This window comes from Myodes glareolus, chromosome 1 (genome assembly GCF_982192425.1).
Source record: "Myodes glareolus chromosome 1, mMyoGla1.1, whole genome shotgun sequence".
In the NCBI taxonomy this organism is placed as follows: Eukaryota; Metazoa; Chordata; class Mammalia; order Rodentia; family Cricetidae; genus Myodes; species Myodes glareolus.
The window spans coordinates 126936163-127008251 of record NC_142026.1 but is presented as its reverse complement, the minus strand read 5'-3'; the positions used below and the strand labels follow the sequence as shown (position 1 = coordinate 127008251).

General features: G+C 42.7%; 3 protein-coding genes across 3 annotated transcripts; all 3 read left to right on the top strand.

Moving 5' to 3' along the window:
- The first annotated feature begins 2857 nt into the window (after window positions 1-2857).
- On the top strand, window positions 2858-4129 carry LOC125390620 (retinoic acid early transcript 1E-like). Its single transcript, XM_087899908.1, has 3 exons — window positions 2858-2885; window positions 3326-3583; window positions 3849-4129. Exons 1-3 carry the CDS (start codon window positions 2858-2860, stop codon window positions 4127-4129), a joined length of 567 nt encoding a protein of 188 aa, XP_087756034.1.
- Window positions 4130-19554: 15425 nt separating this feature from the next.
- LOC146895798 (UL16-binding protein 1-like) lies at window positions 19555-26535 on the top strand. The gene is made up of 5 exons (XM_087899881.1): window positions 19555-19724; window positions 24333-24590; window positions 24933-25211; window positions 25781-25950; window positions 26464-26535. The coding sequence occupies exons 1-5, from the start codon at window positions 19628-19630 to the stop codon at window positions 26533-26535; spliced, it is 876 nt and encodes a 291-aa protein (XP_087756007.1). The 5' UTR covers window positions 19555-19627.
- A 28794-nt stretch (window positions 26536-55329) lies between these two features.
- LOC146895799 (UL16-binding protein 6-like) lies at window positions 55330-61067 on the top strand. Its single transcript, XM_085688273.2, has 4 exons — window positions 55330-55535; window positions 58777-59032; window positions 60157-60434; window positions 60952-61067. The coding sequence occupies exons 1-4, from the start codon at window positions 55442-55444 to the stop codon at window positions 61065-61067; spliced, it is 744 nt and encodes a 247-aa protein (XP_085544399.2). The 5' UTR covers window positions 55330-55441.
- Window positions 61068-72089: the final 11022 nt, after the last annotated feature.

The window sequence follows — 72089 nt, the reverse complement described above, 5'->3', positions numbered from 1 at the left end:
CCTGTGAAGACTTTAGTATTGATATAGTAGCTGTATTAATTATTTTCCTGTTCTGTGGTAAATACCAAGGCCACGGTCACATACAGAAGGAAGGGTTTGGGATCTTATTGGGTTTTTTTTTAGATTTATTTTGTTTTGCTTGCATGTATGCATGTATGTACATGCACTATGTATGTGCCTGGTGCCTTTGGGGGACAAAAGAGAACATTTGATCCCCTGGAAATGGAATTACAGGCCGTGTCGAGCCACCATGTGTGGTTGCTGAGTCTCAAACCTGGATCTTCTGCAAAATCAAATGCCCTCAACCATGGCACCATCTCTCTAGCCCCAATGGTTCAGTTTAAACAACAGGCACAGGAGTCTGGGTTTTCATGCGGCAGCCATTTTCAGTGTCTTGATCATCTGTTTTGTGTTTATTTATTCACATCCAGCCAAATCTGGATTGGCTAACCATTTTCTATATTTAAGGTTTTTCTGACCCTCCTTAAGCAGTTAGGCTTCAAGGTGGGTCCCCCTACTCAACAGTGACCCACAGTCCTTGATGTTACTGTCTCTTGACCACTCCACCTGATTGGACTTTCCTGTACCATATTTCTTGGGATTCAGTGATACTGGTTTCTATTCCCCCCGCCATCCTTGAGCTTCCATCACCATCCTAGAGTTTCCAGCATTGCTGGTGCCCTTCTCCCTGGTCCTTCTCACTGTGCTTCTCAGGAGGGATGCTCTAGCATCCACAGACAGCATGAACTCTGCACACTTTCCCTTGAAATGTTTGCTGTTCCATCCACTCTGGCACATGCACTTCTCTGAGATTTTTTGGCCATCACTCCTATACTAACAGATTTAACCAGTCTAGATTTTCTTTGTCTTACAGTGTGAGCATGGTGATCCTTTAACCAGGTCCAGGAAGCCATCCCTGGAGCACTGCAGGGGGTCTGGCGTGTGTTGTTCTGGTTTCATTCAGTTGCTGTGATAAACCCTCTACCAAATGCAACTTAAAGGAGAAACATGGTCTTGTTCGCTGTTCTATTGCTGTGAAGAGACACAATGACCATGGCAACTCTTATAAAACAAAGCATTTAATTGGTGCTTGCTTACAGTTTCAGAGGTTTAGTCCATTATCCTCACGGTGAGGAGTATGGTGGTACCCAGGCAGATATGGTAGCTGAGAGTTCTACATCCAGATCCAAAGGCAACAATCTGGGTTGGGGATGGGTTTTCTAAAATGTCAAAACCCACCCTCAATGACACACTTCCTCCAATAAGGCCATACCTACTCACACCAGGCCACACTCCTAATCCCTCTTAGGAAGTACCACTCTCTGATGATGAAGCACTCAAATACATGAGACTATGGGGGCCATTCTTACTCAAACCACCACAGCCATGGTCTTGTGTAGTCTGGCAAGGCCTGTGCCTTTCTCCCTGGGCTCCTTCCTATGCTTGGCAAATAAGAGTCATCAATGCTTCTCCATGGATAGAGTGGACATATTTCATATCACATATCCTTTGACACATGTACTGAGCCTTTTTACACACCCTTCACTTCCAGCTTTAGAAGTTCTGAACTTCCTGTTTCATGAAGTATGGCCCAGCCTCTGCAAGCCACTCCTGGAGCACATGGGCTTTGTCTCCAGAAAACCCTGGCTGTTCGCTGACTACTGAAAGTTAGTGTGTCCAAACATGGGGAGAGAGCTGAGTGGTAGAAGACCTGCTTCACAACCAGGAAGATGTGGGTTTGTTCCCTAGTGACACTGTAATAGAGCCAGGTGTGATGCTGTGTGCTTTCCCTGTCAATACTAAGAAAGCAGAGGCAGGAGAACCCTGGTGTCAGTGGCATGACTGTTTAGCCTGCTTGGTGAGTGCCAAGGCTTTCTGAGACCTTGTTTAATCAATGCTACTGTGACACAGTTGTAAGAAAGTATAAAAATGTTTTTCTTCTCAAATCTGGAACTGTGAGTTTAAGTACTTCCTTCTAAGACATTTATCATCACCATCATTATTATTAATAGTATATTATTTATTGGTGCATACTTAGATGTTATTACATCAAGTATGCTTCCTTTCAATCACTTTCATAAATGCCTGTTCCTCCTTTAGCAAAATAGTTTCTGCTCATCAAACTCCTAACCGGATTTTTCTTACAGGCAGCTGATGCATATTGTATCTGATTCACCAAAATGCTGAGTTTGTGACCTTTGTTTCACAACCACAAAGCTAGTTCTCGGCTCACAAGGGCTCACGTTCGTGTCCACCAATCTTCCAGCAGGGGTACTTAGTGAGAAGGATTCCAGCCATTAAAGAACAAATTCTAGCCTTAGGAGTGGGAGGAAGGAGAAAGTTGAGGAAAACCACAGAGATGGAAGACACAGGGTGGCAGAAGAGGCAGAGAGGAGAAGGAAGAGGAAGCTGGTTGAAGGGACAGGAGAGGATGTCCCAAAACCTGCAACAGCCCACCTCAGAACAAAAGTTGTGGGATGAGAGAAGGGAAGGAGGTTTTTCTTTTGTAATATTTCTGCATTTTTAGTATGATTATATGACAAACTTGTTAAAACTTCCTTTAAAATTATAATTTTAGATTTCAAGTCTGCACACACACAGAAGAGTATTTATGTCTATGCCCCACTAGGTCTTTCCTACTTGTTTGTGCAGTCTGCTGAACAGAACAGCTCTAGGATATTGTGTCTTCTCTTGTTAGTTTGGGAGACCAGGGGCCATAAGTGTGCTGGGAAACAACTGCCCGAGGAAGAGAAGAGACAATCAGGGCTCTGAGAAGTTCAGACAGAGATCTCTTCTTGAGAATGAGTTAGGGATGTGGTTTAACGGGAGAGAATTTGAGATCTGATGCCCAACAGTGATGTGTGAAGTGGTCAAGTGGGAACACGGTGAGTACTGTGCTCACAGGTGACAGCTCCCCTCCCATGAAAAGTTGCAGCATAGTCCAGGAGGCCTTTGCTGAACTCCAGGCTCCATGTTGAATTTACCATATGTTCTATGACATCTTCTTTTTCTGTGTGGTCAGTAGATTTTCAGTCTCAGGAACAGATACTATCTGGTATATTTTATTCCTCAATACTTGAAAAAGTCACTAAAGTACTTGTGAGTTGAATCCCCCTGGTGATATGTTGTGCATCTGAGGGGTCCTTCCACTCTAAGACAGTCAAAGATGGCCTGGAAATATGGATCCAGAAGCTGATTGACATCTTAACTAGAGGCTTCTCTTCCTACCCGTTTACCCTTCAGAGGGATTCTGGGTGTCACAGAACCATGAGTTTTGTGACTTTCTACTCACTCTTTGTACCTGACCTGTTTGTTTCTCTGGCAGATACACACTCTTTTACGTGTGACGTCATTGTCAAGGCTGGTACCACACCTGGGCAGTCCTGGTGTGAAGGACAGTGCTCTGTGGATGGAGAGCCTTTACTTCAATATAATGATAGCAAATTCATACCTTTGGGTGACCTGGGAAATGCAACCAATGGGGCTCAAGTGTGGACAGATATGATCCAAAGGCTGGACTACTTGAGGCAAGAATTCAGGAAGATGCTGGCTAACACTAAGCAAGAAATGACCGAGATCAGTGGTAAGTGTGGGATCGAGTATAGAGGCAGAGACAGGTGACAAAAGAGAGGAAGGGCAGAGCACGTGTGGGAATGGGATGGTGAGTGTGTCTGTGTGAGAGAGCTGAGCATTGGTTCAACTTTGGAAGCATGTAATACCCAGTGGGTAACAAAGGGCAAGTCATGTGGAAATGACCCTGGCTCATAAGCCAGTGGGAAAGTCCTTACCTTTGGAGAAGTGATGGATCTATGAGAGTGAAGCATGAAGGTATTGTGTGTGATTCGCAGGTCAGTCCACTTTACAGGTCACCATGCTTTCTCAGTATGAACATGGACAAATTGTTGGTGCCTCCTGGACATTTAACATCAATGGAAAGTACTCCTTCATCTTCAACACAATGAATATGAATTGGACACTGATTGATCCTGAAGCTGGTGGTATCATGGATAAGTGGAAGGAAGATGAACAATTAATAAAAGATCTCAAGACAATATCAAGAGCAGACTGCAGGCACTGGCTCAAGGAACTCTTAAGGCACCATAAGGAAAATCAAGTAGGTATTACCTAGATCATTAGGGGAAACTCCATTCCATTTGATAGACTGGGTGGGGGATTTCTTGGTGATCTTTCTGTCTGAGATCCAGTGATGACAACAAGGACAAAGGTCTCTTTGCAGATGAGGTGTGTGTGTGTGTGTGTGTGTGCAATAATTTAACCACCATGAATTCTTGGGTTGATGGGATTTTTTTTGCATCATTCATTTTATTTCTCACCCTCTTCTATCTCATTAATTCTTCTCTCACTGTGGTTCTCACTGACCATTACAGTCTGAGCACCTTGTGTTTCCTGATCTTTTCCCCATTCTAGACTCACTGTTGCTTTTCATCTCACCTGATCTTTCTTCGTCCCTGGCATCATCTTCACAGGTGAGTTCCTCTCCTGACAGAGGAAAGATTAGGCCCCATCATAACCTTGCTTCCCCGACCATATTTCCATGAATCTTTGAGGACAGGGGACATGCTTCCTCTCTCTCTTCCAAATCATGATCCACCTAAACAGGTGTTTCATAGCAACAGGGGTGGAACTCTGTGTGTCGCTGAATTGCATGAGAACCAAGAAACTAAAGTGAGATTTCCTCAGATTTGAGGTCTGGTCAAAGACTCAACAGTTATTTCCACTTCAGCCTCACCAACTGCTGCTCCAGATGTGGTCCAGCCTTCGTCCGTGGCCATCAAGACCAACATCTCTGTCCTGCTGATAATTATCACATGCTTGATTTTGAATCTTCTCTGAAGAGAATACTTGGCAATTACAGGTACTGAGGGCAGTGTTGGGAGTGGAGTAAGAAACCGGTGGATGAGGAACAAGGAAGAAATTCCTGAAGTCCTGATCTTGTCCCTCAACTGTATCTTCTTGTTGATAAAGGAGGCAGGAAATATGAAGTTCATGTCACCTACTAGCAATAACATGTGCATGTTCTTCACAGGACAGGAATCATGTCACAGACCAGTTGGGAATGAGGAGGGAACACAGCAGGTGTTTGATCAGAGCAGTTTCCTAATCAGAAAGGTTCCATGATGCAGATGTGGAGACAGCAGGAACACAAAAGAACATGCCAGTTCCACTTAGAGTGTAAAGGGAAGAACATTCCCTCTTGCAGACAAAAATAAAGAGATATAAATAAAAAGGTGACCCAGTGGCAAGACCACCTGCTGCTCATGCATCAGACCAGAGTTCTAGTCCCAGAACCCACAAGGTAGTTCACGACTATACAACTCTAGGTCCAGGAGAACCTGCCCTTCTTCTTCTTCTTCACAGAGCCCATGTAGTCACATAGTGCACATACAGACATGCAGGCTCACATTCATACACACAAAATAGAATTGAATCAAGCAGCAGCAGCCTCCAGTTCCCCTGGAGCTGTGTCCCCACTGGAGAGGAGGGAATGAGATGCTGATGGGGTCTACCCCTCCCATCTGGGCTGTACATATGGACAGGGTGGGGCAGGGACAGTCACATCCACACCTGTGTGTGATACACCGAGGCTGAGAAATTTTGGAGAAGAAATTTGGATAGAGGTGTCCCCCCCCCGCCACTCTTCCAGTCCCTCCCATCAGCCCCTAAATCAGGAAGCAGAGCTGATCATCACCACTTTATTCTGATCTCCAGGTCTGCAGCAGGGTCTGGGACTCTGGGACAAGGGAAAGAAGGAGGAAGACAGTAGGGGATCCAGGATGGAGAGCCCAGGGGTGATGGAGGAGGGAACTGAATGACCCTCAGTGAGGGTGGCTGTGGGTAGTGATGACTGGTACAGGGCACCCAGGAGAACTGACCCAGGCTCTCCTCAGACCCTTCAATAGATGTGTTTCCTTGCTGCAGGTTGAAGATGCTCCAGAGAAGTTGTGAGAGTTCATCTGGTACCACTACTCTCCCTTCCATCAGCCTCCACCAGATGAATCAGGATGCTGCAGACAGCATTTCAGGGTCTTTCACTTTGTGTAGTCGTTTGGGTCCTTTCTTATCACCCTGTACTCTTGGTGCTCCCGGGTAGAATTTGCCCTTAAGATGGAAGTACTTGAACTAGAAATGTGGAAAAGACTGTGGCTATCTACCCATTCCTAGCATAGGAAACAGGATAACCAGATCTCCTTAGCAGGAATATGTAGTTTTACTCCTGTGTGTATAACTAACCAGTATCTAGGTCAGACAGACTAGGAAGACTTCCACCCTCCCAAAGATATTTGTCTGGGAGTTAAATACTGTTAATAATTGATTTTGTAATAGATGTCTATTATAACCACACCTGTACTATGCAGCCTTTGTTAGAACAAAATAAGAAATGTATCTGTTAATTTAATATAACTATATATGATACAAAGGGATACTACATAAACAAAAAGATAATATTTTAAGATATTATTACTATTATATGTTAGTTTCTGTGACATGCACTAGGTCGAGCAATGCCCACATTCACACTGAGAACAGAGAACCCAGAAGCTGCTCATCCGACAGGCTGGCTGCCCCTGCAGTGACAATCTGGCAGTGAAAGGCAGAAGATCCTGGGAGCTGGTGCGGCTGGGTCCACATCCTCCTGGTGCAGATCTGGGTCAGTGCTGCTCTCCACTGTGCTCAGAGAAGCTTCTTCTGCACATCCGAACCCGGGATGGAAGGAGAGTGAACTCACTCTAGTTTCCACGGGGGCACTGTACACAAGTGCACTAACACTGACACACACGACACATACACAGTGACAACATAAGAACCCTAAAGTATGGAGAATTCACTGTTGAAAACAATATTTATTTGAGGACCTTACTACATAGCACAAACTGGAATGGAACTCACTTTGTAGACCAGGCTGACCTGGAACTCAGAGATCCACCTGCCCCTACATCCCCAGTATCGAGCTTAAAGGTTTGTACACCACATCTGACTGATTCTTGGATTTTGAGCTCTTATGGGATGCTACTAAGTATTACTAATGTAAAATGCACTATTTCTCCATTATTAAATTGTAAACTACAGAGGCATTAAGTAGACTGGACATATTCAGATATCTCAGGCATCACTAAAGGAAACCTGTAACAACTAATCTTAGGAAAGAGAAATGCAGGACTAGTTGTTTAGCAGAAGTCACTGGTGATGTCTGTCCTTTATTCTCCTTACTGGAAGCCATCTGATTGCTGACTTGGCATCTTTAAAATGTCATCTTTCTACTCAGGTGTCTATGAACTTTCTTCTTGTGATTGTCTTGCAGATGATCATGTTTCTACAAATGTGTGCATGGCTGTATTGCATGACTTTTACATAAAATTTTTCAAAGAATTTTCTGGTAATTATTTTACTTCTCGAGGTTTGTGGCAACATCTATTCCATTTGTGATAAAGTAACTGTAATATTCCCTTAGTTCTTGGTCAATCTGTAAAAGTCCTGTCAAAATCAGTATACTTTTTTTGTAGAGTCGGGGTGGGGGTGGTTAGAGTGTATTGATATTTTGTTAGTGTTTTAACAAATAAAGAATGCCAGGATTGGCAAACTATAAATTATCATTTTGATAATCCTTGCTATTGCTTTAACAATTTTTGGTTAATCTCTTAAAAAGTTGTTTGGGAAAACAGGTGGTTGATTTGACTACCAAGACACAGGCCTTAGAAAAACTTAATTCAAATGCGACAGAAGCAGGAGCAGATCCACATCAGGGACATTTACGGAAGCATTACTGGGCTAGTGACATAGGCTGGAGCAAGCCTGAGGTGGTGAGCTCCATGGGAGCAGGAATGGGTGCAGATCCAGATCAAGGAGATTTTCAGAGGTAGAACTGAGCAAGCAAACTGGGCTGGAGCAGACCTGAGACAGCTAACTCTGCAGGTGCAGGTACAGGGAAGCAACCACTGAGCCAGTGGGCCAGAGCCAGAGACCGCTGCAGGTCCTGGCATAAATCTGGGAAAGCTACAAATATAAAAGTATTTCTTAATTTTCAGATCGATGCACTTTCATGTATGAATATGAGTGGTTTTTCACATGTATGTCTGTGCACCTTGGTGCTGTATATGGCTGTGAGCATCACGTGGGTGCTGGAATTAGAACTCTGGTCCTCTGCCACAACAAGAGTTCTTAATGACTGAGTCATCTCTGCAGCCGCATTCAAAGAATATTGAGAATGAACACAGCAGCATGTACCACATTTCTTCATTTCCAACTCTACCCAAAGCTACAGTAATCAAGACAGTATGACAGAAAACAAGCACTGATCAATGAAGCAGAACAGGGGACCTAGATGCAATCTTGCACACAGATCTTTAACAAAGATGCCAGGATTCAACGATGGGGGAGGAAAATCTCTACAATAAACGCTACCAGGGAAATTTCGAAGCAGCATGCAAATGGCTCAACGGGAAACTTCCAGTACACATGATACAAAACCATCCGCAAAATGGATTGAATATTTAAGTATAAAATCTGACATTGTAAAACTACTGTAAAAAGTATAAAGCATTTTTTGATATTTATTTTGTAATTATCTTTGAAACAGAATGCAAAATGCAAAGGCAACAAAAGCAAAATTGAAAACATAAAATTACAAAGGTGGAAGCAAAGGGGAACAAATATCAATAGAGGCCCAGGAAGAGGGCTTCACACCTTCAATCTCAGCACTCAGGAGGCAGACTCTGTGAGACTGAGACAGGACTGTTCTACTTCGTGAGTTCCAGACTAGCCATGGCCACAGAGTGAAACCTTGTTTCAGTAAACAAACAAACCATGACTAGGCATCCCAAAGACATTTCCAAAGCATACGTTGTTAGTTGGAACCGAAGCGTTTCTCAAAGGCCCAGGTACTGAGGAGTTTAGTCCCAGGTGTTGGTGCTTTGGAGAGGGTTCAGCACCTATGAAGGGCAGGACTGAGAGTAAGGAAATGATGTAATTGGGTGTGCACTTGGGGATAAACAGGGACACCACTCTCCCATTTCTTTTATTTCCAGCCATCACGGTCCTTCACATACTTCCCACCATGGTGCTCTGCCAGAGCAAAGAGGCCATAGACAGAAGATTAGGTACTGGATCATAGTGACAGAAACTGATTAATAGCTGATTACTATCTAATTATGTGTCATCAACAAGGTCTGTAGCAAAATATGCACAGCCTCGTACATGTCAATACCAATAAAACGGACTGGTTTATTTAGATGGACAATGGTCACTAACATGCCAGGAATTTCTTCAGAATAACACAGGAGTAGACAGCATGTGTACTAAAGATGCTGCACAGCCCTGCTCACCAGGGAAATGCACATCAAAGTCTCAGTGACAGCTGGGCAGACAGCTCCGTGGGTAAAACACTTGCTACCCATGCATGAGGACCTGAGGTGAGCTCTCAGGCACCATGTGAAAGCCAAGCATGGAAGTGTGGGTATATAACCCAGTACTGTAGGGCACAGACAGATACATTTGGGATCTCATTGGTCAGCCAGTCCAATTAAAATGGCAAAGACCAGACTCACAAAGAGATCATATTTTCACAATAAGGTGGAAAGAAATGCCCAACATTGCCCTCTACTTCCACATGCACATTCACAAGCACACACAGGTACATGTATAATCATATACCATATAAACAAATACACATCCAAGCACATGTACACATACATACACACATACATCATAGTAGCCAAATACATGAACATGCGTGGAATGTATACTTACAGAAAAGCACACACACACCATAGTAGGTGAACACACATGCCCATGTGTGGACCTACACACACACACATGGCCATGTGTGGGCCTACACACACACACACACACAAACAAATAAACATCATTTTCCTTCTTTTTTATTTAATTAAAAATCTTTTATTTTACATTCCAAACCTAGTTCCCCCTACCTTCATTCTCTTGCTTCCCCACACCCCAAATCTGCACCTCAGAAGGGACAAGGCCTCCCTTGGGGAGTCACCAAAATCTGAAATACCAAGTTGAAGCAGGACCAAGTCCCTCCCCCCTGAATCCGGCTGGGAAACATATCTCACCATAGGTAATACACCCCCCAAAAGCCAGTTGAAGCCCCCAGGATAAGTTCTGGTTCCCCTGCCAGGACCCCATACCCACCAAACAGATCAAGTCACATGACCACCACCCACATTCAGAGGCCGAGTTTTTTCCCATGTAGGTTGCTCAGGTGTCAGTCCAGAATTTGTGAGCTACCACAAGCTTGGGTCAGCTGCTCTGTGGTTTTCCCCATCATAATCTTGACTGGCTTGTGTAATAGTAGGCTGCTTGTTTGTTCCTGACTGCGCAACAGCTCAGCCCTGAAATAATCACACAGAAACAATATCATTGAAATCACTGCTTGGCCCATTAGCTCTAGCTTCTTATTGGCTAATTTTACATGTTTGTTTAACCCATCTCCATTAATCTGTGGGTCACTACGAGGTCGTGGCCTACCAGCAAAGTTTCAACACGTCTGTCTCCAGTGGTGGCTCCATAGCTTCTTTCTAACTGCTCCTTCTTTCTCCCAGCATTCAGATTAGTTTTCCCCACTTAGCTAAGTCCTTTCGTGCTACAGGTCCAAAGCAGTTTTTTTATTCATTAATGGTAATCACAGCACACAGAGGGGAACCCCTCATCAGGCTTGCTCATTTGATCTCTCCTCCCTCTCTTCAACTGAACTCCAAGAGCTTGGCCCAGTGCTTGGCTGTGGGTCACAGCAACTTCTTCCATCATTTACTGGATGTAGATTCTTTGATGTGAGCTAGGGTGGTCACTAATCTGATTTCATGGAAAGGCCAGTTCAGGTACCCTCTCCACTATTGCTAGGACTCTTAGCTGGAATCATCCTTGTAGATTCCCAGGAGTTTCCCTAGTACCAGGTTTCTCCCTTACCCCATAATGGCTTCCTGTATCACAGTATCTCTTTCATTGCTCTCCCTCTCTGTTCCTTCCCCAACTTGGCCATCTCCATCCCTCATGTCCCCATCACCCATTCCCTTCCATTTACCTCCTCCCAGTTTTCCCAGGAGATCTTAATTATTTTCCCTTCCTGGGGCCCTCCTTGCATGTTCCTCTTAGGATCCTCCTTTTTACCTTGCTTCTCTGTGACTGTGGATTGTAGCCTGTTTATCCTCAGCTTTATGTCTATGGGAAAAGATGTTCACCAACCACACATTGAACAGAGGACTGATCTCCAAAATATATAAAGAACAAAAGAAACTTGTTATCAAAACTCCAAATAATTCCATTAATAAATGGGGTACAGAACTAAGCAGAGAATTCTCAACAGAAGAATCTGAAATGGCCGAAAGGCACTTAAGAAATTGCTCAATATTTTTTAAAAATGTTTATTTATTTATTTATGTATTTATTTATTTATTTATTATGTATACAATATTCTGTCTGTGTGTATGCCTGCTGGCCAGAAGAGGGCATCAGACCTCATTAGAGATGGTTGTGAGCCACCATGTTGTTGCTGGGAATTGAACTCAGGACCTTCGGAAGGCCAGGCAATGCTCTTAATCTCTGAGCCATTTCTCCAGCCCCAGGTTGTGTGTGCCAGTTACGTTGTGGGTTTTTTTTTTTTTTTGGTCTTTTTTGTTATTTTGTCTTTTTTTTTTTTTTTTGAAGCTGAGGACCGAACCCAAGACCTTGCCCTTGCTAGGCAAGTGCTCTACCACTGAGCAAAATCCCAACCCCTGCTCAACATTTTTAGCCATCAGAGAAATGCAAATCAAAACAACTCTGAGATACCATCTTACACCTGTCAGAATGACTAAGATAAAAAACACTGATGACAGCTTATGCTGGAGAGAATGTGGGGTAAGGGGAACTCTCCTCCATTGGTGGTGGGAGTACAAACTTGTACAGCCACTTTGGAAATCAGTATGGCAGTTTCACTGAAAATTGGGAATCAACTTAACTCAAGACCCACAATACCACTCTTGGGCATATACCCAAAGGAAGCACACTCACACTACAAGAATATTTGTTTAGTTATGTTCACAGCAGCATTATTCTTAATAGTCAGAACCTGGAAACAACCTTGATGTTCCTCAGCTGAAGAACTGATAAAGAAAATGTGGAACATTTACACGATTACTCAGTGGTGAAAAACAATGACGTCTTAAAATTTTTAGGCAAATGGACGGAACTATAAAAAAAGCATCCTGTGTGAGGTAACCCAGACCCAGAAAGACAAACAAAATATATATTCACTCTTAAGTGGATAAGCATCAATTTTTAAAGAAAAGATCTCTAAGGCACAATCCATCCCCATTCTCAAAAGCAGCCTAGGAATTGCTCCAGTCGGGAGATTTGACAATATAGAAGAGCTGTGGGGCTGCACAGCAGGAAGGCTTTGTCTCTGGGGAAAAGAGAATCACCTTGAAAAGCACAAAAATCTTCACTACTCTCTTGCTTTCACCAGATACCATAAGCATGGCAGTTCTTTTAAGTGGATACATTTAATGGGGCTTGTTAGAGTTTAAGAGGTTTAATCCAATGTTACCATGTCAGGGAGCATAGTGGCAGGCAGGCATGTGCTGGAGATGCAACTGAGAGCCATCTTCCACAGGAAGGGAGAGCAAGACTAGGTCAGGCATGGGCTTTTGAAAAATGAAAGCCCAAGCTCAGTGATACACTTTCCCCCAACAAGGCTTCACCACCTAATCCTTCTAATTCAACAACTGTTCCACTCCCTGGTGACTAAGCATTCAACTATGTGAGCCTATGAGGGCCATTCTTATTCAAAACCCTACAAAGGGAGACAAATGACTTATATTCGGTGTAAGAAAAGGAACTGAAGGAATTGTCTGTCTTCCTTCCTTCCTTCCTTCCCTCCTTCCTTCCTTCCTTCCTTCCTTCCTTCCTTCCTTAGTTCCTTCCTTTCTTTCTTTCTTTTCTTGGTTTTTCAGACAGGATTTCCCAGTATAGCAGTTTTAGCAGTTCTCAAATGCACTTTGTAGACCAGGTTGGCCTCTAACTCACAGAGAATTGCCTGCCTTTGCCTCCCAAATGCTGGGATTAAAGGAGTGAGCCACCACCGCCTGGCAGAAATTCCCTTTCTGGGGAAGACTGCTATCATCATTATGACAGAGAGATATGAGTAAAGAACCATTGATTAAATCCTCAACTACACTTCCATGATCACATTTTGCTCTTTGTATAGAACTGAAAACAGGGACAATCACTAGAGAGACAACCTCAGTCTAGAAATAGTCTAAGCAATCTGACTGAAGGGCAAAGGTCTCTAATAAATTCTGAAAGCTTAGTTTTCCTGTAGGACATCAAGGGAACAGGAGATGAGAGGTTGTAGAATTACATCATTGAACTCAGAAAGCTGAGACTCTTGACTACTGAGGAGCATCTCGGGGACTACTGAGGAGCAGAGATCAAAGATGCAGAGCAAACTCACAAACACTCATGAGCAAGATGGCTCAGTGGGAAAAGCACTTGCCCCTAGCATGATGTGCTGGCTTGTTTCTTGTCAACATGACACATTGCTGAAATTATCTGAGAAGAGGGAACCCCCATGAGAAAATGCCTCCAGAGATCAGAGTATTGGGCTGTGGGCAAGGTTGGAAGGCATTTCTTAACGAGAGAGTGATGTCGGAAGGCCCAGTCCATTGTGGGTATTTCCACACCTAGATATGTGCTCGTGGGCACTGTAGGAAAGCAGGTTAAGCAAGCCGTGAAGAACAAGACTGTACACTGGACTTTTCCAAGGCCTCTGCGTCAGCTGCTGCCTCCAGGTTCCTTCCCTGCTTGAGTTTCAGCCTTGGCTTCCCTCAATGGACAATGACTGGACATAAATCAGTCAAATAGACCCATTCCTCATTAAGTTGCTTTGCTCATGATGTTTCATCAGTGCAGTATAAAGCCTAACTGAGACACAAGACAACTGAGTTGCAGCCCCAGAACCCACTGGGGGATTAGGTCTCACAGGAAGAGGAAACAGATCTGCAAGAGGCTCAGAAGAACAGAGCAGTGGAGATTCTGTGGACAAAGCATCTTAACTCTGGACAGATGGATCCACAGTGGCAGACCTTGTAGTTGACTGTAGCTGTACTTGTGAGAGCTTGACATGGTCCAATTTAGACAGAATCTAGTGTCCTTTTGTGTAATAATTTATTTTAAAATGGTGGGGAAATGTCATGCCATTCAACAGGATTCACATGGGAGTTTTATTGGAAGAGGAGAGAAAAATGGCAGAAAAATGGCTAGACATATAGAGGGGGAAGAGAGAAAAACACAGAATTTGCTGGGGGAAAAGAGTGGCTTAAGAGAAAAGAGACCTGAGGTGGGCACAACTTGCCTTTTATAAGTGAACATAGCGAATGCGAACATGTGTGCTCTTAGTGGCTGCAGCTGAGGACATATCCTGTCAAGACCCTAAGGGCAGGTCAGTACAGATGCCTGAATACTAACAGTCCTCCCTTTTGTTTATTATAAAAAGCTGAGGATTTAAAAGAGGTAGCAGGTGAGGCAGGGTTTAGGGTGTCATGTTCTTGAAACTGCTTCCTTCTGAACTGGGGAGCATCCGTCATCTCTGCGGGACTTGAGAAAGTCAGGGTTGTGGGTCATGTCCTGGGGTATCTGGATGTTTCAGTTCACTGTCCAGGCTCTGTGGAACCATCAGGCACTGCTTGGAACTGGCAAATTGTTGTTCGAGACGGATCCAGGTTGACTCCCTGGAGCTCACAAGAAATTATGATGAGAATTATTGATGAAGCAAGATGGAGGAGAGCCACGTGATTGCTGAAAACAAGAATTACATGCACACATACATGGGAGCTGAATCCAAGTTACATACACATACATGCAGCATTAAACCCTGCTAATATTTAAATTTAAGTCACACACACACACACACACACACACACACACACACACATTAAACAGGAATTGCGTAAATATAAAGGAAAGGAGAACCGGTGTGTGATGAGTAAGAGGAATCTGGCTTCTCCATCTGACCCACACGTTGCAGCAAATAGCCAGGGCATTTAGAGAGCGAGAACAGAGAGAAACAAACAGGTTTTGGAGCCAATAAAAGGAAAGAAAGTGAAGAATTCTTTCTCATTTTCCTGACTGACTGGGTAAGGAATACTGAAGCCAGATTTAATTTAAAAGAAGTGGTCAGTGGGTCTTCAAAACTGAGCAGGTGTATGAGACAGTAGCCAAGGATAAGGAAGATCCAGGGATACAGAAGCCACAAGCTCTTTAGAATGCTGTTACACAAGAACAGGGGCCATGTGCTCTGAGTCCAAGAGAGACACACTCAAATGGTTCCAGGAAAAAACAGAAGGCAAGAAGAGGGCTGTGCTCAAGAAATGAAAACTAGATCCAGAGGGCCTTCGGAGTGATCCTTTGTCTGGAGAAGGACGGCTATGCAGTCGGAGGCCCACATTGGAGCAACGGATTGAGCCCCCCGAGGTCCGGAGGGGGAGCGGAAGGAGGAGGAACATGAAAGACGAAATCAGTACTGCGAGGGATGCTATCACCCACTGATACAAGGGAACGGATCTGATGAGAATTTACCAGGGCCAGTCGGACTGGGACTGAACGAGGACGTGATCTAGCCAGATTCTCGGAATTTGGCCGGATTCTCTGACTGTGGCTGGCCCGGGGTCTTTCTGAAAAGCCATTGACTATGACACTGGGACCTGTTTCCTCTGCATATGCTGGATTTTGGGGATCCAGTCTGTTTGGACGCTTGCCTTCCTGGACTTGGAGGGAGGGGGAGGGAGCTGGAGCTTCCCACAGGGCAGGAAACCCTGACTGCCCTGGCGGACGGAGGGGAAGGAGGGGGGGAGTGGGGGGAGTGGGAGGGTGTTGGGAGGGGGGGCGGAAATGGAAACTTTTAGAATTTAATAAAATTTACTAAAAAAAAAAAAAGAAAAAAAGAAATGAAAACTACAATTTGTGTGTGGGGTTTGACGTGCAATTTAAGTTTTAGTAATGTTTCCTTTACATATGTGGGTGCTCTTGTATTAGGGGCATAGATATTCTGGACAGACTTCATCTTGATGAATTGTTCCTGTTATGAGTATAAAGTATCCTTCTCCATCTCTTCTGATTGATTTTAGTTTGAAATCCATTTTGTTAGATATTAGGATAGCCACATCCACTTGTTTCTTAGGTCTGTTTGATTGGAAAAAGTTTTCCTAACCCTTTACTCTGAGGTAGTGTCTGTCTTTGACATTGAGATGTGTTCCGTGTAAACAGCAGAATGCTGGATTTTGTTTTCATATCCATTCTCTTAGACTGTGTCTTTTTATAGGTGAATTGAGTCCATTGAAATTAAGCAATATTATTGACCAGTGGTTGCTAACTCCAGTTATTTTTTTGGTAGTAGAGTTTGTGTGCTTTCCTTCTTTGGGTTATGCTAGTGGGGGGGTTATCAGATGTCTGTGTTATTGTGCGTATTCCACATCAGAGCACTGGACTGAGCTCCCAAGATCCAGCTGAAGAGTGGAAGGAGTGAGAGTATGAGCAAGGAAGTGAAGACCATGATGGATTCTTCCACTGAGACACTTTGCCTGAGCTAATGGTAGCTCACCAACTCCAAATGGACTAGGAGTGAACGAGCATGAGAACAAACTAGTGTCTCTGAATGTGGTTTGTAGTTGGGGCAAACTGAGGGGTCACTGATAGTGACATGGGGATATTTCTCTACTGCATGTACAGGTTTCCTGGGATCCTATTCTCTTTGGATGTAAACCTTGCCCCACCTAGATGTAGCAGGGAGGGCCTTGGCCTTTCCACAGGGAGGGGTACATTGTCCTTGCTTAGGATTGGAGGGGGTGGGGTGGGAGGGGGTGTGGAGAGAGTGGGAGGGTTAATGGAGGGAGTGGGAGGGGACAGGGAGGAGAAGAGAGAGTTGGAATTTGGATTGGTTTTTTTAAGGTAATAAAATTTTTAAAAAGACTAAAAAATATTTTGAAAAAGAAAAAAAAAGTATGAAATCTTACATAAAGGGGAGTGGTCAGTGGCACATAGCCCCACCGGAGACCCAGTTGCCAGTATTGAATGGAAGGTGAAGCTGCCAGTGATTGAGGAAGCAGATTTGTTGCAGGCAGAAGAGAGCAAATCTGCTGCAAGTGGAGCAGGCAGGTTAGGGTCCTAGTGTGAAGTGGGTACCATTGGCGGGCCCTGCCAAGACAATCCACTAAACAAACAAGCCACACACAACAGAGTTAGTGCAAGAGGTATATTGGGAGGGGGAGAGTGAAAGAGTGTGAGGCAGATACCTCCTTCCATCTCTCTGATCCCTGGAGGAATGCTGCAAAGGTCCTGTAAAATATCGGCAAGTGGAAAAGAATGACCAAAGAGAAAATCAACAGGAAGAGGACAAGGCCCGCCTTTCATAAAGGAACACAGCAAATGTGCACAGAAGGTGTACCTAGTGGCTGCAACTGAGGGCATATCCTGTCAGGACCCTAAGGCCAGGCCAGTACAGATGCCTGAATACTAACATTTTATCCTGTGGGAGGATGTTAATATAGGTACAATTTACCATATTAGTGTGAGGAGGTGACTGAAAAAGCTTGTTTGTCTGGGAACTCCAGATGCCCTTGATTGTCACCATGATAAAACATGAGACAGATACTGAGTCTCAGGATCTAGTGAGGGTCCATGTCAAAGGAGGGCTGCAGACTCTGAGGACCCAAAAAGTAAAACTCAGACAAGAGTGAACGGAACTAGAGTCTCGGGTATGAGTTTAGGGAGATCTCCTAAGAGTTAGATAATCTGACAGGGACATGGGAAGGGGGTCTTAGTGGGGAAAAGAGAGTTCAGCACAGAAGAAGGTGGGAGGAGAGTAAGGGGAATATCAAAATTGATATAATTGAGCTGATAGAGAATATGGAAAAGCATCATCTACTTGGGAAGAGGGGAGGTAAATACAGGAGAAGGAGTGAGGGAGGTAAAATAACAGCAAGATGGTTGGAGAGGTGACAAGGGTTCATGCTATTAACTATTTACCTAAAATTATAACAAACATAAATCTGTGTATAACTATACATATGTAGTTCTAATGAACTTTTTTCATGGGGGTTGATGGTGCTCCCTCCAGGAGACTACCTAGCAGAACTCCAATAGAAGACAGGAGAGACCCTCATTTGAGTTGTTGGTCAGGGCTCTGCAACAGGTTGTCTAGAGGCTACTAAAGCACACAACCTTTTGCTGTTGCACTTCTTTTCCCCAGAGCTGAAAGGTAGGACCCTACTGCTGAAGACACCATGCACTTTAGAGACAGGGCCCCCAGGCCACTATGCTGGAACTGACCCGAAGTCACCTCCCTTTCTGGGTGGCAGAACGTGCCATGCAAGCTTCCACAGGAGGTCAGCCACCAATAGCAACCAGCTGTTGATGCCTTTGGACCACATAAGTGAGCAGCATGCCACAGTAACCCTTATCTGTGCAGAACTGGCACACCTACCTTGATGGTATGCATTGAACTTAAGACCTGCTCAGCAAGAGGGACATCATGCCTGGTACAGGAAACATAGCTAACTAATGAGTACTGAAGTCATGGTAATTGGAGGAGAATCCACAACCACGGATTTACTAAATTAGCATAATCTCTAACAACAATCTATAAACATTTGTCCTTAAACACCAGGGTAAATGTATTCTTCACTCTCATCAAGGGAATGTCTCTTTGTAATGAAAGGAGATCACTGCAGAAAACCACGGCCAATCAATATGCACAGTTGTGAAGCCCATTCCTAAGGGATACATTTTCCAAACACTCCCACAGCTAAGACTCAGGGAAAAATGCAGAAGAGGGGATGGAATTCCTACATGGGTCCTCTGGAAGAGCAGTCAGGACTCTTAACCTCTGAGTCCTCTCTACAGGGTTGAATCTGCTTTTTACTAGAATAATCTTGTGATTGTAGAGGTTTCCTAAAGGTCTTAGGTTCCAGTATCACGGAGTTAGGAAGAAAAATCACAGCCTTGCTGACAAGATAGTTATTAAGACTCTCCAATGGGGAGGGGGTATTGTTAAAGGAAGGAAATAGAAAGGGGTGAGGGGAGAGTGACAAGGACACCTTGTAGGTGGAGAGTGCTGGGCCACTATGCTAAGCATTAGGACAATTAAAATGTCGGGAGGGGGGGAGGACAGGGTTGAGAGGAAGGCTCCTGGTGAGGCTGAAGCTAAAGCAGGTGTGTGTCAAATACTCAGGAGAGAAACTCCTAGTGTGGCTCAAGCTGCTGTAGGCATGACTGGCCTTAAGTTACACAAGCTGCCAGAACAGTGTCCTGCCCACAAAAACACAAAATTATGACTGCAAGGGTGTAATTGGCAGTTTCAGTTACCAAGCAAGGGAGAGTGTCAGGGAGGGCCAAGGGGTGTGAGAGCCTGGGGACTACAACCAGGGCAGGGTTGCTCCACTCAGATGATGATAGTCTCCACCTGCCAGAGGGAGGGACCACAGCAGTCTGTTAAAAATGCACCAGTGCAGAGTACTCACAGACTCTGTGGATCTTTGTGCAGGGTGCTCTGCAGGTCTCCCCTGAGCCCTCACTGCTTCCCTCCTCAGATCTGGTTACTATACCTGTTGTTCAAGGTATGGGAAGGAATGCAGCCACCAAGAACTCTCCTTCCACTAAGGCGCTACTCTTCTCAGTTCTACTGATCTGTCTGTGGTCCATGCTACCTGCCAGGGGTGAGTTGCTATATTCTAACTGCAGGGGTACAGGGAATGGGAAGGAGAAGGAGAGGAGAACCAGTCTATTGAATCCTAGGGTAGCAGTCATCCTCAGGGAAGTGCCTGAACCCAAGGAAACCCAGAAGTGCTGTCTCATGCTCTGCCCACTTTATACCATCAGGTAAGGACTAGGAAAATTACCTGATTTGAAAGAAAAATAAGGAGGGCGGGGGACAAGGATGCCAAAGGGGAATCCAGCTCATGTGCTCAGCCCTCAGTCATACTGGGTGGGGAGGGGAGCCCAGGAAGTCTAAGCCTAGCCAAGAAACCCCAGTGTGACTCCCTGCCAAGGACCTCAGACAGATTCTGAGCTTCTATGGACTTAAGGCAATCTATGCTCTGAAAACTGTCTTCCCAGCCTCAGAAGTATTTCCAACTTTCTGGAACTCTTTGCCCTCAAACTTTATTTCCCACCATTCCATGGTATTCTTCCTCAGATCATAATAGATGCTTCGAGGGACACAGCAGTCACAACCACCCTCTCTTTCACCTTTTGTCCTTAAAATGCAGGATTTCACATCATAGACCACACTACAGAATTTGCAGCAATTCCTTTTCTTCTTAGATTTTTCAGGTGCTAGAATTACAATTTTGTACCAGCAAGATCAGTTTCAATGCCATAAGATTCATCAACCACCTTCCGGCTCAGTGCCCTTCCCTGCGCCCATCTAACGTTATCCACTCCCCATCCATAAAGTGCCTTCAGCCCCTTTTCTACCAGGTAACAATCTGTGGGTTAGCACCGTAGCTAACCAAGGCTGACTATACTGGATTCTGGCAATGGTACTAGACCAGGATGTGTGGAAGGCTCTACTCTTGCCTCCCAGGCCCCATGTACTCAGCCTCCTGGGAAAACAGCGTCCAATAATGATGTTCATTTAGGCAGGAGTAAGTTCCTTTATTCCTGTAAATGGTGAGCACTAAATATTTCCAACCTGGTAAGCCTCACTATATCTATCCTGCATCAAATGCTCAATTCTACCTTTAGTGTGACAGACTTGGAATGCAACAAGCTCATGAATGGGACAGCAAATGTGGTTACCATCACTCTTCTGACCCCAGATTAGTGTGTACCCCATGTCCCAATACCAGAGCCCATTGCCACAGAGTGTCTTCATAAGAACTTTGAAAGCTGTGTGTTTCCCAGAAAGCAGTGGGTTCGATGCTGCCTTTGACTCCTGTGTCAACTAGAAATGAGATGAAGAGACCCTGGATTTAGGGACTTTTTATGGCTCACTGCTGTCCAGTGGATTCCTTAGATCCCATGGCCGTAGAGGTCACTATTGAAGCCTGAGGTGCTTGCTGAAGAAGAGGTGAAAGCTTACTTGAGAACTAACCTCAGCCTCTTAATGTAGATGAGGTAAGATCTCCACAACCATCTGGGGAACAGGAGATGTTCTATCAGACAAGAGTCCTTGTCTCTCCCTGCTATGCAGCTCTCAACACACAAGTGACCTGTTATGTCCCTGCAGCAATGTTTATCTTCTGGACATCTTCTCTGACTGTGACCTGTCCACCTAATAGCCTAGTGGGAAAGAAATCCTCTCATGATGTCTCCCTGGGACCTGATAGGCTCTCTCATAGCCTAGGACCACAGATCACTCTCTCAGGATCTATTACCATGTCAGCAGCCTCAGTGAAACAAAGCATTTTCCCTGCTATAGGTGGGTCAGGCTGGTCACTGACCAAGCAACGTGGTTCTCCAATTAGACATAAACTCCACCCAGGGTCATTTCTGAGAACTGACACATCAGGCTGACAGATTGTCCTGAGTAAGAGAGTCCTAGAGGAAGATCCAGCCATGTTCTTTGTTGGTTTATTGTCTCTGGATGCTTTGAAGTTTCAAGAGCAGAGCTGAGCAGGTCTAACACAGACTGCCTGTTCTGTGAAGACTTCAGTACTGATATAGTAGCTGTATTCGTCCCTTTCTGCTGCTGTGATGGAGACCAAGGCTACAGTCACACAGAAGGAAGGGTTTGGGATCTTAGAGTTTCAGAGGAACAAGAGTCCATCACCCCACAGCAGAGAAGCATGGCTCCTGGAGCGCATGGTGGCTGGAACAGCAAGCTTAAAGTCTACATATTTTAGGCTTGGCCTAGGTTTCTGAGACAAGGTCCCACTATTTAGTTCCTGATGTCCTAGAACTTTCTATACAAAACAGACTGGATATAAACTCATAAAGATGTGAGCACTCTGCCTCTCAAGTGCTGGAATGAGAGCCATGTGTTACCATGCCCAACTAAAAGCACATGTCTTAAACCTCAAGCAAGGGTCCAAGAAAAGAAATGGGAATGGGGTTTAAGCCACACCCCCAGTGAAATACTTCCTTCAGCCAGGCCATACCACGTAAACCTATCCAAACATCTGCCAACTACTGGGGACCAAGTATTCAAACACCATACACTATAGGACAGGTTCATTCAAACCAGCACACCATCCATTCACAGGAGCATCTCTGGGTTCATCCCTGAGTGACAGGGCAGTAATGAAGCCGTGCTGTAAGAAGACTACCCTTGCTGCAGGGCAGAGTGGTCCCTCTTGTTGGGGCCTGATCTGTCAGTCCCCTAGGAAGTAACTCTGTGTCTGTCTTGGAGGGTCCAGTTTTAATTGCTTTATATATTTATGCTTTGACTGCATGCGTATATGTGATGCACATATGCACCTGTTGCTTTTGGAGACCAAAAGAGGACATTGGGTCTCCTGGAATGGAGTCACAGGCAGTGGTGAGTCACTGTGTGAGATTGCTGAGAATCAACCCTGGATCCTCTGCAAGAGCAACAAATGCTCTTAACTCCTGCATCACCTCTGTAGCCCCAGAGCTTCAATTTAAACAATGGGCACAGGTGTCTGGGTTTTCATGAGATAGCAGCTTTCAGCTTCTTGATTACCTATTTTGTCTTTAATTATTAGAATCCAGTCACATCTGGGTCTGGTAACCATCTCTCTATAGTTAGAATTTTTCTGTTCTGTTAGCCATGACCCCCTTACACAGTTAGTCTTCAAGGTAGATCCCCCTTACTTGTCAATGGACCACTGTCCTTGATGTTACTGCTCCTGATCATTCCATCCTATATTTTTTTTCTGTACTATAGCTGCTAAGATTCCAAGTTAGAAATCCAGTTTCCTAACCCCAAACCAGCCTTGAGCCATGATAACGCCTGAGATTCCAGCAAAGATGGTGCCCTTCTCCCTGGTCCTTCTCACTGTGCTTCTCAGCAGAGATGCTCCAGCATCCACAGACAGCACGGACTCTGCACACTTCTTCGGGAAATGTTTGCTGCTCCATCGACTCTGGCACATGCACAGCTCTGAAATTTTTGATACCACTCTTTTACCACAAAATTTAACCAGCTGAAGGGGCGAGGTCGATTGGTAATTAACCAGGCCTACTCAATACAAAAATATTTAGCTTTTCATAAATGGGAAAAAGGGAAAAACTTACATGACCAGGAGAGCAGGGAACCAAAGAGAGGAAGTGGCAAGGCACTTTGATCTTTTATTTGTTTTGTGTGGCCCCAGGGGGGACACACCCTAAGCAGAATGCAATTGGCTTAAGTTCCCCATCAACCTGCCTAGATTTTTTTTTGTATTATACTATGCCCTATCATCCAATCAATTCTAAGAAGCAATCCCTGAAGCACTGCATTGTGTACACGGGTCTGTCAATGCTCTATTCAAGTTTCATACTGTTGCTATGATGAACAGTCTACCAAATAAAAGTTAAGGGAGAAACTAATTTATTTGACCCCCTACCTCTAAGTCATAGTCTGTCACTGAGGGAGGTCAGGGCAGGTACTCAGAGGCAGGCCCACGTGCTATTCCACACAGCATTATCTATGAGTAAGAAACCCACTTCACAGCCAGAGAGACACAGTAGGAACCATGGAGGATGCTGCCTACTGTCTGGATCACCAGCTCCTGCTTAGCTAGATTTCTAATCCAGCTAGAGACCACCTGTCCAGGGAATGATAATGCCCACAGTGGCCAGGTGTTCCTACATTATTAATAGTGAAAACGGCCCCTCAGTAGACACTCCCTTCTTAGGTGACTCTAGGCTTTATTAAACTAACAGCATGATAACCAGCAAAGATGTTCAAGTCTATGATCTGAGAGTACAGAGCAGTGAAAATGGTGTCCATGCAACTTCTGTCCCATCCTCACCCGGCTCCACTCTGCCCCACCAGCCTCACGCACCATCCTGTCTCCACACGGTCTACATGAGCAGCTTCTGGAGATTCTACAGGATGAACAGATCCAGAAAAGACATCCTGAACATTTTTTGCCATAACTGGTAGGGTCAACCCCTAAAAAGTTCATGTGGTAGCACATCGGAGACTTGTCCTGGTAGAGAACAGGGGCTGGCCACACCTCTACCTGCATTTTCAAGCAAGAGAAAATGACTAAACTTTTTTTTTTTTTAGCACATTCAGGGTTTTTATTTCATTTTTCTTAATTTCATTCTCTTCTTTTAGAGATTCCCTTCCAGAGGACTTTCTTGTTCCACAGGCAGAGACTGTCTCTGACCCTGCTCCTCAACCCTAACCTCACAGCATGTTTCCTCCACAGAGGCTGCCTCTCTTTGCTACAGCTTCACTGTTGGCAAGTCAGGGTCTGGACCATGGTGGCAGGAAGTCCAAGGACAACTGAATGAAAAGACTTTTATTTCCTGTGACAATAACAACAACTGCCATACCACTGGTCTTCTAAGGGACAAACTGAATGCCACAGAGTCCTGGGAAGAACAGGCTGGCACTCTGAGAGATGGAATTGAACGGTTCAAAAAACAAGTGATTGACATGAAGCAGGAGACTAATACCATCGGAGGTGAGTTTGAAATTACCCCCATATTGCGGGTGATGCTGCTCAGTGATAGAGTGCTTACCTAGCATGCATGTGGCCATAGGTTCAATCTCCACTGCTACAAAATAAACAAAAGAACAATCAGATGGCTCCCAGAACAAAAGAACAGTGAATGTGACAGGTTGGGGGCATTCATTGTTTGCTTGGAGGAAAAGAAATGAATCATTGGTTGTCCCTCCCACCTCAGAGGTCCAGCACTAAGGTTAAAATGTGGAAGGTAGAGCAAGGTCAGAGGATAGGAGGGGAGGGAGGGAGGTGGACAGGATTCATCAAAGCCAGAGGCTGATCCCTTTCCAATGGGCACAGAGCCCTTCACTGTGCAGGTCAAGCAATGCTGTTGGCATGAAGCAGATGGGCATTCCTATGCATCCTGTGACTTATACCTCAACGAACATAAAGTGCTGAATCTTCACCCAAATACTGGAAAGTGGACTGAAGTTGGTCCTGGATCCTTGTGGATAAAAGAGATGTGGGAGAAAAATGAAGATTTAACAGGCTTCTTATACAGGACCTCACAGGGGGACTGCAAGGCCTGGCTTAAGAAGATAAAAAGGTCACACTTGGAAGAAAAGCTGGAGCCGACAGGTAACTTGGGAAAAGCTCTTTAGAGATGAGGTCTGTGTGTGTGTGTGTGTGTGTGTGTGTGTGTGTGTGTGTGTGTGTGTGATAGTCTAATCACTATGAGTTCTTGAGTGTATGGTTATTTTTTCCATCAATCATTTCCATTTTCACCCTCTCATATCGCATTAAGTGTGTTATATTGCCTTAAGTGCAGTTCTCACTGACTGTCACAGCATAGCATAACTGTATTTTGTTTTCTGACCTTTTCCTCATTCTAGACTCACTATTTCTTTCATCTCACCTGATTTTTCTTCTTCCCTGTCACTGTTCTCACAGGTCACCCTCATGCCTGCTCTCCTGCCAGCAGGAAAGATGAGGTCCCATCATTACCCTGCTTCCCCTACCATAGCTGCATGAGTCTTTTGAGATCAGGGGACATGTCCTCTCTCCCTTCCAATGCAGGACCCACCTAAACAGTTGTTGCATAGTAACGGAGGTGGAACTTTAGTGTTGCTGATGACCCAGAACTAAGGTGAGATTTCCTAAGATTTGATGTCTGCTCAAAGACTCAACTTGCATTTCTACTTCACCCACAACAACTACAACTCCAGATGTGAACTTTCCTTTGTCCATGGCCTTCAATCCCAACATCCCTCTTTTGTTGATAATCTTTCCCAAGTCCATTCTTCTGTGGTTTCTGATGAGAATCATAACAATGAGAGGTGTGAAGTGCAGTTTTGGGAGCGGGGTAAGGGAAAGATGGGTGAGCAGTGAAGAAGCCAGAGTGAACTCATGGAGTCTTGCCTTGTCCCTCATCTAGAGCATTTAACTGAAAAAAGGAGGCAGGAGATCAGGAGTTGATGTCACCTGCAAGCAGCAGCTTGTGCATGTTCAGCCTCAACAGGACAGGAATCATGTCACAGACTAGTGGGGAATGAGGAGGGAACACAGCAGATTCCTAATTAGGAGGGTCGGTTATATGGTGCAGACATGGAGACAACAGGAACACAAAAGAACATGGTAGTTCAACTCAAGGTGTAAGGGAAGATTTAATCTTGCAGAGAAAGATAAAGAAGATATAAATACAGAGACAGCCTAGTGATGAGACCACTTGCTGCACATGAATCAGATCCAGATTCAATTCCCAGCCCTGACATGGCAGTCAGAGCATATAACTCCAGCAACACGGGATCCAGTCCCTTCTTCCCCAAAGACGCCTGGTGTACACACAGTGCACTTAAAAACACGTAGGCTCACACTCTTACACTAAAAATAGAAATTTATCGAGCAGCAGCAGCGGCCACCAGAGCCCCTGGAGCAGTGTCCCCACTGCAGGCTGGGGGACTGAGCTGCTGCTGGAGTCTACAGCTCCCATCTGGGCTGCTCAGATGGCCAAGGTGGGGTTGAGACAGTCATATCCACACCTGTGTGTGTCACCCTAAAGCTGAGAAAGAATGGAGAAGAAGGCTGGACAGGGGTCCCCATGACTCCTCCACCCCCCCATCAGGTCCTGAGTCAGGAAGCAGAGTTGGTCATCACCACTTTATTCTGATCTCCAGGTCTGCAGCAGCGTCTGGGGATCTGGGACATGGGAAAGAAGGAGGAAGACAATAGGGGATCCAGGATGGAGAGCCCAGGGGTGATGGAGGAGGGAACTGAATGACCCTCAGTGAAGGTGGCTGTTGGTAGTGATGACTGGTACAGGCACCCAGAAGAACTGAACCAGGCTCTCCTCACCCTTCAAAAGATGTTTCTTTGCTGCAGGTTGGAGATGCTCCAGAGAAGGTCATAAGGGTTCATCTGGTGCCACCACTCTCCCTTCCATCAGCCTCCATCAGATGAATCAGGATGCTGCACACACAGCATTTCATGATCTTCACTCTGTGCAGTCACTTGGGCCCTTTCCTATCAGCTCTTACTGTTTCCCTGGTGCTCCCTGGGAGGAGATGTGAAAAAGACTGTGGTTATGTACCCATCCCTACCACAGGAAACAGGGTAATTGGTTCTCATTAGTAGGAATGTGGAGATATTTCAATATCCTATTTTGAAAATAATTTCAAAATTATTTTCTAATTTTTCAATAGATTTAACAATATCTAGGTCAATGAGACTAGGGAGAACCTGCCCTCCCTAGGATGTTTGGCTTAGAGTTAAATTCTTTATTTTCTTTTTTTTTTATTAATTTATAAAAATTTCCACTTCTGCCCCTCCTCCCACTACCCCTCCTTTCCTCCTCCCTTTCCAGTCCTAAGAGCAGTCAGGGTTTCCTGCCCTGTGGGAAAATCACGTTCCTCCCCCATCCCTCCAAGTCTAGGAAACTGAGTATCCAAACAGAGTAGGATCCCAAAAAGCCAATACATGCAGAGGAAACAAGTCCCAGTGCCATTGTCAATGGCTTCTCAGACAGTCCCCGTGTCAGCCACATTCAGAGAATCTGGATTGATCGCATGCTCGTTCAGTCCCAGTCCAGCTGGCCTTGGTGAACTCTCATTAGATCAGTCCCCTTGTATCAGTGGGTGAATGCACCCCTTGCGGGCCTGATTTCTTTGTTCATGTTCTCCCTCCTTCTGCTCCTCATTTGGACCTTGGGGGTTCAGTCCAGTGCTCCAATGTGGGTCTCTGTCTCAATCTCCATCCATTGTTGGATGAAGGTTCCCTCTGATCCTGACTTCCTTGCTCGTGTTCTCCCTCCTTCTGCTTCTCAATCGGACCTAGGGAGTTAAGTCCAGTGTTCCAATGTGGGTCTCTGTCTCTATCTCCATCCATGGCCAGATGAAGGTTCTATGGTGATAAGCAAAATATTTGTAAGTATGGTTATGGGCCAAGGCCAGTTCAGGCCCCCTCTTTTCTGCTGTCCAGGGAACAGTCTGGGGATCTCTCCTTGGACCTGGAAACCCCTCTAGAATAAAGTCTCTTGCAAACCTTAAAATGGCTCCCTTAGTTAAGATATATACTCCCCTGCTCCCATACCCATCCTTCCTCCCTCCCACATCACATTCCCCCAAGCTTTCCCCAATCCTTCCCTACTCCCTTCTCTCTAACTGTCTCCTTTTCCTTCCACCCTCCCCCCACGTGTACCCAAGGTTGCCTGGCAATCTTGTCTACTTCCAATATCCAGAAGGATAACTATATGATTTTTTTCAGGTTCACCTTCTTATTTAGCTTCTCTAGGATCACGAATTATAGGCTCAAAGACCTTTACTTATGGCTAGAATCCACTTATGAGTGAGTACATACCATATTCCTCTTTTTGTGCTTGGGTTACCTCACTCAGTAAAGCACTTTCTATTTCCATCCATTTGCATGCAAAATTCAAGATGTCATTATTTTTTTACCGCTGAGTAAAACTCTAATATATATAGGTTCCACACCTTTTTAAAGCATTCTTCTATTGAGGAGCACGTAGGTTGTTTCCAGGTTCTGGCTATTACAAATAGTGCTGCTATGAACATAGTTGAACAAATGCTTTTGTGGTATGATAGGGCACCTCTTGGGTATATTCCCAAGAGTGGAATTGCTGGGTCCCAAGGGAGGTTGACTCCAAGTTTCCTGAGAAACCGCCACACTGATTTCCACAGTGACTGCACAAGTTTGCATTCCTACCAACAATGGATGAGTGTTCCCCTCACTCCACATCCTCTCCAGCATAGACTATCATTGGTGCTTTTGAGTTTAGCTATTCTGACAGGTGTAAAATGGTATCTCAAAGTTGTTTTGATTTGCATTTCCCTAATCGCTAAGGATGTTGAGCATGACCTTAAGTGTCTTTTGGCCATTCAAAGTTCTTCTGTTGAGAATTCTCTGTTCAGATCAGTACCCCACTTTTTAATTGGGTTAATTAGTGTTTTAGTGTCTAGTTTCTTGAGTTCTTTGTATATTTTGGAGATCAGACCTTTATCTGATGAAGGGTTGGTGAAGATCTTATCCCAGTTGGAAAGTAGCCTTTTTGTCTTACTGATTAAGATTTTGTCTTACTTCTGCTTTACAGAAGATTCTCAGTTTCAGGAGGTCCATTTATTCATTGATTCTCTTATAGTCTGTGCTACTGGGGTTCTACCTAGGAAGTGGTCTCCTGTGCTTATGTCTTGTAGACTACTTCCCACTTTCTCTTCTATGAGGTTCAAAGTGGTCAGATTAATGTTGAGGTCTTTAATCCATTTGGACTTGATTTTTATGCATGGTGATAGATATGGATCCACTTTCATCCTTCTACAGATTAACATCCAGTTATGCCAGCATCATTTGTTAAAGATGCTTTCCTTCTTCCATTGTATACCTTTAGCTCCCTTGTCAAAAATCAGATATTCATAGGTTTGTGGGTTAATATCCCGGTCTTCTATTCGATTTCACAGGTCGACTTCTCTGTTCTTATGCTAATATCAAGCTGTTTTCAATACTGTAGCTCTGTAATAGAGTTTGAAGTCAGGGATGGTTATACCTCCAGAAGTTCCTTTATTATATAATATTGTTTTGGCTATCCTGGGTATTTTGTTTTCTATATAAAGTTGATTATTGTTCTCTCAAGGTCTGTGAAGAATTTTGATAGGATTTTGATGGGGATTGCATTGAATCTGTAGATTGCTTTTGGTAGAAATGCCATTTTAACTATGTTGATCCTCCCAATCCAAGAACAAGGGAGATCTTTCCATTTTCTGGTATCCTCCTCAATTTCTTTCTTCAAAGACTTAAAGTTCTTGTCAAATAGGTCTTTCACTTCCTTGGTTAGAGTTATTCCAAGATATTTTATGCTATTTGTGGCTATCGTGAAAGGTGAAGTTTCTCTGATTTCCCTCCCTGCTTCTTTATCCTTTGTGTATAGGAGGGCAACTGATTGTTTGGAGTTGATCTTGTACCCTGCCACATTACTCAAGGTGTTTATCAGCTTTAGGAGTTCTTTGGTAGAGTTTTTGGGGTCACTTATGTACACTATCATATCATCTGAAAATAAGGAGAGTTTAACTTCATCCTTTCCAATTTGAATCCCCTTATTCCCCTTATGTTGTCTAATTGCTATTGCTAGAAGTTCAAGCACTATATTGAAGAGGTATGGGGACAGTGGACAGCCTTCTCGTGTTCCTGATTTTAGTGGAATGGCTTTGAGTTTCTCTCCATTCAGTTTGTGTTAGCTGTCGGCTTGCTGTAAATAGCTTTTATTATATTTAGGTATGATCCTTGTATCCACAATCTCTTCAACACCTTTATTATAATGGGGTGTTGAATTTTGTCAAATGCTTTTTCAGCATCTAATGAAATGATCATATGTTTTTTTCTTTCAGTTTATTTATATGATGGATTACATTGATAGATTTGCATGCCTACTTGATCACAATAGATAATTTTTGTAATGTGTTCTTGGACTTGGTTTGCCAGTATTTTGTTGAGAATTTTTGCGTCGATGTTCATGAGTGAGATTGGCCTGTAATTCTCTTTCTTGGTTGTCTCTTTCTGTGGTTTTGGTATCACAGTGACTGTAGCTTCATAAAAAGAATTTGGCAATGACTCTTCTGTTTCTATATTGTGAAATACATTAAGGAGTATAGGTATTAGCTCTTCCTGGAAGTTTTGGTAGAATTCTGCATTGAAACCATCTGGTCCTGGGCTTTTTTTGGTAGGGAGGTTTTTGATAACAGCTTCTAATTCTTTGCGACTAACAGGTCTATTTAGATTGTTTACCTGGTTTTGATTTAACTTTGGTAAATGGTACTTTTCTAAAAACAAGTCCATTTCTTGTACATTTTCCAACTTTGTGGCATATCAGCTTTCGTAGTAAGATCTAATGATTTTCTGAATTTCCTCTGTGTCTGTGGTTATGTCCCCCTTTTCATTTCTGATCTTATTAATTTGAGTGTTCTCTCTCTGCCGTTTGATTAGTTTGGCTAGGGGTTTGTCAATCTTGTTGATTTTCTCCAAGAACCAACTCTTTGTTTCATTGATTCTTTGGATTGTTTTCTGTGTTTCTATTTTGTTGATTTCAGCCCTCAGTCTGATTATTTCCAGTCTTCTACTCCTCCGGGGTGAGTCTGCTTCTTTTTTTTTTTTCCAGAGCTTTCAGGTATGCTGTTAAGTCTCCAATGTGTGCTTTCTCCGTTTTCTTTAATTGGGCACTTAGTGCTATGAACTTTCCTCTTAGCACTGCTTTCATTGTGTCCCATAGGTTTGAGTATGTTGTGTCTTTATTTTCATTAAATTCAAGGAAGACTTTAATTTCTTTCTTTATTTCTTCCTTGACCCAGGGGTGAATCAGTAGTTGACTGTTCAACTTCCATGAATTTGTTGGCTTCCTGGGGGTAGCACTGTTCTTGAATTCTAACTTTATTCCATGGTGATCCAACAAGACATAGGTGGTTACTAATATTTTTTTGTATCTGTGGAAGTTTGCTTTGCTACCGAGTATGTGGTCAATTTTCGAGAAAGTTCCATGAGCTGCAGAGAAGAAGCTATATTCTTTCCTATTTAGGTGGAATGTTCTATAGGTATCTGTTAAGTCCATTTGATTCATTACTTCTATTAATTCTCTTATTTCTCTGTTGAGTTTCTGTCTGATTGACCTGTCCATTGGTGAGAGAGGTGTGTTGAAGTCTCCTACTATTAGTGTGTGTGGTTTGATGACTGCATTGAGTTCTAAAAGTTTTTCTTTTTCATAAGTGGGTGCTTTTATATTAGGGGCATAGATATTCAGGATTGAGACTTCCTCCTGATGAATTGTTCCTGTTATGAGTATAAATTGTCCATCCCCAACTCTTCTGACTGATTTTAGTTTGAAGTCAATTTTGTTGGAAATTAGAATGGCCACACCCGCATGTTTCTTGGGTCTATTTGCTTGAAAAACCTTTTCCCAACCCTTTACTCTGAGTAGACATCTGTCTTTGTGGTTGAGGTGTGTTTCTTGTAAACAGCAGAATGTTGGATCCTGTTTTCGTATCCAATCTCTTAGTCCGTGCCTTTTTATAGGTGAGCTGAGTCCATTAATATTAAGTGATATTAATGACCAATGGTTGTTTACTCCGGTTATTTTATTTATTTAAATAAATAAAATGTGTACTAGAGTTTGTGTGTTTTCCTTCTTTGAGTTGTGCTTATGAAGGGTCGCTAGATGTCTGAGTTATTGTAGGCAGTGTTGGCAATGTTGGATTCCTTGGGTTGCTATTTTCCTTCTATTACTTTCTATAAGGCTGGATTTGTGGCTCCGAATTGTTTAAATTTGTTTTTATCCTGGAATATTTTGTTTTCTCCATTGATAGTGAATGATAGCTTGGCTGGGGATAGTAGTCTGGGCTTGCATCCATGGTCTCTTAGTTTCTGCAGTACCTCTATCCAGGACCTTCTGGCTTTCATGGATTCCGTAGAGAAGTCTGGTGTAAGTCTGATAGGTTTACCTTTATAAGTTACTTGCCCTTTTTCCTTTGCAGCTCTTAATATTCTTTCTTTAATCTGTATGTTTTGTGTTTTGATTATTATATGGCGAGGGGATTTTTTTTGATCATGTCTATTCAGTGTTCTGTATGTTTCTTGAACCTTCATAGGAATATCTTTCTTTAGGTTGGGAGTGTTTTCTTCTAGAATTTTGTTGAATATATTTTCTGGGCCTTTGATCTGCAATTCTTCTCCTTCTTCAATCCCCATTATTGTTAGAATTGATTTTTTTTTATTGTGTCCCGTATTTCTTGAAAGTTTTGTGGTGAGAATTTGTTGGATTTGCTGTTTTCTTTGATCAGAGTGTTTATTTTCTCTATGGCATCTTCAGAATCTGAGATTCGTTCTTATATCTTTTGTATTTTATTGGTTATGCTTGATTCTGTAGTCTCTGTTCATTTACCTAGATTTTCCATATCCAGCCGGCCCTCGGTTTGTGTTTTCTTCATTGCCTCCATTTCAGTTTTCAATTCTTCAACTGTTTCTATTACCTGTTTAATTGTTTTTTCTTGGTTTCTCAGGGATTTACTCATTTCTTCAAACTTTCTGTTATATATCTCATCCAATTCTTTACTCATTTCTTCAAACTTTTTATACTTCTCATCCAATTATTTAAGGGAGTTATTCATATCCTGTTTAAGGGACTCTATTGCTTTCATAATGTCATTTTTTCCCACTTCTTCTGGATTAAGTTGTTCAAGTCCTTGTGTTGTAGGGTCGCTGGGATCTGGTGTTTTCATGTTGTTTTTCAGATTGTTGGAGGAATTCTTGCCTTGGTGTCTGCCCATCTCTTTCTTCAAATGCTCTCTATTGGATCTTCTGATACCGGGTCAGGTTCCCTTGTTAGGCAGGGACCTTCCTGACAGAAGGTCTACCTTTCCTCAGGCAGGCTATTGAAATACAGTAACCCCCTACTGCCGGGTTATGCTTACAGCCCAGTCCCAGCATGCAAAGGAGCTGAGCTGGGGAATTTTATGGCCCCAGGGGGAAGGGAGGAATAAAGGAAGGGGTTCCTGGGTGAAATCTGGGATGGAGTAGAAGGCAAGAGAGCTTAGCAGGCTGCACCCACCCCTGCAAAGTGACAAGGGAGTCAAGGGGGTCAGGGAATGTCTGAGCTCCTCCTTGCCGGGCTTCTGCCGTGGGTCAGGAGCAAACTCACCCCTCCGCTGGATGTCTACTAGAGGATCAGTGCCCTTTGCTGGCCAGGAAACTTGCTGAGCTGACACAGGGCCTCTAGAGTTAAATTCTGTTAAGGATATTGATGTTGTAATACATATTTATTATAATCAAGCCTGAACTAGGGAACCTTTGTTAGAACAAAATAAAAAATATATCTGTTATTTTATAACATATATCACATATATGATTATATATGATACAAAGGGATGTTTCAAAAAACAAAATGTATTATTTTGCAATATTATTACTCTTATAGGTTATTCATACACTAGGTAGCCTAGCAAGGCCCATATTCACAGTGAGAACAGAGAGCCCAGAAGCTACTCAGTCCAATAGGCTGGATGTTCCTTAAGTGACAATCTGGCAGTGAAAGCCAGAATGTCCTGGGATATGGTGCTGCTGGGTCCACATCCTCCTGATGCAGGTCTGGGACAGCGCTGCTCTCCATTGTACTCAGAGATACTTCTTCTGTACATACAGACCTGGGATAGAAGGAGAGTGAAATCATTCCAGTTTCCAGAACCTTCAGGGACACTTTTGCACAAGTACACTAGCACTCACATACATGTGACACCTACACAGTGACAACATAAGGACACTGAAGTATGGAGAGTTCACTACTGAAAACATTTTTTTTGAGGTAGAGTCTAACTATGTAGCACAACCTAGAATGGAACTCACTCTGTAGATCAGGATGACCTGGAACTCAAGATCCACCTGCCTCTACCTCCCCAGCACTGTTCTTAAAGGTGTGTGCACCACAAATAACTGATTCTTGGATTTTGAGCTCTTATGTTGTGCTACTGAATTATTACTAATGTAAGATGCACTATTTCTCCGTAATTAATTTGTAAACTATAGGGCATTAAATAGACTGGCCATATTCAAATATCTCAGGCATCATGTAACAACTAATCCTAGAAAAGAGAAATTGAGGACTAGTTGTTTAGTAGAAGTCACTGGTAATGTCTGTCCTTAATTTCCCTTCTGGAAGCCATCTTATTGCTGACTTGGCATCTTTCTCCTCTGATGTTTATGAACTTTCTTCTTGTGATTTCTGTGCAGAGGTTCATGCTTCTACAAAGGTGTACATGGCTGCATTGTGTGATTTTACATAAAACTTTTCAAAGAATTTTCTTTTAATTATTTTACTTCTCAAGGTTTGTGACAATGCCCATTTCACTTGTGATAAAGTAGTTGTAATATTCTCTTTGTTCTTTGTCAATCTTTATAAAGTCCAGTCAAAATCAGTATACATTTTTGCGGAGTCTGGAGGGGGTTTGGAGTGTTGTGATATTTTGTTTGTGTTTTAACAAATAAAGCTTGCCTGAAGATCAGAGTAGAGAACTGAGCTACTAGAGGCCAGGGAGTGCTGGCACACACATTAATCCAAGGACTTGAAAGACAGTTGCAGCAGAATCTCTGTTAGTTCAAGGCCACCCTGGGTTACCTGAAACTGAATCTGTCTAAAAAAGCAACAGAGCTCTCACAAAGGTGATTCTAGCCCTTGGAATCACATCCGTTTAATCCCAGCACTAGGGAGGCAGAGACTGACATGGGTGGGTGAAGAGAAGTATGAAAGGCAGCAGGAGACAGGAACACAATGCATTCTGAGGAGCAGTGCAGTCTGAGTAGTAGTGCAGTCTGAGACAGTCAGTCTGAACAATCTGAGAATGCAACCTGAGGACTGGATTTTTCCATTGTTCTGAGCATTGGTAGAGGTAAGAACTCTCTAGTGACTGACCACTTTTCTTCTCTGAGTTTCAGCATTAACCCCTGTATCTTACTCTGTGTTTTCATTATTAACACCAGTTAGAACTCATATTACATCTTGCGCCCAGACGTTTGGGGTATGAATGCATGAAAAAGCCATTTGCCTATGAATTTGTAGCCACCAGTGTAGGCCAGAGCTACATGAGATCAGAGTCACTACCCTAAAGTTCAGTTTTCTTTTTTTCTCTCCAGGTGGGCTTTCCCTTGACCACCATGTCAGGTGGCTGCTAAACTAGGTAGTTGCCTTGAAATCCATTCAGGTTTCAAACTGTTCTGTGCAGCAGCCATGAGCCTCACATCTTCATTGTCATTGTCAGCAGATTTGGTGAGAAATTTGGGAATTCTTAGAGGAAGGAATTAGTTAAAAGATAGAGTTTTCCCACATGAAAAGTGTGGAAACACAATTACAATAGAGAAATTAAGTCTCTGTATGCTTACACAATACAAGATTTCAAAATGGAACAATTAAATGAAGGGATAATCTACTTAACAGGAATTGACATTCTATTAACTATTGTTTTGATAATACTTGTTGTCATTTTAACAATTGTTTATAAATCTCTTAAAAAGTTGTTTGAAAATAAAGTGGTTTGATTTGACTTTCAAGATAAAGGCCTTAAAAACTTAAGAAACAGATCATAGAAATTTTCAATTCCAGATAGAGAAATTTACTGGAGAAACAATTTCAGTAATGCTTTATAAGTTTAGAGAGGAACAGACTAAGGGGTTCAAACAACTAACCATAATATATCTAGTAACCTTACAGGAATTACCAAATAATAGAGAATCTGAAAGAACTGATTTCGCACGTGTGACATTGCTAGGTTTGAGAAGATTCAAGAAAGTGATAGCCTCATATGGCATGCATTCACCATTTGTAAATAGATATTAAACTCGTGGTCAGCTTATGGATCCTGGTCCACAATTACAATGGAGGATCTGGTAGAAAGAAAAGGTTAAGATCATTGAGCAACAAATTAGAGCTAGAGGTATGGAAATCTACCAAAGTCAAATTCTTGGAGAAGGGGATTATGCTACTACAGAAAGGCAATCCCTATATAATGGCCAAACCATGACTTTATGCTATGTACCATCTTCTACTGTTTAGTACAGTAGAAATGTACTTCATTCTGAAGAAGTAAGAAAAAAGATTGAGTCATTTACTAAAGTCATAGATGGCCCCCAAAATGTCTTAACGGATTTCTTACAAATTTTAAAGACATTAAATAGAATGATACCAAATTCAGAAGCTAAACAAATAATAATTGAATATCTGCTTTTTAAAACTGCTAATTCTCAATAAAAATGGATCATTAGACCTTCCAAGGCAAGATCAGGACTGTTGGAAGAATGAACAGAGATACAATCAATATTGAATCTTATGACCATGATGATGCTTGAATAGGAGAGGTGATTTCCAGAGGTTTGAACAAAATCAAAGTGTCATGTGTTTCAATTGTGGCAAACAAGGTCACCCTGAAAGGTAATTTAAATGGGGAGTTTTTAGAACAATGTTTTTTATGCATAATTCAAATAATACTCCCTCCTTTCTGGATTATGTAGAGTTGTGGCAAAGGAAGACACAGAACTAATGAGTGTAGATGAGCAAGAGATATTCCAGCTAACCCTTTGCCATTGGGCAACTCCTTAAGGGGCCCCTGGCAGGCTCCTATGCCAAATCCAGTTCAGTGATTTCCTGTAATCATAGAGGAAACTCCGTCCCAGAGCAATTAAAAAACCTAATGCCTATTGTAAGAACCCATACTGCTCTAGATACTAGAACAGCTATAGAAGAGGGATATAGAAGAAATAGTGAGTATTTTGGGAAACTTGTATAAATGAATAAAGACCTAAATTAAAAATAGGAATAAATGACATTGTCATAAAAAGTCTGACAGAGACAAGAGAGATGCAACAATAATTGCAACAAAAATTTGGAATCCAAATTGGCCTTTTTAGAAGCTTCAGCTTTTAGGAGTTGGAACTTTATCTAAGGTAAAGCAGAGCATGAGGTGGGCCAGTTGTATAGGGCCACAAGGACAGAGAGGAAAATTAAAACCGTATGTGGCTAACACAGCAATGAAATTGTGGGGACATGATTTGTTACAGTCCCCCAATATGAAGGCAAACGAAACAATAACTTATCTCACTAGGTAAAATATTAGAAGGTATTATAAAGACTACTCACCAACTATTCAGGTTGAACAAGAACAGGACATAAGAGTTGCTGATGTTCCAAAGGCACAAGTAACCCTACCTTTAAAATGATTGACAGAAAACCTGGATGGGTTAAGCAATGGCCTTTAACAACAGAAAAACTGCAGGCTTTAGAGCATCTGGTACAGGAGAAACTAAAGGCTCAGCATGCTGAAGAATCAATTAGTCCTTTGAATTCTCCTGTGTTGTTCTGAAAAAAAAATCTGGAAAATGGAGAATGATAACAAGTCTGAGAGCTGTTAATATGGTGATTCAGGCAATGGGCTCTTCAAAATGTACAAATCCATTGTCTTCTCTATTGCCTAAAAGATGGCCTCTTATAGTTATTGATTTTAAGGACTGTTTCTTCACTATGCCTTTACAAGAAAAAGACGGAGAGAAATTTGCCTTTGCAGTACCTACTTATAATAATCCTCAGGCTACTGAAAGATATCAATAGAAAATTCTCCCACAGGGAATGTTAAATAACACCATCTTGTGCCAATATTTTGTATGGCAGATGTTGAAAATAATATGTTAGTAATTTCCTATAGTTTACTATTACACGAATGACATTTTGCTGTCTGATTCAAACATAGATGCTTTAGAAAGAATGAAGAATCAAAGAAAATTTGCCTTCTTGGTTGATTACAAATTGTTCTTGAAAAGACAAAAAAGAGATTCTATTAATTATGTAGGCTATAAAATAATTTGCACACTGTTAATGACTTTCGATGATTGTTAGGAAACATTTCTCATCTATGGTTCTTTAGTGGAATAGTTCTCATGAACTGAGTAATTTGGTCAAAATCTTAGATGGTGACAAGAACTTAAATAGTACCACGAAATTATCACACAATGGCTAAAGAAATGACAAGACGGGCAGGAAAGAATACAGTTCTCTGAAGCATGTGGAGAAAGACTTGACCTTGGAGGGAACGGTGGCTCAGTAAATGGGGGAGATGATAGTTTTGTGTGTCATTTGCAGATCATCAAACCTTGCAGGTCACCACAGTATCTCAATGCAAACAAAGAAAACTCATTGATACCTCCTGGAATTTTACCATTGATAGACAGTATTCCTTCTACTTTAATTGCCTTAATCCAAAGAACAGCAAATAGGAGACTAACACCAAACTAGTTCAACATCTAGCAAAATTCTCCATCGGAGTTTCCAGTAGCTGCCTCAAGAAATTCTTAAAGCACTAGAAGGAAATGTCAAGTAAGTAGTTAAAAGACTATCATTTAAAAAAAAGAAAACCCTTCACAGGTAGGAAGGCATGGTAATTCTCTCATTATCTTGTGTGCACAATGGATGATTTGATAGAATGGTTTGATAAAGTGATTTCTTGATTGTATTCCTGTTTGGGAAGCCAGTAATGACCTTGATGATCTCTCTTTCCCATCTCACCTCCCAATGTTTCTCATTCCCTACTCACAAATGGTGCAAGAACTGCATGACCTGCTAATGGGTGCCAAATCTACATGCATCATTGTAAACCTCAGGCCTTTCTTTTTCACTTATAGTGGATCTTCTTCAAGCTCAACATCACTTTGAAAGTCTTCAGTACCTTTCTCTGGTGCAATAAAACACAAACAATTGTACCAACATCCAGAATGTTTTAGTCACAGTAAATATGTCATATTGTTTAATGATTTGATAGACATTTTCTTTCTTTCGTAATAAAGTAAATTCTGCAAGGACATCGCATACATAACTCTTCTCCTCTCTCTACTCAGCACCTTATAAACAGTTATTAAACATGAGTCCCTTGGGATGCCTGGAGAGAAAAGGTGCAGATGGAGGTGTGATTTTAGCTTCATCTGGAATTTTTCTGGTTTTATTTAAAGGAGCTACATCAAAAGACCCAGAGATCACCCCGCTTCCTTCGGCCACCCTGCCTCCACCTACCAGTCAGTGGTACAACCTCATTATGGGAGTAGCCATCTCCATCATTTACTTTTTTATTCAAGCATGACGTGAAGAAATTATTTACCCAAGGACGTAAAGAGCAGGCTGGGGTCTTTCTAAGGTTCTACAAACTAATTCTGGGGTCAGATTTTAGAAAAAAAGTCCTCCTGGGTATTCGGAGAATAAATTCTAGTCCTCACCCTTTCATAACAAGTACCCTTACCCACTGAGCCATCTTCCCATTCTCCAACACTGACCTTTAGAGACTCTGGCTACCAATCTACCAGTTCAATATATTATCTTCTGCTCAGATGCCAAGAATTGAATGAAACAAGATTCCTAATGTCTCAGCTGCACACTCAACTACAATGACACTTGCCATGTACACATTCCAAAAATATTTGCAAAGCTATTTTCACACACTAATTAGGACTCCCCATTTTACTATTTTTGTCTCACTTTCCTCCACAGGGCATACAGTGAAATGGCTGCTAACATTTTTATTTAAAGAGAAAGTGAGTTAGGAATGTATTTATAGTGGTTTTGTGGGATTTGGCTCTGTGATCAAACTCTTTTGTATACAGTTAATACTGATATGCAGAAACCACCAAGCTGATTGTGCTGACTCACTAAATACCATGGTACAAGCAATAGCTTGGAGGGACATGAGGATTAGCATGCATACTAGCTTGCATTGACACCAGCATGCAGAAAGGATGAAGTTTGATGTATCTATAGACAAAGATGTAGAAGACAGCACCCCTGGAGTTGCTCTGAGGCCTCACCCTGAGGCTTCCTGCAACCCTCAGGTTCATCAAGTGAAGTCCAAGGATGCCACACTTGAAAAGCTCTCATACTTTCCACATATCACTGCTGCAGCAGAGAAAAACTTGGAAGAAGCTATGTTGTGCTGAGGCACAGCAGGGGCTCCAGAGAGGTACCTTGCTCCACAGTTCTATTCATCAGAAAGACTTAATGGACTGCCAAGAATGAAGAAGAATGTCTTAATTGACAAAGCCGTTTCTTATTGAAGTTAAGAATTTCATCTAAAATATTTAAATTTAACCTTCCTTTATTTCTTTAATTAATTTTCTTTACATACACACAAGTGCAAGTGCATAACAGGAGTCAGTGTTTAAAGTACAAGGCAACAATTTTTGTTAATAGAGTTTGGAATTTTGATTTTGCCATTAGCCATGCTATGACCTAAAAGTGTATTTTGCTTTATGGTTTACATTACAACGACTGAAGACATTAGCAAGATACTTTGGGTATAATCTATTTATAAAGTTTGGATTATGGTCTGGAGGGATGGCTCATTGTTTAAGAACTTAATATTAATGCAGAGGACCCAGGTTCAGTTCCCAGCACCCACAAAGTAGCTCACAACCATCTGTAACTCCAGTTTCAAGGGATCTCATGCCTCATGTGGCCTCCAATGGCATCAAGCCCACATGAAATGAACAAACATACATGCAGACAAAACACTTATAAATGATGTGGGAGGGTCTTCTTTCTATGTGTTGCTTTCATTGGTTAAATAAAGAGTCTGCCTTGGCCTTTTGATAGGACAGCAGCTTAGATAGACGGAGTAGACCAAACAGAATGCTGAGAAAAAGAAAGCAGAGTCAGGCAGACGCCATGACTCTCCTCTCTGACATGGTTAGACTCATCCTGGTAACCCATAGTCAAGTGGCAATACAGATTATTAGAAATGGGTTGAATCAATATGGAAGAGTTAGCCAATAAGAGGCTAGAACTAATGGGCTAGGAAGTGTCTAAATGAATACAATTTGTGTGTTGTTATTTTGCGGTATAAACTAGCTAGCCAGGCGGCTGGGAGCCAGGCTACAGGAAGCAGCCCACAGCTCCTTTTACAAGTGATATTCCAACGTGGTAACTAACTCCACATAAAACCTAAGAGGGCTTAAAAAGGAATTCTATACACAAATAGAGAATTTAACACATCTTTTTGCTGTTTGCTGGTCGGGTGCCAAAGAAAAATTTCCCTGACTCAGCAGCTGTAGGAGGAAAAAGCTGTGTGGTTTTAAAATGCAGCTTCCTGGGCTGTACACCAGAGTGAACTCCAACTATAAAGCATTTCCATGGCTTTTATGGGGCTGGATGTTTGTGTGTCTGCTCAGGATCAGGAGGAAAGTACTCTAAGACCATGTCTATGGCTTAGTGCTCCCTGCCTGCACCAGGGCAGACAGCAGGATCAGGTTTAGGCAAGCAGGAGAGCATGGCAGATTTCTGCCACCATACATAGAGATGTTTCCAGGCTGTGCAGTGCTCTGCATATTGGATTTGGCTGTAACTTGGATGAAAAGAGTTTCTGTGCTGCACACTCTGTCTCAGAGTTAAACTGCTGAGTGTGGCTCCTATCTGGTGGCCCCAGAGCTAGCAGAAATGATAATTCACCATTTTGAAATTGGAGAGAGATGGAGCCAACATCCAGAGCAGCTTGCCACTCTGCAGCTGAGAGACACAACTGATTCAGAGTCACAAGCAGCTCCACCATTTTCGACTGAGTAGGGCAAGCCCGCAATACCTGTTTTTGACCTAGGAATGTCACAGCTTAGATTCTTAAGTGCTTAGGGATTTAAAAGCACAAAACAAAATGTTCCTTGACAGTAATAACAGACAATGCAATAGGACAGATTCAGACATAAAGGACCTCTAAATGGGTCACAGTGTTAGATAGACATATGGAGGCTTGGGAGAGAGAAGAAAAAGAGTATTAAAAAGTCATAAAGTAAAATTAATGCTTAAAAAAGGGATAAAGTCTTTAAAGAGAGAGAGTACAGATAGTTATAGATTATAAGCCACATTAAAATGGAAAATTCACAGAGTTTGGATTCTATATATTGTGTTTTCTTTGAATTTTTTGACTGTAAAGAAACTAAGTACAGAGGCACATCTCATTGTGTGGTCTACTAAGATAAACCAGGACATATATTATAAAACTAACTTGACTTCAGAAATTAGATCTAAGAACATGATGCTTTGGAAAAGAGGTTCTTCTTTTGTTTTCACAGAAAATGAGACCCTGTGGATTCCTTCTAGATCAGTATGGTATGATAGACCATGCCTTCCTGAAAGGTTGCTGTGAACACCCTCAAAAATTACATACACTCAACTGTCGACTGAGATGAACCTGGCATACAGGATACACCATAAAAGACCTGATTAACAGCACCCCTATACAGCAGGAAGAAGTTTTGAGAGAAATAACTGCACCCATATTCCCAAATATTGTCTATAAATGTTCTTCTACATTTAAAGGGGATATGATCTAGATATAAATAATTTCATTGTTATAGATTTTAAGGTCAATTTTGTTACATGTATGTTTCTGCTCTTGATTAAGGTATTGTGATTGTGTAGTTCATTTAAAAATATAATGTATAATTAGGAAATACAGGTTGTTAATGTATAGTCATCAATAATAGTCAAGCTTATAGTCATGTTAGTTAGATTTTCTAGATATATAGAGATATATTTCAGCTAGATGAGCATATTTCATATCTTTCAAAGACTACAGAATATGGCATTTAATGTTTTAATAACTTAAGACTTTTCATGACAATGAGACATGTCTGGTCCTGGAAGAACTAATCTACTTCAAGAAGAAGATGGACATCGAAGAGGCTCCTTATGGAGTTTGATAGCTATTTAGGCAAGATATTGCTCTTGCCTGGACTGCTTAACTGGACACAAAAAACCCACAGAGAGAAGAATGCTGAACTTGCCTGAAGGTGAGATGATCCTTTGGTGTTTCTGATTTGTGGAAGAGTCTGAAAGACATTTTGCAGGATACAGAAGAAAGTAACTGAACTGTCTTTGAAATTTCCTGCTTCATGGAAATGTCTGCTGGATCCTATGGGCCTATAGGTTGAAGATGGATGCCCCCATGGTAAAAAAAAACTTTGTGGGACAGTCCAGACAGCGAGATGTCTCTGTCATTTCTGCTTAGGTAATGTTATATCTTTCAAGAGTCTTTGATGGAGTTGAAAAATGGTTAGTTGTAGTTATAGTTTTCCTTAGTTATGATAAAAGACAAAATAGATCTGAATATTGTAACTGTAATTCTTGCTTGATAACTGTTTTGTTATATGTAATTTTCCTATGTTAAAATGAAAGACTTTCTTTGTTGTTTAAACAGAAAAGAGGGAAATGATGTAGGAGGGTCTTCTTTCTATGTGTTGTGTTCATTGGTTAAATAAAGAGCTGCCTTGGACTTTTGGTAGGACAGCAGCTTAGATGGGTGGAGTAGACTGAACAGAATGTTGGGAGAAATAAAGCAGAGTCATGCAGATGCCATAGCTCTCCTCTCTGAGATGGACACTGGTTATACTCATCCCGGTAAGCCACAGTCAAGTGGCAATACAGATTATTAGATATGGGTTGAATCAATATGGAAGAGTTAGCCAATAAGAAGCTAGAACTAATGGGCCAAGCAGTGTTTAAATGAATACAATTTGTGTGTTGTTATTTTGTGGTATAAGCTACTAGTCAGGCGACTGGGAGCCAGGCTGCGGGAAGCGGCCCACGGCTCCTTTTAGATATAAACATAAAATAAAGATATATCTTTTAAAAATCTTCCCATAAAGTATAAGTATGAGATAATAATGATGCACGGATCAGTAGGCAAAGGCACCAACCATGCAATCCTGATGATCTGGGGTGGAGTGCAGGGACTCACAGTGAAAGGAGAGAACTGAATTCTCATGGTGTCCTCTTGTCTTCTCAAGGCTACCATGACACTTGCATCAGGTTGCTAGAGGACACATACCCGTAATAGATCCTTCTGCTCCTACATTGCTTGGTAAGTAGGAGCAGAAGGATCATAAGATCAAAATCCTCATTAATTATGTAATAAATATGACACCACTCTGGGTGACATAACAATTTATAAAGCTGCATAAAAACAACTATTTTGGCTTGGGCATGTTTAAGAAATAAAATATCATACATGTAGCCAACTCTGTACATTAGTATTCTGAATACTTTAATCTAGATATTAAAACTTAATAATGAAATACTCAAAGACTATTGAAGGAGCTGGCATCATAGTGCAGACCTATAATCCCACACTCAAGAGGTTGAGTCTGTAGGAGTACCAAGATCAAAGAAAACCTGGATTGCACAGTGAGATTCTGACAACATACAGCAACAAAAAAACAACAGCAATTGTTTTAACTTGATCAATCCCTTTGTTAGGCATTGAAGAATATGGACCTACTATTCAGACAGGTTTGACTTTTAGAATTGAGGTCACCTGGTTTTGTTTTGTCAAATCAGGTTACACAAAGAGTTACTGTTGTTAGCTTTTTCTGTATACAATCTACAGTAAAACATAAAATAATGATGAAAATATGACTTTTATTTTGGGTTTTAAAACTTCCATTTAGGCATACACCATCAGCCAACATAACGTTTTGCTAACTTTCACCTTTTGTGTAGCATAATTAGTTTTGAGCTACAAAATTTTTAAGACTGCTAGTAGGTGGCTCATGGCCTCCCCTTGAAAGTTGAGGCGGGAGGATTGCCCTGAGTTGGAGGTCAGATTGGAAAACAAAATGTGTTCTAAGCCAGCTTGGGCTATGGAGCCTCAAAGGAAAACAAAAGTAGTCAAAGATCAGAGAAGCCAGAACTACAGAAGTATTTGGCTGGCCTTACTCAATAGTTGATATTTATTCTTTCTCAGTAACCTTCACAGTTTCATTCCCATTGGAAGTCATTGGCAGAAAGGCCTGAAAATAATATAAAGAGAGAAGAAAATGAAACATTAAAAAAAACTCACTGAGAATGTGGTCTATGAAGTAGACTAGTATGCTGTACCTGGATATGCAGGAGGACACTAGAATTAACATCACATTTTTGTTCCTAGTTGCTTTCCCATGCTGTTCCTTGGCTTCTTCATCTATAATTTGTTCTCCCATAATTCTTAGTGGCTCCCTCTGTGAATTCTGCTGAACATGACTATGGTTTCTTCAAAGTAAGAAAACCTACATCTGAAGGTGTCTTCTAACTTTTGCCACTTACTGCAAGACCAAGCATGACACAAAGCGGCAATATTGATGGTATTTTTCTGTGAGCTTGCATTCACTCACCAGGACATCAAGGTGTAACACTTTTCTGCCTTGAACTCACAGAAATCCACCTGACTCTGCTTCCCAAATGTTTGACTTAAAGATGTGTTACCGTGCCAGCAAGAGGCATCTTTTTTGAGCCATCAAATAAACTAACAAAAAAATTATAAAAGGTAGACATCTCGGAAATCATGCCATATGACAATAATAGTAAGACATGTGAAATCAATAACAGGAAGATGTGTGGGAAATACTCCAACCTTTCAGTGTTGAACAGCTTCATTCTGTATAGGTATGTGTCCAATAAAAATTGATAGGAAAACTAGAACACATTTTAACACGAGAGATAAACAATCAGAGGGTTTAAAAATCAAAATAGAAACTTTAATCCTGTAGCAAATGGGTAGGGCATCTTAGTAGGTATCTTGTACCTGCTTGGGTAAACCAGACTTCCAGTAAATAGATGACCAGGACATTCCTGCAGTGGAGGAAACAATTTGGGTTGAACCTTCTTTGGAGCCTGATACTATGGCTAAACCTCACTTGACATGCCATGAGAACTCACCTCTTCCTGAGTGGGCAACAAGTAGAGGAACAAAATGACAGGAGCCTTCTAGGTGAGGGTGACAATGGTGGAAATCCGGGCAGCATTTTGTAAATCTGGAAGTGGTATCGATGCAGTCACCACAAATGTGGGCTGGGTAAAGTTAAATAAAACATAGGCACTACAGACCATAGATAAATGTATTTGAAACTAACATTTTGACACTGAGAGACTCAGCAGATATATAAACTCAATGATGTAGAACAAGATAAAAAAATAATTTTCTCACCTCAGCAAACTGAAGTTTCTGATAGAGAAGCAACTGTAGATATTAATCCACTTATATAGTTATAGATATTATTATATTAATATATCATACATCTTCATAAGCATATAATATATAACTACATATTATTAAGTATAACAATATAGTTCAAGTGTGACTTATACCATTTTAATGACTTGGGAAATGTGTGAGCACTATGTTATAGGTAATAATGGAAAAATCATTTTTTTACCCCATCAAACTGAAATTTCAGATAGAGAAGAAACTGTAAATATTATACCACTCAGATGAAGGTAAACCTGAAAAAGTCACATGTACAGACATTCCTAAAGACTGCACTGCAAGCAAAATTCTCCAGGGGTAGACAAATGCAATAGTGGTCCCCATGCAGAATCTAAGAACTCTGTCTGGAAGCATGAGCCATGACTGAAGGACATTGATTGAAATGTGAGTCCCATTCTTTTCCCACATTCCTCCTCCTTACAAAGTGAATGTCTCAAACAGAGGCCCAGGAGCATTGCTAAACAGCACAACTCATAGAAACAGGTAATGTGTTCTGAAAGTTTTCAAATAGAAGGTCCTGGAGAAGGGGCAGATTACAGACAATGATTGACAGGCTTTATCTGCATGACCCAAAAGAGGAAACGTGAAGTCATAGTTTCATTTCAGTTTATGCCTGTCTCTCTGTCTGCCTGTCTGCTCATCTACCAGAGATAACATGTATATGCAGGCATAGTGCAAACAGGCACACAGATCAGCCAGTGCTGATGGGGCAGCATCCTTCTAGAACAATGAGTTGTGACATGCTCTTTCCACACACTCAGTGTGAAATGTTTTCTAAATGTTTATCTAGTACATGTACTGTCCCAAGGCCTATAAATCACATCTCTCAGTTATATGAATACCTACATTTATGTAATTTCAAATCAACATGGAGTTCATTGCTGAACCTCAAAGATAAATGGACATCAGAGGCTGTGCATTCAACTCTTAGGTCTGCTAGAATTTGAAAACAAAAGTGCTGTGTGCTGACCCATGTAAGGTTCTCCTGATGATAGATTGAGATTTGTTGTGTAAAAAATATGCAAACTATGGGTAGACTGGAGAGATGGCTCAGTAATGAAAGCCACTATGTAATCTTCCAGAGGACCAACTTTCAATAATAAACACCCATATGGAGCTGACAATCACCTGTACCTCCCGTTCCAGGGGTCTGACACAGTCTGTTGACATCCATGAACATCTGGCATGTACTTGGTGCACACATACATACATTCAAATAAAACACCCCTACAAACAAAGTAATGAAAATTTGAAACGAAACTCTATGCATTTTTCTCCTGAATTAATACCAAAGTTTGAAGATACTATTTTATTGTGTAAAATGTTACTTATTTGAAACAGACATTAAAAAAACTTTCTGTCAAAGAGCCTACCATACATAGGTGAAAGGTTGGTAAAGGGGAAATGTAAAATAATAAATGAAATACATGAAAGTAAATAAGGCTTCCAGTCAATAAATTAATAGTGTTTTATATTAATATTAATGTATATCCTAAAGATGAATGCAAAGCAAAGTAACCTCTGGAAAGCCAAAGACAGAAAATAAGAAACATAAGACAAGAATCTGCAAAAATAGAAAATATAGACACACTAGAAGAAAATAAATGAAGTAGGAAACAACTCAATGAGGACCTTGGTTCCTTTCCACTTGGAGCTCCCTGCCTTCAGTCTGATATCAATGGACAGAGACCATTTAATGACTCTCAAGTCAATAAATGTGGTGCTCCAAATGAAGAGAATGAAGGGCAAAGGTTTCATGATTCCAACAAATAAATGTAGAAAAAGATGTCCAAACTCAATACATGGACACTTGGCCTGGGTGGGTAGAAGATGACCAAGGACATGCCTGGTACCACCAGACACAGGTGGGATGAGGAAACCTACAGGGTTACCAGATGCTATTTACCCTGGGTTGGTAGAAGACAACCAAAAACTCATCTGGCATCATGCTGCTTTAGTTGGTCATGTGCTATGATGATGAGTGAATACACACACACACACACACACACACACACACACACTCACACACATGCACACACACATATATGAAAACACATATATATGCATGTATATTCATAAATGTGTAGATAGATAGATAGATAGATAGACAGACAGACAGATAGGCAGAATAGTTAATGCACTATGCAGAGAGAGAGAGAGATCTGAAGAGGTGAATTTGGTAATAAATGTCTGATGTGGGTAATCTGCTTGCCACCTGAGGCCATGGTGATATTGAGGCGCAGGCTGCTACCAAGGTACTAAGGACCGTGTCTCATCTGTGACCCTGCTGAAGTGGGGTATATGTGAATATCCATGGGTCTGTTACCACCGAATTTCCTATAGATATCTGGGGCTTGTGCCACTGCCTGGGGCCATGCTGCTATCTGAAGGTCATGCTGCCATGCAAGGCCATGTTGAGATCTGTGTCTGAGCTACTGTCAAGGGCCATGTCTGGATCCATTGCCCTGTACTAATGCTCATGTCTCCTGTTACCATCAAAGTCCATTTGGATGTCTGGGCTCTGGATCTCCACCTGAGCTGGGGCCATGGTGAAGTCATGTTGAAAGCTGGCTCCACCTCTTGCCTGAGGGGGATGTTTCCAGTGGTCCAGAGGGACCAACTCAGGCACACATCCAGGACTTTTAGTAGGCCCACCCTGTCATCTATCCCATCTGTCAGAGTCCCTGAGAGGCCAGTCTTCCTGAATCATACCACAGGATCTCAAAGATTCAGGGCAACAGCAGGATATCTGAGTGGAGTTTCAGTGAGCATCCAGTATAGATAGTGTTCCAGAAGTTAGAGGCCTTGACCCTGATGAACGACTCATCATACAATGAATATTTGATAAAAAAAAGTGGTTTAGACAAAGGAGTTTATCCTCAATGCTGCTAAGACAAATGAAAAGATGATAGGCAGAAAAGACAGGACATAAATGATATTTGTGTGTTTGTTTTGTTTTGTTTCTGGTTTCATTTGTTTGCTAATTCATGTCTTTATTTCTTCTCAGATTTTTCTTAACGGTGATGTTATAAGGGTGAGAGGCATATATGGAGGAACTGAGAAATGAGTAGGACTTGGGTGCATAATATGAACTTCCCAAAGAATCAATAAAAATAATTATATTGGAATAAATGCAAACTTTAAAAAACACACTTTCTGATCAAATTTGTGATAAACAAGGTATGGAAAGAATGTCTTTACACACACACAAATAAGCACGCATACACATACACACATATGCACACATACATAAGACACAAGATTTTCAGTACAACACAGCTCATAGTACAGTTTTAATAGTGAGAAATTAAACTCAGGAAGGTACTCACTTTCACAACGTGGACTCAATATAACACTAGAAGTTCTAGTTAGAGACAATGGTCAAGAAAAAGACACAGGAAATAATGAGGTTAAGAAGTCTCTTCTTGCACATGACAAGATAAAATATTTAGAAAACCCTGAAGAGTCTACCAAGGTGAGGTTAAAGGAGTTGTAGGCTGGTCTGATCCATGGAGCAAGTTCCAGGAAAGCCAGAGCTACACAGAGAAATCCTGTCTTGAAAAACCAGTAAAAGAGAGACCTGAGATGCCAACCTGCCCAAGAACAACAGATGTTGGAACTGCAGATTACCTGGGAATGACAGAGGAGTCACAGAGTCTCCTGGGACCCACCTGACCTGGAGTGCCAAGTGACCACTAGGAGTGCCAGGAAACCAGAACCATGACCCTGATATGGGTTTCCCCTCTGTATGCTGTGAATATCATTGGTTAATAAAGAAACTGTCTTGGGTCTGTGGAGGAAATAGAGATAGGCAGGGAAATGCTGGGAGAAAGAAGGTGGAGTCAGAGAGAAGCCATGTAGCCACCACCTGAGACAGATGCCAGAACATTAGCCGATAAGTCACAGCTACGAGGCAATACACAGATTAAAAGAAATGGACTAAATTAAAGTATAAGAGTTAACCAATAAGAAGCTAGAGCTAATGGGCCACGCAATGATTTAAATAGTATAGTTTCTGTGTGATTATTTCGGGGATATGCAGCCAGGAACCAACAAACAGCCTCCTTCCTACAGGTACCAACTCCACCTTGATGGTTGAGGAGCAACCATCTGAGCCCTGTGCCGGCTGGCACTTGGAGGAGTGATCTCATGTGGTTCTCCTCTGCCTGCACCTGAAGAAGCTTTCAATGGAGACACAGCACCCAACTATACCAATCGGAGGAACTGATGGGTGGACAACATGGTAAGAACAGACTCAACAACATAAAGATCAGTACAGCACCACCAGAAACCAGTGGCACTATAACAAGACCTGAGCATCCCAAGACAGATGACACAGAAGAAAATGACTTTTAAGATAACTTTTTAAAAATGATTGAGGTCCTTATAGTGGAAACAAGAAATTCCCTTTTAAAAGTAGAGGGAGGCCAGGCCGTGGTGGCACACATATTTAATCCCAGCACTTGGAAGGCAGAGGCAGGCAGATCTCTATGAGTTCATAGCCAGTTGGATCTACAAGAGCTAGTTCTGGGACAGGAAACAAAGCTACAGAGAAACTTTGTCTCAAAAAACCAAAGAAGAAGGAGAAGGAGAAGGAGAAGAAGGAGGAGGAGGAGAAGGGGGAGGAAGAGAAGGAAGAAAAAAATGGAAGAAATCAACAAATTCCTTAAAGAATACCAAGAAAAAGCAATCAAATAGGTGAAAGAAATGATTCAAGACTTAAAAACTGAAATGGAGACAATAATAAAAAAAAACCACGTGTACACATACAAACTGAGAGAATTCTTATAGACAGAAATTTCTGTCCTGCTAAGTTCCATAGTCATTCAGTGCCAAAGAAACACATAGAGGCTTATATTAATTATGAATTGTTTGCTCTATTAGCTCAGGCTTATTATTAACTAACTCTTACAACTTAAATTTACCATAATTCTTCTATATGTTTAACCATGTGACTTGATACCTTTTCTCAGTGAGGCATTCTCATCTTGCTTCCTCTGTGTCTGGCTGGTGACTCTGTCTCTTTTTTTCCTCTTCCTAAAATTCTCCTACTCTGGTTGCCCTGCATATACTTTCTACCTGGCTATCGGCCAATCAGTATTTTATTACACCAATATGAGTGACAAATCCTTACAGTGTACAAATGGATCATCCCACAGCAAATTTTGGAAATGGAAAATTTGGGTACACAATCAGGAACTAAATATAAGCATACACAGCAAACTAATGTCCTAGATTCAATATAGGAAAAGAAATTGCCTTTCTTTCTTTTCTTTCTTTCTTTCTTTCTTTCTTTCTTTCTTTCTTTCTTTTATTCTTTCTTTTCTTTCTTTCTTTCTTTCTTTGTTTTTTTCTTTTGATACAGGGTTTCAGTCTGTAACAGTTCGGGCTGTCCTGAAACTCACTTTGCTGACCAGGCTGGCCTCCAACAGAGATCTACCTGCCTCTGCCTCCTGAGTGCTAGAATTAAAGGTATAGGCCACCACTGCCTGGCAGGAATTCCCTTTCTGGGGAAGGCTGATATCATCATTAAGAAAGACAGATAAAATGAGTAAAGAACCATTGATTAAGTCCCCAACTACACTTCCATGACAACATTTTGGTCTTTGAATAGTCCTGAAAACAGGGACAATCACTAGAGAGACAACCTCAGTCTAAGAATAGTCTATGGAATCTGACAGAAGGACAAAGGTCTCTAATAAATTCTCAAAGCTGAGTTCTCACTTAGGACATCAAGGGAACAGGAGGAGAGAGGTTGTAGAATCGCATCATTGAACTCAGAAAGCTGAGAGTCTTGACTACTGGGGAGCATCTTGGGGTAAGAAAGCAGAGACCAAAGATGCAGAGCAAACTCAAAAGCACTCATGGGTAAGATGGCTCGGTGGGAAAAGCACTTTCCCTCTAGCACAATGTGCTGGCTTGTTTCTTGTCAACTTGATACAATGCTGAAATCGTCTGAGAGGAGGGAACTTCTGAGAAAATGCCTCCATAAGATCAGAATATTGAGATGTGGGCAAGCCTGGAAGGCATTTTCTTAACTAGTGATTAATGTGGAAAGAATCTGCCCATTGTGGGTGTTGCTATCTCTGGGATTGTGGTCTTGGTCCTATAAGAAAGCAGGCTGTGCAAGCCATGAAGAGCAAACCAGTAACCTTTCCATGGTTTCTGCATCAGCTGTTGCCTCCAGGTTCCTGCCCTGCTTGAGTTTCAGGCTTATCTTTCCTCACTGGACTGTAGCTGGGCATACAGAATCCAAATAAACCCATTCCTCATCAAGTTGCTTTGGTCATGGTGTCTCATCACTGCAATAGAAACCCTAACTAAGACACAAGACAACTGAGTTCCAGCCTGAGAACCCACTGGGGGGTTAGGTCTCCCTGGAAGAGGAAATAGATCTGCAAGAGGCTCAAAAGAACAGAGGAGTGGAGATTCTGTGGACAGAGCATCTTAACTCTGGACAGATGGATTCACAGTGGCAGGCCTTGTAGTTGACTGCAGTTGTACTTATGAGAGCTTGACAGGGTCAAATGCAGACAGATTCTAATGGCCTTTTGTTCTGTGGGACGCTGTAAGGTAGATCCAATCTCCTATTTTAGTGTGAGGAGATATCTGAAAAGGGTTATTTGTCTGGGAACTCCAGATGCCCTTGATTGTCACTGTGATAAAACAGGAGACAGATACTGAGTCTCACAATCTAGTGAGGATCCATGTTAAAGGAGGGCTGCAGACTCTGAGGACCCAAAAAGTGTAATATGGATGAGAGTGAGCAAAACTGCAGTCTTGAGTGTGAGCTTAGCAAGATCTTCTAAGAGTTAAATAATCTGATTGGGACAAGGGAAGAGGGGACTTACGGATGGAGAGAGAGGTCAGTGTAGAAGAAGATGGGAGAAGGGTAAAGGGGAATCAGAATTGATAGGAATGAGATGATAGGGAAATATAGAAAATGATGTCTCCTTAGGGAAGGTGGAAGGAGGTAAATACAGAAAGAGGAAAGGAGGTAAAATAAAACAACGTAATGACTGGAAAAGTCACAAGGAGCCATGCTACTAACTATTTACCTAAAAATGTAACTAATGTAATTCAGTGTATGACTACACATATATAGTTTTAATTAACTTTTTTTATATGGACTGATGGTGTTCCCTCCAGAGACTACCTAACAAAAACCACAGCCAGGCAACACAAGCCTTCTTTTGAGTTTTTGATCAGGGCTTTTTAAAAACTTTCAAAACATACAGTCTATTGTTTTTTTACTTTCTACTACCAGAGGTGAAAGATAAGTCCCTATTGCTGAAGACACCATGCACTTTTGAAACAGACCCAGAGGACCCTGAGCTGAAACTGACTTAAAGTCACCTCCCTGAGGGACTAGCTTTCTAAAGGTGCCATGCAAGCTTCCAAGGACGGGGACATCTAACAGTCCCCATCAATTGATGCCCATGGACCACATCAGTGAGCAGCATGCCACAGTAACCCTTATCTGTGTAGAAATGGCACACATACCATGGTGGTAACCAGCAGCTCTGTCACTGAACTTAACACCTGCTCAGCAAGAGGGACATCACGTCTGCATGGCACTGGAAACACAGCTAACTAATCAGTGCTGAGGTCATAGTTATTGATGAAGAATCCACAACCACTGATTTACTAAACCAGCATAATCTCTAACAGCAATTTATAAACATTTGGCCTTAAACACATGGACAAAGACATTCTTCACCCCATTAAGAAAACCTCACATTGGAGAGGACGGAGACCTCTATAGAAAACCACAGCCAATCAACATGCAGAGTTGTGGAGCCAGTTCCTAAGGTTGCTTCCTCAAAATATCCCACACCTAAGGCTCAGGGCACAATGCAGAAGAATGAATGGAATTCCAACATAGGTCCTGTGGAAGAACAGTCAGAGCTCTTAATCTCTGAGCCATCTCTCTAGGCCCCAGAATCTGTTCCTAATTGGAATAATTTTGTGATTGCAGAACTTTTTAAAGCTTTTAGGTTCAAGTGTCAAATTCCAATGCCACAGGGTTAAGGAGAAAAGCACAGCCTTGCTGACAAGATAGTAATTGTCTTCCCTGTGTGGGGATGTGGGGGTAAAGGAAGGAGATGGAGGTGTGGGAGGGGAGAATGACTCAGGCTCTAAGGGGATGTGGAGTGCTGGGCCACTGTGCCAAGAATCAGGACAACAATTAACGTGAGCAGGGAGGACAGGGTTGAGGGGAAGGAACCTGGTGGAGAAAATGAGTCTGGGATTGAGATGCAGGAAGAGGGAAGGTGATGGGAAGGACAGAAGGGCCAGCTGAGTATTGGAGGGGAACTCAGACAGCGGCGGACAGCAGACGTGGGGGTGGCGAGGGGACACTGGTGGTGTGGCTGAAGCTAAAGGAGGTGTGTGTCAAAGACTCCGGAGAGAAACTCCTGGGTGTGACTCCAAGTTTCTTCTGACATGACTGCTCTAAGGTACACATGTCCCTTGCTCAAAGTGTAAGGACTTTGAGTTTTGGGCGGGGACAGTTGCCATGGATTTAGAATGCTGAGCCGTGGTTGGTTTTCTGGGAGGGACCAGGAGGTTTAGGAGCCTGGGGATTGGACAACAGCATGCATCACTTAGGTCATAGTCTCTGCCTTGGCAGTCAGCTTAAAAGTTTCTGGAGCAAGTCCTGTGACTGCACCCAGAATCCCACTGAGAATTCACAGTCTGGTGCCTGGCACTTTTGTGAACCCTCTGCGGGGCTGCACAGAGACCTCACTGCTTCTCTCCACAACTCTGGTTACTAAACCTGTTGCTCAGGGTATGACAAAGAATGCAGCAACCGTGCTCTGTCTTCCCACCAAGGCTCTGTGCTTTCCTGTTCTGCTGATCTGTCTGCTGTACATGCTACCCACCGGTGAGTAGCCTTGGTCTAACCTGAGGAGTGCACGGAGGAGGAGGAAGCGGGGTGGGGTGAGGGACTGCAACTCTGGTCACTAAACCTGTTGTTCAGGGTGTGACAAAGAATGCAGCCTTCTAGAACAATCTTTCCACTATGGCTCTGTGCTTCTCTGTTCTGCTGATCTGTTTGTGCTCCATGCTACCCGCCAGTGAGTTACCACGATTTAACCAGAGGTGTGTGTGAAGGGGATGGGCAAGGGAAAGAACTGGCTATAGAAATTCTCTGGGAAGCTCCAGGACCCTCAGAAAGGAGGCACCTTCAGTAAAGGCAGCATCTGCGGAAATGTGGCACTTGCTGCTGGGCACTGTCCCTTGCCCTGCCATTACCATATCCAGGGGAGTTGGGAAGAGTCACCATGACACCATGAGTATTCTGTCATACTGGTGTCCACAGGAAGGCTAAGCTGAGTCAGGAGGTCCAGAGGTGATGGGCACAGTGCCAGACCCCTCCAAGAGGCTCATACAGCTCCCCTGTATTGAAGACAGTCTGTGCTCTTAAGACTGTCTTCCCAGGGGATTCCTCAGGAGCCCTCCTCCATTCCTGAGCCTCAGTGCCCTGGAACCTTCTTTCCCATCTTTCCACCCTTTATTCCAGCAGGTGACAAAGGATGCTTCTTGGAACACAGCTGCCACAACCACCCTCTTTCTCACTTTTTACACTTTTATTCTTGCTGTTGCTTTGTTTTACTGCAGTACTTAACATCATAGCCAACACTAAAGAATTTGCAGCAATTGCTCTAGGTCTAGAGTTGCTCTATAGGTCTAGCGAGAGAAGTGCTGGGATGACAACATTGTAGCACCATCTCAACTTCAATTCCATGAGACTCATCAACCAGCAGCTGGCTCAGTGCCCTTCCCTGCCCATATAGCCTTTCCCACTCACCATCCACAAAGTGCTTTTCAGCCTCTTTTTCACCAGGGGACACTCTGTGGATAAGCACCTCAGCTAACCAGGGCTGACTATAGTGGATTCCAGGAATGGTACTGGGTAGAGACATGTGGAAGGCTCTGCCCTGGCATTCCAGGCCCATGTAATCTACCTCCTGGGGAAACAGCATCAATTAATGGTGTTCCTTTAGGAAGGAATACGTTTGGGGTTTGTTTGTTTGTTTTCTTTTGTTTCGTTTTCTGTAAATAGTAGGCATTAAAATCTTCCACCTGGTAAACCTTACTATACCTATCCTGCATTAAACACTCGAGTCTACATTGAGTGTAACTGGCTCAGAGGGCAGCAAGCTGATGAACAGGACAGCAGATTTGGTCTCCATCATTCTTCTGACCCCAGATTAGGGTATACCCCATGTACCAGTATTGGTGCCCATCCCCCGCTGAGTGTGTTCAAATGCACTGTGCAAGCTGCATGTTTCCCAGGCAGCAGTGAGTTCTATGCTGCCTCTGACATCTGGGTCAGCTAGAAATGACAGGAGGGGGCCTGGCTTTAGGGCCTCTTGATATCTCTATTGCTGTCCTGTGGATTCCATGGATTTCATGTCCATAGAGGACACTCCTCAAGGCCCAAGGTGCTTGCTGAGGAAGAGGTGGCAGCTTACTTCAGAACTAACTTGAGTTACTTTCTCTAGATGATGTAAGGTTTCCAAAACCATCTGGGGAACTGGAGAGATTCTGTCAGAAAAAGTCCTTGTCTCTCCCTGCTGGGCAACTTTCAACATACAAGTGACCTGTCATGTCCCTGCAGCGATGTCTCACTGCTGGACATCTTGTCTGACTGTGACCTGTCTACCTAATAACCTAGAGGTAAAGGGCTCACCTAATGATGTCTGCCTGGAGCCTGACGGGCCTTCTGATAACCCAGACCCAGAGGCTGCTCTCTCCAGGGCCCAGGGCCAGGCCAGGAGCCCAGTGAATTAGAGTGTATTTTCCCTGCTGCAGGTGAGTCATGTTGGCTCCTGCCCTTGAGTCAGGCTGGCTACTGCACAAGCAAGGCCGTTCTCCAATCAGACACTGCCATGAACTCCACCCAGGGCATTTCCTAGGACTCACACCTCTGACTGACAGATTGTCCTGGGTCAGAGGGTCCTATAGGCAGGTCCAGCCATGTTCTTCATGGATGTACTGCCTCTGGCTGCTTTCAAGCTTCAAGAACAGAGCTGAGCAGGTGTAACAGAGACAGTCTGTCCTGTGAAGACTTCAATACTGATACAGTTGCTGTATTCATTACTCTCTGCTGCTGTGCTGAAGACCAAGGCCACGGTCACACACAGAAGTAGGGTTTCAGAGGGACAAGAGTCCATCACCTCACAGAAGAGAAGCATGACACCTGGGGTGCATCGTTACTGGAGCAGCAAGCTAGAGCCCACATAGCTTTAGTTTGGTTTGTGTTCTTTTTTTTATGTAGCACATCTCCTGGTAGACTAGAATTTTGTTTGTTTGTTTCTCAAGACAAGGTTTCTCTGTGAAGCAGTCCTGGCTTGTCTTGAAACTAGATCTGTAGATCAGGCTCGCCTCGAACTCATAGAGATCCTTTTGCCTTTGCCTCCCAAGTGCTGGTATTAAAGGCCTGTGCCACCAACACACAACTCAAAAAGGTTTGCCTTTTTGAGATAAGGTCTCCCATTATAGTCTGGCTGTCCTAGAACTCACTATGGAGAACAGAATGGACACAAACTTTTTTAGCACAGTGGAAACTTGGCCCGGGATTGATTGATTGATTGATTTACTCACCTAATTGCTGTGGGAAAATGGTCTGTACCTTGTCAAACGAACTTTAATTAAACACTAATTGGCCAGTAGCCAGGCAGAAATTATAGGTGCAGCAACTAGGCAGGAAGTAGAGGCGGGGCAATGAGAATTCTGGGAAGAGGGGTTTAAGTCTACAGTCATGGCCTAGCTGAAGAGGAAGCAAGATAGCAAGGTGTGACTGCCTCGCTGAAAGAGGTACGAAGCCACGTGGCTAACACAGAAAAGAATTATAGGCTAATACAAGTTATAAGAGTTAATAAGAGACCCGAGATACTAGGCCACTCAGTTTATAATTACTGTAGACCTCTGTGTGATTTTCTTTGTGACTGAATGGCTGCCAGACTGGGCAGGACAGGGTAGGACAGAAACCTCGGTCAACACTTATTTCTCTCTTTTTTAGAAGACTCCTTTCCAGAGGACTTTCTTGTTCCACAGGCAGAGACTGTCTCTGTGTCCCTGCTCGGCATCCCTAACCTCATTGCATATTTCCTTCACAGATGCTGTTTTTCTTTGCTACAACTCCACTGTTAAAAAGCCAACAACTGGACCATGGAATCAGGAAGTCATAGGCCAACTGAAAAAAAAGTGTTTTATTCACTGTAACAGTACCAACAACTGTTATCCCAATGGTGTTCTAGGAAATAGATTGATTACCACAAAGATCTGGGGAACACAGATTGACACTCTGCGAGATTTATTTGACCTGTTCAAACAGCAAATGGTTCACATGAAGCAGGAGAATAATACTATCAGAGATAAGAACAAATGGCTCCATAGTGCTGGGGATTTAGCTCAGTGGTAGAGTGCTTGCCTGGCATGCATGAGGTCCTAGGTTCAATCCCCACTGCTACAATTTAATAAAAGAACATAATAGATGGTGTAGGAGGTCATTCTGTCTATATGCTACTTTTCATTTTATTTTATTTAATAAATAAAGAAACTGCTTTGGGCCCTTGATAGGGCAGAACTTAGGTAGCTGGTAGGTGGAGAAGACATGAATAAATTCTGAAAGGAAGAAAGCAGAGTCTGTAACATGAGGGGTCTGCTGGCTTATGTTTTCTGTACTGCCCAATTCTCACAGCTGTTTAGCCCCAAAGAAAATCACACAGATGTCTCCATAAGTTATAAAGCTGATTGGCCCATTAGCTCATGCTACTTATTTGCTCTTGTAGCTTATATTAACCCCATTGTTCTTATCTATGTTAGCCACATGTTTCAGTACCTTTCTCAGCAGGGCAGCTCACATTTTGCTTCTTTGGAGTCTGGGCAGGAGTGGGAGGAATCAACTTCCTCCTTCCCAGAATTCTCCTGTTCTCATTCCATCATTTTTACTTCCTGTCTGGTTTTCCCACCTATACTTCATGCCTGGCCAATCAGCATTTATTGAAAACATGATTGACAGAATACAGACAATTCTCCCACACCAAGAGTCAGAAAGCCTCCATGGAACCACTAAAGACAGACGTGACCAATCTTTCCCAGTAGACCATTGCCACATGGAGATATACAGATAAATAGAAATGGGCTAAATCAGGATGTGAGAGTTAGCCAATAAAAGGCTAGAGCTAATTGATGGAGTAGTGATTTAATTAATACAGTTTCTGTGTGGTTATTTCAGGTATAAACTAGTCGGGCGACCAGGAAGAACAAGGGTCCCTCCCTCCAATAGCCCCCTAAAGAAAAGGAGAGGATTTATGACAAGTTAGGACATTCATTGCTTTCATGGAGGGAAATATGAATCTCTGGTAGGCCCACCGAAGAGGTCCTGTGCCAAGGCTAAAATGTGGAAGGTACAGTAAGGTCAGAGGATGGGAAGGGAGGACGGTAGGTAGACAGGATTCATCAAGGTCAGAGGCTGATCTTTTTCCAATGGGCACAGAGCCCCTCTCTCTGCAGGCCAGGCTGTGTTGTCGACATGAATTAGATGAACCTTTCAATGGATTTTGGGACTTTGGCCTCAATGGACACAAAATGGTCCATGTTGACTCAAGCACTGGAGAGTGGACTGAAGTTGACCCTGGATCCAGATGGTTGAAAGACATATGGGAGAATAACATGGATCTTACTGCCTTCTTTAAAATGACCTCACAGGGGGACTGCAAGACATGGCTTGAGGAGTTCAAGTCGCACTGTGAAGAAAAGCTGGAGCTTCCAGGTAACTGGGAAGATGGGGTGGAAACTCAGGCAGATGAAGGATGCAGTGGGGTGTGCAATAATCTAAGCACCATGAGTTCTTGTGCTGATGGTCATTTATTCCACCAGTCACTTCTTTCTCACCCTCTCCTATCTCATTAATTGTGTGTACATTGTTTACTCTCTGTGGTTCTCACTGATTGTCACAGTCTGAGTCTATTTCCTGGCCTTTTCCTCATTCTAGACTCACTGTTGCTTTTCATCTCACCTGATCTTTCTTCTTCCGTGTCATCATCCTCAAAGGTCACCCTCATGCCTGCTCTCCTGCCAGCAGGAAAGATGAGGACTCAGTTATCCTGCTCTTCCTAACATAGCTGCATGAGTCTTTTGAGGTCAGGGGACCCGTTTACCTAAACAGTTATCCACAGCAACGGTGGTGGAACTTTGTGTTGTTGAATTACTTGAGCACCCAGAAGCTACCGTGAGATTTCCTCAGACTTGAGGTCTGGTCAAAGACTCAACTTGTGTTTCCACTTCAGCCTCAATAACCGCTACTCCAGATGTGAACCAGTCTTCATCCATGGGCATCAATCCTAAGATCGCTCTCTTGCTGATAATCCTTCCCTACTCCCTTCTTCTCTTCTATGTTTTCTGAGGAAAATTCTTAACAATGACAGGTACTGTGTGTTGTATTGGAAGCAGGGTGAGGGACAGGAGGATGAAAAGTGAAGAAGCAAAAGTGAATTACTGGAGTCCTATTGTTGTTCCTCATCTTATTGAGCATTTTATTGAGCTAGAACACAAGAAATCTGGAGTTCATGTCACCTGCTAGCAGTAGCTTGTGTATCCTGAGCCTGGACAGGACAGGGATCATTATACAGACCAGTGGGAAAGGAGGAGGGAACACAGCAGGTTCCTAATCAGGAGGATTTCATTATGCAGATGAGGAGACAACAGGAACACAAATGAACATCATAGTCCCACTCAATGTACAGAGGGAATAAGATTCCACCCCACAGACAAAGATAAAGTGATATAAATAAAGATTTTAAAAAGGTGGCATGGCTACCTGCTGCTCATGCATCAGACCCAAGTTTCATTCCCAGAACCCACAGGGTAGTCACAACCATACAGTTTCAGGTCCAGATGACCCAGCCCCTTCTGCTCCACATACACCAGGCAGTCACACAGAACACTTAAAGACTTTCAGTTTCACATTCATACACATAAAATAGAAACAAATCAAGCAGTAGCAGCAGCCTCCAGAACCAATGGAGCAGTGTCCCCACTGGAGACAAATGAAACTAAGCTCCTCCTAGAGTCTACAGCTCCTATCTGGGCTGCTCAGATGGACAAGGTGGGGCAGGGACAGTCATACCCACAGGTGTGATGCCATGCTCAGATTTTGAGAGTTTTAGAATGAACGAGAAATGATGTCTGGAACCCCACTCAAGGCCCGGATAAACCAGGAACCAGGGCCCTTTCTGGATAGAAGTTCCTCCCTTCTTCAGCCCCTCCGATCAGGCCCTGAGTCAGGAAGCAGCTAGTCATCACCACTTTATTCTGAATTCCCAGGTCTGCAGCTTGGTCTGGGGCTCTGGGACAAGGGAAAGAAGGAGGGAGACAGTAGGGGATTTAGGATGGAGAGCCCAGAAGTGATGGAGGAGGAAACTGAATGACCCTCAAGTGAGGGTGGCTGTGGGTGGTGATGAATGGTACAGGGCACACAGGAGAACTGATCCAGGCTCTCCTGAGACCCTTCAAAAGATGTGTTTCCTTGCTTCAGGTTGAAGATGCTCCAGAGAAGTCATGAGAATTCGTATGGTGCCACCATTCTCCCTTTCTATCAGCCTCTACCAGATGAATCAGGATGCTGCAGACACAGCATTTCATGGTCTTTCACTCTGTACTGTTGCTTGGGCTTTTTCTTATCAACTGGTACTGTTTCTCTTGGTGTGATCTGGTTGGATTTGCCCTTAAAGGAACTACTTGAACCAGAGATTTGGAAAAGAGCATGGCTATGTATCCATCCCTAGCATAGGAAACAGGGCAACCATAACTCCTTAGTGATAATTTGGTGTTTTCACTCTTGCGTATATTACATGCAATATTCAAATATCTCAGGTATCACTAAAGGAAACCTGCAACAACTAATAATAGTAAATGGAAACTGAGGACCAGTTGTTTAATAGAAATCACTGGTAACTGTAACAGGGTCACATATCTTAGCACAACTGACTCCATGTTGAAAGTGTCATTCATGCTGTAAAACTCAGCACACAGACAGCACTACCTGCCAAAACTAAAACAAAGGCCTAATCCATCCAAGTTCATAGTTGAGGGACAGTCTCTGAATGTACTGACCTTGCTTTCTGACTTCTGTACTCGCAGTCCTGGCTAATCACTCTTGACTAAAGCATGTCCACCCAGAACATGATTTTTTTGGCATTAAAGCTCTACTTGAGAAATGCTTGGTGCTACACTGGGTCTCAATACCCAGTGTGGTTGCTGACCTGCTAATGAGGACTTTCTATTAACTTAAATCATGTCTGAGCAGTCTTCTCTGGTGAATACCCCACAACATTTCTAAAAGTCTGACCAAGCTCCCAGAGCCAGACCTAAAGACACCAGAGACCCTCGGAACAGAGAAGGCTGTGGTGGCCAAGGAGCTCCAAGGGCAGTGGTCCTCAACTAATGGGTCTCAACCCTTTGGAGGGTTCAAGAGGCTTTTCAAAGTAGTCACAGGTCTCATGCCAGATATCTTGCATATCAGATATTTATACTATGATTCATAACACTAGCATAATTACAGTTGTGAAGGAACAAAAAAAAATTTTTATGGAGTGACCACAATATGAGAAACTGTGTTAAAGGATAACACTATTGGGAAGGTTGACATCCATTGTCCTAGGGGCTGTGTGTCACCTGGGTTCGTTCCAGGTCTCCAGGGCTATCTTTGATAAAATGATGCCTAAGACTTCAGAGGAGTCTGATGTCTGCACCCCAAAAGGTAACAAATCAGAATGTCACCTAGTCTATCAGGTCCAGAGGGAAGTGTGCTTAAGGCGCTTTCTCTTTTTACACAGAAGAAAGGTCTGACAAGATCACTGATTCAGGGCTGAGAACCTTGTGGGATGTCTCTAGATTCCATGTCCTTTCACATGTATGAATATGCGGTAGTGACCACTGCTTGTCTTTAGTGTGTGTGTGTGTGTGTACTGTGTGGATCTGTGTGTTTGTATATCTGTGTTTCTTTCAGTTCTATTTCCCTGCATTTACTAGTCACTTTCTCTAGTATTTGAACACCTGGCTTAAGAATTGTGTCCCTCTTGTTGTGGACCTGAATCTTTTTTGGTTCAGTTAAGTCACCCAGAGAGATAAAAGCAAACAAAACAGCAACAAAAACAAGAACCGTCCACCTGTCCCAAACTGTGAATGGGTCAGTCACTTGCTTAGTTCATTACTTGACTCCTGCCCATGGTCAGGGTTGATCTCTGTGTAGAGGTGAGGAGAGGTCATGCTTTTCCTTCAGGCCCCTCTGTATCTATTGCAGTGCACATGTGAGGAGGAAATAGTTCCCCAGGTGTTTATTCCCTCAACTCCCCTTCCGCACCCCTGCTTTAAAAGGTGGAGGGCATGGCAAAGGAAATTCTATTAGCATATTGCTTTTCCCCAGGAAAAGTGAGCTGATGTGGGATTCCCCTCTGGAGGTTGTAAATATGTCTTATTTCCATTAGTTAATATAGCATCTGCTTTGGGCCAATGGCAGTGAAGAATAAAACAAGACAGGAATTCCAAGCATAGATAGAGGAAAAAAGAAGGCAGAGTCAGAAAGATGCCAGGTAGCAGCTGAAGGAGACACTGGACAGAATCTTACCGGTTAGCACAAGCCCCTTATAAAGTAGTAAATAATAGAAATGGGTTAATTTAAGATGTAAGAGTTAAGTAAAAGTATTCATAAGCTATTGGTCAAAGATTGTTGTGACTAATATAATTTCTGTGTGATTATTTGGGGTCTGGGTGGCTGGGAACCAACTAGAAGCCTCCACCAACAGTGGTCCAATGTACTGATGACAGCACCAATTGATGTGAAGAATAAAATTGACATCGAGCTGTAATGGCATTTCTGCTTGTCTGTGATGGTGTTGTTCTAGGTCTGAAGGGGGCAGTTTTTAAAGTCCTTATTCTGACAGGTCTTCAATATCTTCACTATCTCCACTATGTAGGGATACAACAATTAGAGACAAAGTTTCTACAGTGACTTTCTGGACAGAGATACAATGTATTGTATCCAATTTAGATAGCCCGGTTTCTGTTGGCCAACCCTCACCAGGGCAGGTTTCCATGTGAGACATACTCTCTAAACCCTTGACTGTAATAGGCCTCCTCACGTTGGTTGTTCCTCACAGACTTCTCCTAAGATAACAGGCCATCATACGTCCTGGATGTACATCTTTTCTTATTGCTCAGGGCATCCCTCCATTGTTCTTGCTACCATAGTATTTACGTCTGAAAAGGGTGCACATAATGTAACTTTTGGTCCTCTTTTCATCTCAGGCACCTTTTAAGAAGGACAGGTGGACATGACAGCAAATACCTAGTATGTCAGCCCTTAGGGAGCTGAGTTAAATGACTTCTATGAATCTAGACCAGCGTGAGTAGCACTAGAAGACTTCAAACGAAAACCAAATCAAATCAAGCCCCAAAATTTAGTTGAAAAAAAACCCCAGACTATTGAATAAACACCTATGAAAACACACACACACACACACACACACACAGTGACAACATAAGAACCTTAAAGTATGGAGAGTTCACCATTGAAAACAATAATGTTTTTGAGGTTAGACCTAACTACATAGTACAACCTGAAATGGAACTCACTTTATAGGCCAGGCTGACCTGGAACTCAGAGATCCACCTGCCTCTACATCCCCAGTATCAGGCTTAAAGGTGTGTGCACCACACTTGACTGATTCTTGGATTTTGAGCTCTTATGTTGTGCTATTAAAGTATTACTAATGTAAAATGCACTATTTCTCCCTAATTAATTTGGTAACTAGAGTGGCATTAAGCAAACTGACCATATTCAGATATCTCAGGCATCACTAAAGGAAACCTGTAACAACTAATCCTAGGAAAGAGAAATGCAGGACTAGTTGTTTAGCAGAAGTCACTGGTGATGTCTGTCCTTTATTCTCCTTACTGGAAGCCATCTGATTGCTGACTTGGCATCTTTAAAATGTCATCTTTCTACTCAGATGTCTATGAACTTTCTTCTTGTGATTGTCTTGCAGATGATCATGTTTCTACAAATGTGTGCATGGCTGCATTGTATGACTTTTACATAAAATTTTTCAAAGAAATTTCCGGTAATTATTTTACTTCTCAAGGTTTGTGGTAATGTCTATTCCATTTGTGATAAAGTAACTTTAATATTCCCTTAGTTCTTGGTCAATCTGTAAAAGCCCTGTCAAAATCAGTATACTTTTTTCATAGGGTCTGGAGGGAGGGGGGGGGTTAGAGTGTATTGATATTTTGTTAGTGTTTTAACAAATAAAGAATGCTGGGATTGCCAAACTATAAATTATCATTTTGGTAATCCTTGCTATTGTTTAAACAATTTTTGGTTAAACTCTCAAAAAGTTGTTTGGGAAAAAAGGTGTTTGGTTTGACTACGAAGACACAGGCCTTAGAAAAACTTAATTCAAATGCGACAGAAGCAGGAGCAGATCCACATCAGGGACATTGACGGAAGCATTACTGGGCTAGCGACATAGGCTGGAGCAAGCCTGAGGTGGTGAGCTCCACAGGAGCAGGAGTGGGAGCAGATCAAGGAGATTTTCAGAGGTAGAACTGAGCAAGCAAACTGGGCTGGAGCAGACCTGAGACAGCTAATTCTGCAGGTGCAGGTACAGGGGAGCAACCACTGAGCCCGTGGGCCAGAGTTAGAGACCGCTGTGGGTCCTGGCATAAATCTGTAAAAGCTTCAAATATAAAAATATTTCTTAATTTTCAGATCGATGCGCTTTCATGTATGAATATGAGTGTTTTTTCAAATGTATGCCTGTGCACTTTGGTGCTGTACATGGCTGTGAGCATTACGTGGGTGCTGGAATTAGAACTCTGGTCCTCTGCCAGAACAAAAGTTCTTAATGACTGAGTCATCTCTGCAGCCACATTCAAAGAATATTGAGAATGAACACAGCAGCATGTACCACATTTCTTCATTTCCAACTCTACCCAAAGTTACAGTAATCAAGACAGTATGACAGAAAACAAGCACTGATCGATGGAGCAGAACAGGGGACCTAGAAGCAATCCTGCACACCAATCTTTAACATAGATGCCAGGATTCAACAACGAGGGAGGAAAATCTCTACAAAAAACGCTGTCGGGGAAAATGTGAAGCAGCTTGCAAAAGGCTCAACCTAAAACTTCCAGTACACATCATACAAAACCATCCCCCAAATGAATTGAAGATTTAAGTATAAAATCTGGCATGTAAAACTACTGTAAAAAGTATAAAGCAAATTTTTTGATATTTATTTTGTAACTATCTTTGAAACAGAATGCAAAATGCAAAGGCAACAAAAACAAAAATTAAAACATAAAATTATAAAGGTGGAAGCAAAGAGGAACAAATATAAATAGAGGCCCAGGCAGAGGGATTCCCGCCCTCAGTCTCAGTACTCGGGAGGCAGACTCCATGAGACTGAGACTGGACTGTTCTACTTCCTGAGTTTCAGACTAGCCATGGCCACAGAGTGAAACCTTGTTTCAGGAAACAAACAAACAAACCGTGACTAGGCATCCCAAAGACATTTCCAAAGCATATGCTGTTAGTTGAAACTGAAGTGTTTCTCAAAGGCCCAGGTATTGAGGAGTTTAGCCCCAGGTGTTGGTGCTTTGGAGAGGGCTCAGCACCTGTGAGAGGCGGGACTGAGAGTAAGGAAATGATGTTATTGGGTGTGCATTTGGGGATAAACAGGGACACCACTCTCCCATTTTTTTTTATTTCCAGCCATCATGGTCCTTCACATACTTCCCACCATGGTGCTCTGCCAGAGCAAAGGGGCCATGCACAGAAGATTAGGTACTGGATCATAGTGACAGAAACTGATTAATAGCTCATTACTATCTAATTCTGTGTCATCAACAAGATCTGTAGCAAAATATGCACAGCCTCGTACATGTCAACACCAGTAAAACGGACTGGTTTATTTAGATGGACAATGGACACTAACAGGCCAGGCATTTCTTCAGAATGCACAGGAGTAGACAGCATGTGTAGTAAAGATGCTGCACAGCCCTGATCGCCAGGGAAATGCCAGTCAAAGTCTCAGTGACAGCTGGGCAGACAGCTCAGTGGGTAAAACACTTGCTACCCATGCATGAGGACCTGAGGTGAGCTCTCAGGCACCTTGTGAAAGCCAAGCATGGAAGTGTGGGTATGTAACCCAGTACTATAGGGCAGAGACAGGTACACTTGGGGTCTCATTGGTCAGCCAGTCTAGTTAAAATGGCAAAGACCAGATTCACAAAGAGATCACATTTTCACAATAAGGTGGAAAGAAATGCCCAACATTGCCCTCTACTTTCACATGCACATTCACAAGCACACACAGGTGCATGTACAATCATATACCATATAAACAGATACACATCCAAGCGCGTGCACACACACATACATATACATCATAGTAGCCGAATGCATGCACATGCATGGAAATGCACACTTACACACAGAAAAGCACACACACACCATAGTAGGTGAACAGACATACCCATGTGTGGGCATACACACACACACACACACACACACACACACTCACACACGCACACACGCACACACACACACACATAAATAAACATCATTTTTCCTTCTTTTTTATTTAATTAAAAATCTTTTATTTTACATTCCAAACCTAGTTCCCCCTACCTTCATTCTCTTGCTTCCCCACACCCCAAATCTGCACCTCAGAAGGGACAAGGCCTCCCTTGGTGAGTCACCAAAATCTGAAATACCAAGTTGAAGTGGGACCAAGTCCCTCTCCCCTGAATCAGACTGGGAAACATAACTCACCATAGGTAATAGGTCCCCAAAATCCAGTTGAAGCACCCAGGATAAGTCCTGGTCCCCCTGCCAGGACCCCGTCCCCACCATACAGATCAAGTCACATGACCATCACCCACGTTCAGAGGTCAAGTTTGTTCCCATGTAGGTTGCTCAGGTGTCAGTCCAGAATTTGTGAGCTACCACAAGCTTGGGGCAGCTGTTCTGTGGTTTTCCCCATCATGATCTTGACTGGCTTGAGTAATAGTAGGCTGCTTGTTTGTGCCTGGCTGCTCAACAGCTCAGCCCCGAAATAATCACACAGAAACAATATCATTTAAATCACTGCTTGGCCCATTAGCCCTAGCTTTTTATTGGCTAATCTTACACGTTTGTTTAACCCATCTCCATTATTCTGTGGGTCACTACGAGGTCGTGGCCTACCAGCAAAGTTTCTGCAAGTCTGTATCCGGTGGTGGCTCCACGGCTTCTCTTTAACACCTCCTTTTTTCTCCAGTTTAGTTTTCCCCACCTAGCTAAGTTCTGCTCTGCTATAGGTCCAAAGCAGTTTCTTTATTCATTAATGGTAATCACAGCATACAGACAGGAATCCCATATCAGACTTGCTCATTTGATCTCTCCTTCCTCTCTTCAACTGAACTCCAGGAGCTTAACCCATTGCTTGGCTGTGGGTCACAGCAACTTCTTCCATCAATTACTGGATGTAGATTCTTTGATGTGAGCTAGGGTGGTCACTAATCTCATTACATGGGAAAGCCAGTTCAGGCACCCTCTCCACTTTTGCTAGGACTCTTAGCTGGGGTCATCCTTGTGGATTCCTAGGAGTTGGGAAACACCAGGTGCTAGGGAAGCACCAGGTTTCTCCCTAACTCCATAATGGCTTCCTATATCACAGTATCTCTTTCATTGCTCTCCCTCTCTGTTCCTTCCCCAAATTGGCCGTCCCCATCCCTCATGTCCCCATCACACATCCCCTTCCCTTCACCTCCTCCCAGTTAACCCAGGAGATCTTAATAATTTTCCCTTCCTGGGACCCTCCTTGTATGTTCTTCTTAGGGTCCTCCTTTTTACCTTGCTTCTCTGGGACTGTGGATTTTAGCCTGTTTATCCTCTGCTTTATGTCTATGGGAAAAGATCTTCAACCACACATTGAACAGAGAACTGATCTCCAAAATATAAAAAGAACTAAAGAAACTTGTTATCAAAATTCCAAATAATTCAATTAATAAATGGGTTACAGAGCTAAGCAGAGAGTTCTCAACAGAAGAATCTGAAATGACTGAGAGACACTTAAGAAATTGCTCAACTTTTTTAACCATCAGAGAAATCAAATCAAAACAACTCTGAGATACCATCTTACACCGGTCAGAATGGCTAAGATCAGAAACTCTGATGACAGCTTATGCTGGAGAGAATGTGGGATAAGGGGAGCACTCTTTCATTGGTGGTGGGAGTACAAACTTGTACAGCCACTTTGGAAATCAGTATGGCGACTTCTCAGAAAATTGGGAATCAGCTTAACTCAAGACCCAGCAATACCACTCTTGGGCATATACCCAAAGGAATCACACTCATATTAAAAGAATATTTGTTTAGTTATGTTCGCAGAAGCATTATTCTTAATAGTCAGAACCTGAAACAACCTCCATGTTCCTCAACTGAAGAACTGATAAAGAAACTGTGGAACATTTACACAATTACTCAGTGGTGAAAAACAATGACATCTTAAAATTTTTAAGCAAAAGGATGGAACTATAAAAAAAGCATCCTGTGTGAGGTAACCCAGACCCAGAAAGACAAACAAAATATATATTCACTCTTAACTGGATAAACATCAATTTTTAAAGAAAAGATCTCTAAGAGACAATCCATCCCCATTCTCAAAAGCAGCCTTGGAATTGCTCCAGTCGGGAGATATGACAATATAGAAGAGCTGTGGGGCTGCACAGCAGGACGGCTTTGTCTCTGGGGAAAAGAGAATCACCTTGAAAAGCACCTTCTTCACTACTCTCTTGCTGTCACCAGATACCATAAGCATGGCAGTTCTTTTAAGAAGATGCATTTAATGGGGCTTGTTAGAGTTTAAGAGGTTTAATCCAATGTTACCATGTCAGGGAGCATGGTGGCAGGCAGGCATGTGCTGGAGATGCAACTGAGAGCCATCTTCCACAGGAAGGGAGAGCAAGACTAGGTCAGGCATGGGCTTTTGAAAAATCAAAGCCCAAGCTCAGTGATACACTTTCCCCCAACAAGGCCTCACCACCTAATCCTTCTAATTCAACAACTGTTCCACTCCCTGGTGACTAAGCATTCAACTAAGTGAGCCTGTGAGGGCCATTCTTATTCAAAACCCTACAAAGGGAGACAAATGACTTATATTCAGTGTAAGAAAAGGAACTGAAGGAATTGCCTGTCTTCCTTCCTTCCATCCCTCCTTTCTTTCTTTCTTCCTTCCTTCCTTCCTTCCTTTCTTTCTTTTCTTGGTTTTTCAGACAGGATTTCCCAGTATAGCAGTTCTAGCAGTTCTCAAATGCACTTTGTAGACCAGGTTGGCCTCTAACTCACAGAGAATTACCTGCCTTTGCCTCCCAAATGCTGTGATTAAAGGAGTGAGCCACCATCGCCTGGCAGAAATTCCCTTTCTGGGGAAGACTGCTATCATCATTATGACAGAGAGATATGAGTAAAGAACCATTGATTAAATCCTCAACTACACTTCCATGATCACATTTTGCTCTTTGTATAGAACTGAAAACAGGGACAATCACTAGAGAGACAACCTCAGTCTAGAAATAGTCTATGCAATCTGACTGCAGGACAAGGGTCTCTAATAAATTCTGAAAGCTGAGTTCTCACTTAGGACATCAAGGGAACAGGAGGAGGGAAGTTGTGGAATTGCAACATTGAACTCAGAAAGCTAAGACTCTTGACTACTGAGGAGCATCTTGGGGACTGCTGAGGAGCAGAGACCAAAGATGCATAGCAAACTCACAAGAACTCACGAGCAAGATGGCTCAGTGGGAAAAGCACTTGCCCCTAGCATGATGTGCTGGCTTGTTTCTTGTCAACTTGACACAATGCTGAAATCATCTGAGAAGAGGGAACCCCCATGGAAAATACCTCCATAGATCAGAGTATTGGGCTGTGGGCAAGGTTGGAAGGCATTTCTTAACAAGAGAGTGATGTGGGAAGGCCCAGCCCATTGTGGGTGTTTTACACCTAGGCTTGTGGTCCTGGGCACTGAAGGAAAGCAGGCTGAGCAAGCCATGAAGAGCAAGACAGTAAGCTGGAATTTTTCTCGGCCTCTGCATCAGCTGCTACCTCCAGGTTCCTGCCCAGCTTGAGTTTCAGCCTTGGCTTCCCTCATTGGACTGTGAGTGGGCATACAGAAGTCAAGTAAACCCATTCCTCATCAAGTTGCTTTGGTCATGGTGTTTCATCACTGCAATAGAAACCCTAACTAAGATACAAGACAACTGAGTTCCAGCCCCAGAACCCACTGGGGGATTAGGACACTGGAAGAGGAAACAGATCTGCAAGAGCCTCAAAAGAACAGAGCAGTGGAGATTTTGTGGACAGAGCATCTTAACTCTGGACAGA

Bases quoted from the DNA above. Each gene is read 5' to 3' on its own strand.
- LOC146895799 (XM_085688273.2), top strand. From the start codon at position 55,442: ATGACAAAGAATGCAGCAACCGTGCTCTGTCTTCCCACCAAGGCTCTG. The intron at 55,536-58,776 runs GTGAGTAGCCTT...TTTCCTTCACAG, and splicing joins GCTGTACATGCTACCCACCG to ATGCTGTTTTTCTTTGCTAC. The intron at 60,435-60,951 runs GTAACTGGGAAG...TTTCCACTTCAG, and splicing joins AGAAAAGCTGGAGCTTCCAG to CCTCAATAACCGCTACTCCA.
- LOC146895798 (XM_087899881.1), top strand. From the start codon at position 19,628: ATGGGAAGGAATGCAGCCACCAAGAACTCTCCTTCCACTAAGGCGCTA. The intron at 19,725-24,332 runs GTGAGTTGCTAT...TTTCCTCCACAG, and splicing joins GTCCATGCTACCTGCCAGGG to AGGCTGCCTCTCTTTGCTAC. The intron at 24,591-24,932 runs GTGAGTTTGAAA...CAATGGGCACAG, and splicing joins GGAGACTAATACCATCGGAG to AGCCCTTCACTGTGCAGGTC.
- LOC125390620 (XM_087899908.1), top strand. From the start codon at position 2,858: ATGTGTGAAGTGGTCAAGTGGGAACACG. The intron at 2,886-3,325 runs GTGAGTACTGTG...TTTCTCTGGCAG, and splicing joins AGTGGTCAAGTGGGAACACG to ATACACACTCTTTTACGTGT. The intron at 3,584-3,848 runs GTAAGTGTGGGA...TGTGATTCGCAG, and splicing joins AGAAATGACCGAGATCAGTG to GTCAGTCCACTTTACAGGTC.